Genomic DNA, 63,395 nt, shown 5'->3' with positions numbered 1-63,395 from the left:
TGGAGAAGAGCAGAGCAGGCCACTGGTTTATTTTAGTAGTGTGTGACTACGCTATGAGATATCCTGATGCTTTCTCCTTAAAAGAGGTTAAGGCCCATTCTCCATTCCAGGTTTTTTTTGACACAATTGGCCGGAAGAGTTTGACATGTTCACGGGGCTTCATCGCACCATCACGAGGCTCCTCGTGATGGTGTGATGGCCCATTTCAAAATGAAGCTGGTGTGAAAAAACACCAACACACTGCTTCAGAAACAACTTGGTTCGTCTGAACAGAGTCACATGATCAGTGATGTACTGTTCTCTCTATGTATCTTGCTGCATTTTGTATAAGTTCATACTCAAGTTTAAATAAACAACAACACTAAAGCTATTCTGTTAAACCTGTATGTAAAAAATACACTGCACCCAAAATATTTCATAGTTCAGCAAAACTGATCAATCTAATAAACTTAAACCTGCTCCATCCTCCCTATTCTGGTATTTTAAAGAGTACTTAGCAGAAATATTAAGCAACCTAACTAATAGGGTTGCAAACTCCCAGCAAAAATAATAGGGAACCCCCCCACCCCCACCACCTCATGATGCTTAATCGATGTAATCAACTTTCATTTGATGCAGGGTGAAAAAAAAATGCACAGAAATAAATTATTTTTCTACAATAATTAAATAGATTCAACATCTTTCTTCAACAGAACTGCAGACTGCACAGATGGTACCTTCCCAAAGGAAAAAGTACTACAGCTTACTAGGGTATATTAGACTTAACAGTTACTATATACAGTAATGGACTTCTATATATTTTACATCAGATTAAAACTTTGGGTGTAAGATTCAGATAATTATTTATTAAACGCGAGACATTTTAAATGAGAATAAGAAAGAAAAGTATGTCTTTGTTCCCCCCTTTTCCCTGTTGATGCCCTATCGGCCCCCCTGGCTAAACTTTGCTAGATCCGCCCCTGCACAGTTACCAGCCGTCAGCTGCGTAGAAAAAGATCCTGGTGTAGAAAGTAATATTAAATAAATTCTAACAACAGCTTATCAAGCTTAAACCTGCTGCTGTTGCCGCTGGTTTCCTCTTTCTGGTGCAAAGTGGGCCAAAAACAAAGAAGAGAGACGGACTCCCGACAGAAAAGCCGATCAGCTGATCATTGATCAGTTTCATGATTGAAGCAGCAGCAGGAGAGGGAGGGAGAGAGGCAGTCGCTCCATATATCGGTTGTTAAGCTTAACGTGGGAATGCTTTACAAACATTCAGAGATGAACTTACACACTTGCTTTACTTCTCTCTGGGATCACTTCCTCGGAGATGAAATGCTGGTTTGGTAGCGAGGCTACACATACACACAGCCGCTCTATCACGTGATGCATACTGCTCCGACTGCTACGGTTATGAGCCGAGTTACGCCGTGTCGCAAGTTTTGTGAGGTGCTTTTGTGCTATTTAATGGATCGGATTACATTTTTTATTTCTCTCCGATATCCGATCCAGTAATTTAGGTCAGTATCAGATCGATACCGATACATAATATCGGATCGGTCCATCTCTAGTTCAAAGCACAATACCAGCCGAGAGCTGTCACGTGATATCAAACAGAAGCTGTAGGCAATCATGATGAAGCAGTTCATTTTAAGTTTTAAGCTGCTCTTCATATGTTTGGCCATCACTACTGCTGCAGGTGTGGGAAAGGACTCGCCCAGCATTTCCTAACTTTTAAAGTGCTGATGATGTCATGTCTGACATCACCAGGCTAAACCAAGAGCAGCGGTGTTTTTTTCTATAGAAATGTTTTCTTTTGCTTGTTTTCTGGATTATAAAGTGGTTTGTCAAGAATATTTCCGATGCAGAGCCGTTTAGCTGTTTAAATGAGCTAGTCAGAGGAGTAGTGAGTTTTATGTGATTCTCAGCTATTTGTGAGCTAGTTGGGCTGGCTAGTCTGATTGAAGGTGAATTGACTTCCCTATGTGTATTCAGTCACAGGCTGGTTCAGATGATGGAGGAGAGCTGAGCTGTGCTGACTAGTCCATGTCACTGTAAATAAATTGTTTATCTCTAGGAACCCAAAATATCTGCTTACCTGCTACCTTTGCTTGATGCTTGAGTCAGACTACTTTATAGTACTCAAAGGTGGTTCACTTTTTACACACTTCTCACTTCTTCTTACATACATTGCAGTGGTATCTTATGCTGTGAACCTGACCTATTCCAGAGCAGCTTAAGGTCCAGATTAGAGATCAGTAGGTATGAAATAATCACCTAATGACAAAGCGCCTTGAGGCGACTGTTGTTGTGATTTGACGCTATATAAATAAAATTGAATTGAATTGAAAATAAATTCTCCAGAAAATAACATCCCAATACCAGGACCTCTACAGCATCTAAAGTTTTTCATTCCGATGCTTCCCTGATAATAGTAACTATAGTCATAGATGCAACTTTCTATATATCTGAGTCTAAAGCACGACACCTATACTATACTTGCTGAGCTTATATTAAATTGGTATGTAAACTAAGCCTGTGGTTGAAATAGTTTTTTATGTTTAATCTTTACTTCCAAACACTTAAACAGTACGTATTCTGCAGCTGAGAGAATTAAAAACTCCAACAGTAGGGAACAGTTTGCTCAGAGTCTTGGTTTAAAATTGGTGTGCTACATCTTCACTGAATCTTTTATTCTCAGCATGTTTAAAGCCAATATAGATTCTCTGATGGGGGAAGTTTTACGTGTGCCGTATCTTACCAAAACCACTGAATGATGTTCAAACTGTGTATCACACTGTTACAGGAATGTGCATGTATTATTTGGTGATTTATAAAATGCATACATGTTGTTCTACTTCAGATTTATCTGCTGCTAAGTCTCTTTTACACAGCTGGAATTGCACAATTGACCAAACTAGCACACACCAAGAATACCTGTTCAATCAGGTAAATTAATTTCACTTTCATCTGCCAAGAAACTAAAGTAATTTCTATATCATTTAGGCTTTAAAGGATAAATTGATCCAGTTTAAAGTTGTAGACTCCAAAGTGCAGCAGTCACTTTAGAAATAAACACAGAAAGCGCACTCAGTGATAAAACAGATCACTGGAATTAAAGTGTTTACCACTCACTAAGTTAACAGGTTAACAGATTTCTGCAGCAATTCAATTCAATTCAGTTCAGTTTTATTTATACAGCGCCAAATCACAACAGCAGTCACCTCAAGGAGCTTTATATTGTACAGTAGATCGTACAATAATGCAGCATTCACATCGTGTCCTTTTTATAACAGTGCTGCATTTGCTTGTACATTTTTTGTTCTTTAAAGAGTTTTAATCACCAATTAAACATTCCTGGAACACAGCTGTAGGGATCATTTTCTGTGGAAGAAAAGACATATGACCAGTGAAATGTTCTTTGTAGGTTAGTTTGATGGTACTAACCCCACCCCTTTCATGTTCACATGAAAGGGGTGGGGTTAACATATTAACTAACACAGTGAGTTAATAACCACTTTAATTGCCAGTGTTGTGTAAGTGTATCCAGGTCATGGAAAGATACGTGTGCTCCACTCACACCGTGTATAGCAGAGGTGCGGTGCTGCTGACTTCAGTTGAGGATATAATCAGGCACTGACTGACGCGCCTTCTATAGATGAAATAGAGTCTAGGGATGAAGGGGACGGCTTGCCCGTCACTGGGGGCGAGGTCACTGAGGTAGTTAAACAATTCTTTGGTGGCCGACCCCGGTACTGATGAGGTTCGCCCTCAGTTCCTAAAGACTCTGGATATTGAAGGACTGTCTTGTTTGACATGCCTCTGCAACATTGCATGGAGATCTGGGACGGTGGCTCTGGACTGGCAGACTGGGGTGGTGGTTCCTGTTTTTAAGAAGGAGGACCGGAGGGTGTGCTCCAACTACTCCTCTGCCTCCCTGGAAAAAGGGAACACGGAAAGGAGCATTCGCATATTAGTCCAACCACGGATACGGGAGAAACAATGTGATCAAGTGTATATATTTGTTTGGTTATTTCCTATTTTCATTCATTATTGACACGTTTAATAAATTATTTAAAATTATTTATGACATATGACGTATTTAGTTGATTAATTTTGGCACAGTTGGCACTCCATATTTTTACGCTAAAATAAAAGTTTGAACTAAATCTTTATTTATGGTTTAAAAGGGCACTGTGTAACAATGTAGAAAAAAATATCCTATAGTTTGATATTTAGTGGTATTGCTCATTGTTGAGTATATTGTTCTGTTCGGTTTGTTTTTTTGTTATGTGCAAAATATTGTCAGAGTGTAATTTTGGTTGCCTACTTGTCTTATCACAGATAGGGGGCAGGTGTCAATAAGAATTATTATTCCTGCTCCTTTTCATGCATGGAAACAGTGTTACTTTAATCGAAAGGAAGGTTGTGTATAGGAAATGAATTACTCCTGTACCATGTGTGAAACAAAATAAATAAATAAATAAATAATAAATAAATGATGCACATTTTATTTCAATGGCAACTGAAGTGTTGGATTTCATATAATAGCTTCACTTGAATGGAAAAATCACTGGAGACCGAATCTGTGAAAGCCCGATGGTGGATGTCCATTTGCACTACTTTATTTCTTTTAGAGCTGTTGATCGCTTTGTAAAGACTAAATTAAAATAACACTGAAGACATAAAATGTTAGTGGTATTTCATCGTTGTGCTTTTATTTTTTTCCTGAAAATTAGGCTACACTTATTGTGAAAAACGTAACCGGAAGTAACTTCTACTTTCATTTAGTCCATCTGGCGACGACATGTGAGTTGACTTGAACAGGAAGAGGAAAAAACGGCTACAGACGTACCGGATCGAGTAAAAGGCAGGGTGCGTATCCCACCGTTATTAAGTGCCGGGATTTTATTTGTCGCTGCACATTCAGTTCGTGTTTTTAAGCTGTGTGAATAATTTCATCTGTAGTCGGTTGGATAGCTAGCTAGCCTGAGATCAATTTAACGGCTGCCGTCTTCTCATCACTTCTTCTCTGTCTGGTTGTTTCCTGTGTTGTCAGGTGGAACAGAACCTTTGAAGAATCTAAGCCAGTCTGCTGAGACGTTTTTAATAGCAAGTAGAGTTTGTTCGAGCCGACACAGAATGTCCGGACAGAGCATTACTGACAGGATCACGGCCGCTCAGCACAGCGTCACCGGCTCGGCGATTTCGAAAACTGTCTGCAAGGCAACCACTCATGAAATAATGGGGCCAAAGAAGAAACACTTGAACTGTAAGTTTCGTTTCCCTGTTTAGAAAAGTTGCGCATTTCCTTCCCGTTTTTTCGGTTAATACTGGATTTGAGTGCTGTGTCTGTGGGGCCTGCACATACTGGACCTGTCACGCTATAATCACAGGGCCATACGGTGGTTTTACGAGTTTCAGGGAACTTTCGAGAAAAGTAAACCCAACGTGTTTGATGTGAGCAGGGATCTGTACTGTACGCGTCATACAACTGTATTTACCAGCAGGATGTTATTGCCCACACTTTAACTCCACCTTCAAAGAACTCGCCGAGTAGCTTTAGAAAGTTTAACCCGCCGGTTCCACGTGAGGCTAAAAGGCTCAAATCTGTGTTATTCTTTTGAAATACATGATGGGACTTTGGGTCAACAAGCAACATCCAGAAAGGCTCTAATGTCACAGAGCTCGTTCTTTTACACAGACACACACAGGCTGGACTTTGATAACCACAGTCATAATCATTTACAGCTCTGTACAACATGCTGTGTAGCTGACTCTGCTCTTATTTCTGGAAGCAGCTTTGTGGTTATCGACTTTACAACTTTACCAAGAGTTGGTAAATGCAGATTACTTTCAGCACAGCTTACCTTGTGCATTGTGCACAATAAGCCTACTGAAAGCTGCTTTCTGGGTTCTGTTGGTGGTGTTTTAAGTTACTGAAAGGAACTTTTTTATTTTCTAAACAATTATCTTTACTATGTATCATGGCAGAATGATCTGCATCAAAAAGTACATTTTAAACTAGGGCTGCCACAAACGATTATTTTGATAGTCAACTAGTCACCGATTATTTTTGCGATTAGTCTGCAAGGCTACATGTATGTTTCACGTCCAATGGACCATGCATCCATTGGACGTAAAACGTACAGCTTCTTGCACCAGCATGTGTCTGCTCTCATATAACTATCATTAGCTTACAGCTTGAAGTGTTTAAGGTATGTGCTAACTAAAATTAAGACAAGATGATTGTTTATTACACTTAATGAAATTTGCAGATTGTCTCGGTGGAGTTTAATAAACTCAGCCGGCTGCTCCTTGCTGTCTAAAATATAACAGGACCAGTGTTCCCTCTAAGCTGCGCACTGCTGACTCGGTCTCTGCGCACAAAAAAAAATCTAACCTGAATTGAAATGAAAATAAATCCGTTACCAATTCTGTTCTGCAGTGTTAGTCAGTGAGTGACTGGCTGCTCCCGTATGGGATCAGAGCGATGCCACCTTATCTCATAGTCCAGCCAATGATGCGATTCACATTCGTATATACGCAGCTAATCAGCGTGGTTGACAGGCTATGACAGAAACGGTAAAAATGGCGTTTTATAAGGAAAATGCTCGAAAGCCTGTGAGCAAAAACAAACCCCCTTCCTCAGCCTTTCCTATTGGTGGAAAAATGATATGGCAACATGGCATTTAGTTGTTTAGGAAGGGGGAAGTTTTAGGAGTGACGGCGGTGTTTTCAGAGATTTGCGACGTTTAGCGCAAATCTTGTGTAGTTAGTGTGTAGTTAGTGTGTAGTGTAGTCAATAGTTTTGTTGTGTGTCAGAACAATGAGGCGACTGCTGAGTGTTACAGCTGTTACAGCAGTGATGCATCTGCTGCTGTCAGGCCTGCAGGTATCAGGCTGTTGTTCTCCTTCATCTCATAGTGGACAGAAATTATTTTTTGGAGTGGCACAAATAATTTGTGTGGCATCAGATTTGATGCAGAACAGCTGATTGTTCTGTAAATACTTTTTTGAAGAAGTAACTATATAATAACTATATAAGTAATTGCCCAACATTGGTCATTATTTACTGTATTTTGCAGACAGAGTTACAGACTCTCTCCCAGACCACAGACTCATAATACAAGTCAGAGCTTTATAAAAAAAAAAAGTATTTTTTTCAAAATTGGAGTTGAAGTTATTTTTCCTTCCAATAGTGTGAACATGCTGCACAGGTCAATGACTAGATTTTTTTTAAAATTTTCATTGTAAGTGGGCTAAAGCAGGTAATTAAAAGTAGTCTAACATAAATGCTGTAATGTGATTATTTTAATAAACATGTAACTTGGATGGATTGGATGCTGGCGTGACCACAGTGCACACGTCTGCTGTTGCTCACAGTGGTCAAAGGGGACGCTCGGAGTTTGTGTGTTCGCTCGGACACATGAAACATTAGAGGGAACATTGAACTGGACACTGGAGTAAACTCTCGACCATCTCACACTTCTGTTTAATCAGTTTTCTGTTTGACGTTTATTCAGCTGTGTGAAAACCCCGGAGGAACCCTCCCGATGGATTAATAAAGTTTTATTTTATCTAATCTAATCTAATAACTTTAATCTCAGCCAAACCGATTTACTCAGGAACAAATAAAACACTGAAAAAGCCAAACAATAACATTTTTAAGTTATCTAAGTGACTGATATATCATGTTTAACCTGAGTAGCCAAAGACCGCGGGGGTTTGAAACGATGTGCCGGGAGTTCGCTGTTCTCGCCGGCTCTAGTGACCCTTGAACCCCCGGCTAGCTGTCGAGCAGTACTTTTGCAAATATGTGGTGTCTGAGCAGATATTTGAGGTTTACACAGCTACATTCTCGCCTGAAAATATGTTAAAAGTTTATTTTGTGACCCAGAAAGATTAATAAGAGGAATATTAAAACTTAGTAGCGCCGCCATTGCTGGAAACTGGAATTTGCAGCGCCGCGCTATGAATTCTGGGATATGGTGAGCCACGAAGGACACACCCGACCCATCCTTCAAATCTGGGGAAATTAAGGATGCATTTGTCGGCCGCATTTGTCGGAGTCTTCGAATTTGGACAGTCTTCATCGTGCCGCTGTGATGTAATCGGCCTACAAATGCGGCCTCCGAATTTGGACACAGCTACGATACCGGAGTTGCTTCTTCTTCTTCGGGGTTTAACGGCAGCTGGCATCCTTGTACATGCAGTGCTGCCATCTTCTGTTTCAGTCCGTTATTACACTCTTAAATCCTACTACTTATTCCTGGTCTTTTGTGATCTTACAAAGCTTCAAACGACGTGTCGACTATTAAATCAGTCGTCGACGGTTTTGATAGTCGACGTGATCGTGACTAGTCGACTAATGCAGCCCTATTTTAAACTAGAGGGACAAAATCATTCATGCCATAAAACAGTTACCAATGTTGGAAGTATGCTGGTGTCAGTTAGTTCTGATCAAAATTTGATCTTTTCCGTTAATTTTTCCCCCTCTCAGAGCTAGCTTGTTAATTTTCGTTTGTGTTGTTATTTATAAATTGAACAAACCGTACTAAGCACACGAGTTTTAGTCTACAAACTGTAAATATGTTCTAACTACACCTGCTTTGCCAGCTGGTTATCACAGTTTAATGTACAGCGGGGTGTTGTATTGGACATGTCACCAGTTCTAACGATGCATGAAATTCTCACTAGATGTCTGTAGCAACCAATCCAGTCCACACATTCAAAGAAATCACACCACACATGTCCACAAATGAAGTTGTGTGTAATATGGCCTGTATATGCACGCTCACCACGCAACACGGCATCGCTGAAGAAACACAGCTTTGAGACATGTTTAAAGTTTGCTGAACAACATTTAAAAAGGAGAGTGCGGTCTGGTCGGATGAGACCAGTATTGAACTCTTTGTTGATTCACCTGCTAACATCACTGCTAACACTATGCATGGATCACTTTGAATAGCACAGTCAAGCTGGGTCTGTACTTCTTGGGATAACAGTTGTGTTTGTGGCAGACGTGGGAATTTGCTTAACCTTTTCTTTAAGTTGTTGTCCTTCTTTTCCATCTAAAAGTGTTTCTGCCTCGGTTATCATGCACTCTCATCATTTCCCAGTCAGTGAAAGGCTTTTAGTGTTTCTCTAAAATCGACTGTACTTGCAGTGAACACTCGTACGCTCGCTGTTGTGCCGTAAGAGACTGTGCTAGCTCGCTTACACTGTCCCCTCAGTCAGACCCAGGCCGATGGCTTTGGTGGTTCTTATGTTTGGTTTCATAATGTCTCTTTAAATTTCCACTCTTTAGAAGTCCAGCTGATTCAGAACATATAAGGCAAACTGATCGGATGGAGGTAAAATAAAAGCATACGCTTCTGTCCATTCATTTTTAAATGTTTGATTTTCATAGTCTGCGACAGACTGGCGACCTGTCCAGGGTGAACCCCGCCTCTCTCTATGACAGCTGGGATAGGCTCCAGCACCCCCGCGACCCTGAAAAGGATAAGCGGAAGCGGATGGATGGATGATTTTCATAGTCCACTTTACGTATTTTTGACAAAGCCATCTTCTTTTACTCACTCATCCTTGCACTGTTAGCAAACGCGAGCTCCCAAGCTAGTACCTTAGTTAACAGTGTTGAAGGACCTGCATAGCTTGTTCTTCTTTGTTGGTTTTTTTTCGCCGGTTGGTGGTGCATCACTGCCAACAGCTGGCTTGGCGTGTGGACCAGCATGTCGCTGACCTGCCTGTCATGCCTGGTCAAACGTCAGCCACGACAGCCCGCAGGAATAAAATATCTAACTACATAGTAAATGAGAAAATGCTTTGCAGTGTGGACAAATCCCTCTTTGGGTCCGGATTTGGAGTCTGAGGTTCGGGACCCCTGCTATACATTATATTATTAATAAATTTGTATATTAGTGGGAAACTGATTTGTTGCTTCAAGCTTTGGTGTGCTAATGTTGTCATAACTTTTGTTCTAGCAGATGCTATTGCTAATTGATGGTGGTCCCTGGGATGTATGGGGTCCACTTTGATTTACCTTCTGTTTTTATGTCTGAATTGTCGAATTTTAGTGTCTAATGTTGTTTGTCATTGATTAGAGTTTAGCAAATTAGAGACTCGAGGGACTTAAAAATGGCTGAAGGGAGGATTTGTTCTAAGATGACATTTATTGAATTATGATATTAAATCTGTCATTTCATATGATAATCGATCATTTCTTTTGCAGTGTCGCAAAACACGCTTTTTACTCATTGCCTTAGAAAGTTGAGGGTCCTGCAGTATCTCAGCTGTTCCTACGACTGCGCAGAGATGTTGTTCCTGGGATCTGCTGGAGCCACTCGCCTAGCTTGGTAGTCACTGCACTGAGTGCCTCCGATTACTCACTGTTACCTTCACCCTCCACATCTTCTCCAGCTCTTCTCTGAGGCCTTGGACTGTTCGGCCTTCGGTCAGCCATTCCAGGTGTCTCTCTTCAACTAGCAGCTGGTTCATTTGTGCTGCCAGACACTCATGGAGTGCATTCAGCTCCTTCAGCCAGTTCTTCGACCTTGTTGATCTGGGTGGGACAGGAATCGAACTTGCAACTCCCACAAGTCTTATAGTCTTACCATTATGCTATCCAGTTGCCGAATCACCTAGCCCTGAAGAAGGATGGTGCTGGAGCGTCGGGCCCATACCCGGCCGTCGCCGGCAATAAGAGCGATGAGTATTGGTATTCTTAAAATCACAATTCAGAGGAGCTGCTGATATAGTCCAGTTGATGGAGTAGTCTGATATGGATGAGAACTAATCTAAGTATGATTGACTTCAGAAGAGAGGTTTGTGAGGAAAAGTTAGGCTTATATTCTGACAATGTATATTTTATTGTCTGCATTTTCAGTTTGAATCCCTTTAATATCTACATTTATTTATTTATTGTTTGCTTGTCCTGTCCGGCACTGTAGCAATCAGAATTATTGTCTGAAGACCCCCCCCCCCCAAAAAAAAAAAAAAGCAAAAAGAACACAGCAGACCGAGCCCCGGCCCAGAGAGATCCGAGGGAAGGGGCCTAACCGAGCCAGGGGGGGGCAGGTCCCGCCAAGCAGCCTGCGGGAGTGAGCCAGTACACGCCCAAGTACCCAGCGCCAGACACAGAGAACCACCAATGCACCGGCGGGTGGAGGCAGCAGCCACTGGCAGGGAGTGTGGTGGGGAGGAGATGGGCTTCCATACCTGGGGGGCCTGAGATGTTCTGAGAGAGCTGGAGTCTGACCCAATATGACACACAGATATAGACGTGCAGACACACACAGATACAAACATGCCTTCCCACCCCATGCACACATAGTCAGCACTCATTACACAGAGCTGAAAGTAGCACACACACAGTCACACTCCCCATACATATTCTATACTCCCATGTCCAGGCACCAGAACCAGGAGATGACCCCCGGTCCTGCAGCAGCAGGGAAGCCCACCAGCTCAGACCCCAACCAGACGGTCAGCTCCTCCCCCTGGTCCCCCGGTCCCCCGCCCCAGATGGCAAACAGAGAACGGTCCAATCACATGTGGTGTGAAGTGCATTTAAAACAGGGGAGGGGCATGGTGCCAAAAACCCTGTACCAGATAACAGCTGGTGTCAGCACGGCCCCTCCCAAAACCCTCAATGTCTACATGTATTTAAAATTGAGAAGTGGGCACCGGCACCAGAGGTGAGGCTGAATAAACAGATCGTCCTCTAGATGCCGTTTAGTGCCCACCCCAAGGCCCTGTGTGTATGTGTCATGACAGTGGAAGTAATTTGAGGTGTGGAATAACATCGAGGCACAGGGAGAGAGGAGGGACGCCTCCCTGCACCTCAGCGACACACCTCAAGGCCCTGCATGTGTGGGGGTGTGATGGAGCGGGAGGAGGGAAGTAATTGGGGATGGGGAGGGAAGGGATGCAGCGGCCCACGGTGGTGAGAGCCATGTGGACTGCATTCATCTCTGTAGTGACATCATCCAAGACAAAAACTGAAGGGGAGGCTGGAATGTTAAATTTCAGACACTTTGATAAATCTTCACATATCCGTCACCAAACCTCTGGTGGACAGAACCACAGAGCGTGGGTGTGATTGTCAGGTGTGTTGCCTTGACACTGTGAGCAGTTGATGTGAAACCCATCCTGAACATCTGTTGACCTGCATAGTGCACTCGGTGTAGTATTTTGTGTTGTATTAATTGTAGACTGGGATTTCTAATCAATTTAAAGATGTTTAAGCAAATCTTACATCAGAAGTTTTGATCTAAGCCGACAGATAGATCTGCTTCCCATTTATTTTTTGAAATTGGAAGGGATACAGAGTCTTCATTAATGCCATGCAAACGTACACCTATCTGGAACAACCCGTCTTTTTTAGAAACTCCCACCATGCTGTCAGAGAAGAGCTGATGTTGATGCTTTTAAAGCATTCATGTCGTTTGATGTTTGAGCTGATAAATGGTCTGAAATCTCTCGATTATTGCAACGTGCTTGTTCTACATCCAAGGCTCAGCTAAGACGGTGTGTTTAACCATCCTGAGATGAACTGAAGCCTGTGGGCTGAGAAGTATTGTTGAAGGTTAGGCAGATGTAGTCCTCCTTTATCCTTGGTCTTTTGTAGTGTTTTTAAGCTGAAAGTTGGTTCAGGATCACTGAGAATAAATAATTTATTTTTGGCAAGACCATCGTTTTTATTGAAGTGACCCTTCCCATGAGTGATCTGGGTAGAGATTTCCATCTACCCAGATCGTCTTCTACTTTCTTTAAATGCAAGATGTGGTAGAGCAAAAATATTTATCATGATATACATTTGAAAATTTGCGATAACGATATAACTGACGATATAATTGACACGAGACAAAATACTTTACACCTCCACAACTTTATTAGTGCAAAAAAAACCCCATCAATGTATTTTCATTTAAACAAGCAGCTGTTTTTTTTTATGTGCATTAAAGTTATATAAAATTTTAACAGTGCAAATGCAAATTCCTCGCTGACAGTGTAACCAAAAGGCATTTCCAGTGGAAACTGGCCGACATATCCTCAGCATAACCATGTATAATATCCACAACACTTAAAAAGAGGTTATACACACACGATACGCTAACATTATGTTGAAGCACAGTACGTATCACTCCGCGAGGCTCCGCCTACGATAGCCGTAACGCTCCGACAATCCATCGAGCGGTGCGGCTTCGTAGCTTAGCAAAGTCGTACTGAAACATTTGACAGATTTTCGAGCGCCGTGTACATAAAATCGTTTCGAGGTCAGTAAACACAACCAGAGTTCATACATAAGGCACACGGGATTATAAGGGGCTCTGTCGACTTTCAGAAAAATCAAAGGATTGATTTTAAGTGTGCCGTATTTTCCAAACAACACGGTAATAACGACGGCCCGCTAGCATGCGCTACCAAAAATAGTGCTTTGTTGTGTATCTGACGGACGAAAGCTAAACCAGTTCCACCACTGAAGCTGCAGCATTTTTACAAACCAGTTCAGGTTCATCGTTTGTAACGTCGGGTTGCGTTTAGTGGTTGAGAGGAGGCGGCAAAACACTTAGCAGGGTAGCCAAAAGAATACATACTCGCGCTGGCGTTGGGAATTCCACAGTGTGTTCTTTAATATACTTCTCTTCATCAACCATATAAGCCCGGTTGAACGGCTGCAGCTTAACAAACATAGCGCACAGTGTTCGTACAACCCATAACGTTGCAAACAAAGATGTCTGGAGAGGTAAAACATAAAATCCGTCCCTCCTCATGCACTAGCGTGCAAGCACATGTCCACACAATCACAGAGAGAGAGAGAGAGAGAGAGCGAGCAGTGGCACAAACTGATGACACCATCAACCCTCGACTTGGGTGTCTTAAAGGGACACCACACCATTGTGACTGTTACACGTTTCAATTCAATTCAATTTTATTTATATAGCGCCAAATCACAACAAAAGTCGCCTCAAGGCGCTTCATAGATACAGAGAAAAACCCAACAATCATATGACCCCCTATGAGCAAGCACTTTGGCGACAGTGGGAAGGAAAAACTCCCTTTTAACAGGAAGAAACCTCCGGCAGAACCAGGCTCAGGGAGGGGCGGGGCCATCTGCTGCGACCGGTTGGGGTGAGAGAAGGAAGACAGGATAAAGACATGCTGTGGAAGAGAGACAGAGGTTAATAACAGATATGATTCAGTGCAGAGAGGTCTGTTAATACATAGTGAGTGAGAAAGGTGACTGGAAAGGAAAAACTCAATGCATCATGGGAATCCCCCGGCAGCCTACGTCTATTGCAGCATAACTAAGGGAGGATTCAGGGTCACCTGGTCCAGCCCTAACTATATGCTTTAGCAAAAAGGAAAGTTTTAAGCCTAATCTTAAAAGTAGAGATAGTTTCTGTCTCCCGAATCCAAACTGGAAGCTGGTTCCACAGAAGAGGGGCCTGAAAACTGAAGGCTCTGCCTCCCATTCTACTTTTAAATACTCTAGGAACAACAAGTAGGCCTGCAGTGTGAGAGCGAAGTGCTCTAATAGGGTGATATGGTACTACAAGGTCATTAAGATAAGATGGGGCCTGATTATTTAAGACCTTGTATGTGAGGAGCAGGATTTTGAATTCAATTCTGGATTTAACAGGAAGCCAATGAAGGGAAGCCAAAAAAGGAGAAATATGCTCTCTCCTTCTAGTCCCTGTCAGGACTCTTGCTGCAGCATTTTGGATTAACTGAAGGCTTTTCAGGGAGTTTTTAGGACTTCCTGATAATAATGAATTACAGTCGTCCAGCCTGGAAGTAATAAATGCATGAACCAGTTTTTCAGCGTCACTCTGAGACAGGATATTTCTAATTTTAGAGATGTTGCGCAAATGGAAGAAAGCAGTCTTACATATTTGTTTAATATGTGCGTTGAAGGACATGTCCTGGTCAAAAATGACTCCAAGGTTCCTCACAGCGTTACTGGAGGCCAAGGTAATGCCATCCAGAGTATGAATCTGGTTAGATACCATATTTCTAAGATTTTCAGGGCCGAGTACAATAACCTCAGTTTTATCTGAATTAAGAAGCAGAAAGTTAGCGGCCATCCAGGTCTTTATGTCTTTAAGACATTCCTGCAGTTTAACTAATTGGTGTGTGTTATCTGGCTTCATGGACAGATAGAGCTGGGTGTCATCTGCATAGCAGTGTAAATGTATGCTATGTCTTCTAATGATGCTGCCTAAGGGAAGCATGTATAATGTAAACAGAATTGGTCCTAGCACTGAACCCTGTGGAACTCCATAATTAACCTCAGTGTGTGAAGAGGACTCTCCATTTACATGCACAAATTGGAGTCTATTAGATAGATATGATACAAACCACTGCAGTGCAGTACCTGTAATACCTACAGCATGTTCTAATCGCTCTAATAGGATATTATGGTCGACAGTATCGAACGCTGCACTGAGGTCTAGCAGGACAAGCACAGAGATGAGTCCACTGTCAGAGGCCATAAGAAGATCATTTGTAACCTTCACTAAAGCTGTTTCTGTGCTGTGATGAGCTCTGAAACCTGACTGAAACTCTTCAATAAGCCATTCCTCTGCAGATGATCTGTTAGCTGTTTGACAACTACTCTTTCAAGGATGTTGGATATAAAGGAAGGTTGGAGATTGGCCTATAATTAGCTAAGACTGCTGGGTCTAGAGATGCTTTTTGAGTAAAGGTTTAACTACAGCCAGCTTGAAGGCCTGTGGTACATAGCCGATTATTAGAGATAGGTTGATCATATTTAAGATCGAAGCATTAATTAATGGCAGGACTTCTTTGAGCAGTTTTGTAGGAATGGGGTCTAAAAGACATGTTGATGGTTTGGAGGAAGTAATTATTGAAGTTAACTCAGAAAGATCAATTGGAGAAAAAGAGTCTAACTTAACATCAATGGTACTAAGAGTAGCTGTAGATAATATTACATCTGTGGGATGATTACTGGTAATTTTTTCTCTAATGATAAAAATTTTATTTGTGAAGAAGTTCATGAAGTCATTACTAGTTAACGTTAAAGGGATGGTTGGCTCAACAGAGCTCTGACTGTTTGTCAGCCTGGCTACAGTGCTGAAGAGAAACCAGGGTTGTTCTTATTTTCTTCAATCAGTGATGAATAGTAAGATGTTCTGGCTTTGCGGAGGGCTTTCTTATAAAGCAGCAAACTATTTCTCCAGGCTAAATGATGATCCTCTAAATTTGTGACACGCCATTTCCTCTCCAGATTACGAGTCATCTGCTTTAGGGTACGTGTTTGAGAATTATACCACGGAGTCAGGTACTTCTGATTAGAGACCTTAGTTTTCACTGGAGCTACAGTATCCAGAGTCGTACGTAGTGAGGAGGTGAAATTATTAACAAGATAATCGACCTCTGTTGGGGTAGCGTTCAGATAGCTGCTCTGCTCTGTGTTGGTACAGGGCATTGAAGATGATAACAGTGGGTGGATTATATTCTTAAGCTTAGTTACAGCGCTTTCAGAAAGACATCTACTTTGATAAAATCTACTCTCCACCGCTGTGTAATCAATTATTGTAAATGTAAATGTTATCAGGAAATGATCAGACAGGAGAGGGTTTTCAGGAAACACTGTTAAATGTTCAGTTTCTATGCCATATGTTAAAACAAGATCTAGAGTGTGATTAAAGTGGTGGGTGGGTTCTTTTACATTTTGAGAGAAGCCAATTGAGTCTAATAACAGACTAAATGCCATGTTGAGGCTGTCATTTTTAGCATCTACATGGATGTTAAAATCACCCACAATAATTATTTTATTTGAGCTCAGAACTAAATTAGATATAAAGTCTGAGAAATCAGACAGAAACTCTGTGTAAGGCCCAGGTGGACGATAGATGATAACAAGTAAGACTGGTTTCTGAGTTTCACAGCTGGGGTGGACAATGTTAAGCATCAGGCTTTCAAATGAATTAAAAGTCTGTCTTGGTCTTTCATTAATTAATAGGCTGGTGTGAAAAATTGCTGCCACACCTCCCCCTCGGCCTGTGCTTTGAGGTTTCTGGTAGTTAGAATGACTCGGGGGTGTTGATTCATTTAAACTAACATAATCATCCTGCTGCAACCAGGTTTCTGTAAGGCAGAGTAAATCAATTTGTTGATCAATTATTAAGTCATGTACTAACAGAGACTTGGAGGAGAGAGACCTAATATTTAATAATCCACATTTCACTGTTTTACTCTTTGGTTCAGATGTGGATACTGTATTGTTCTTTCTTTTTGATTGTTTATGTTTAAGTTGTTTGTTGCTGGTTTTTAGTTTGTTTTTTGTCTTTTTGGAAGCTGACACAGTCTCTATGGAGATGGGTTTTTGGGGGGGTAGCAGGAGGAGAGAAGCTGCAGAGAGGCGTGTAAGACTGCAACTCTGCTTCCTGGTCCCAACTCTGGATAGTCATATTTTGGGGGGTTTAATAAATTTGTCCATATTTCTAGAAATGAGAGCTGCTCCATCCAAAGTGGGATGGATGCCGTCTCTCCTAACAAGACCAGGTTTCCTCCAGAAGGTTTGCCAATTCTCTATGAAGCCCACATCGTTTCTGGGACACCACTCAGACAGCCAGCAATTTAAGGAGAACATGCGGCTAAACATGTCACTCCTGGTCTGATTGGGGAGGGGACCAGAGAAAACGATCATTCAACGATCCGCTTTCGCCCTTCTCATTCTGCGTCGCTGCCATGCTTTTTCCTTCCATGTGCGTATGTAAACAAAGGCACTGCGCATGCATGTTTTACCCATATTCTATCGCCATATTTCATTTTCTTATCGTTGCCCAACATTACACCGGTATTACTGTGAACGGTATGATATGGCCCGGCCCTAAGATGTGGTTTAATTTAGTTAAATCTCAAAGCGTAGGAGCGATCTCGTCTGATCTCGGAAGCTAAGCAGGTACTGATCAGAAGGTTGGTGGTTCGATTCCTGGCTTCCCCCAGTCTGCATGCCAAATATCCTTGGGCAAGATACTAACCCCAAGTTGCTTTCTGATGCATTGATCGGAGAGCAACTCCATACTCATCGGAGTATCAAAATGTCACACATATCTGTAGCAAAAAGTCATCTTTCAGAAAACCTACTGCAACTTCCATTTAAGAGTCAGTGTGTGTGAATGTTAGGTAGAAAGCACTAAGGAAAATGTGGTTGTGCGAATGGGAGTGAGTGTGTGAAAGCACAAGTTGTGTAAAGCGCTTTAAGTGCTCAAGATTGAGTAGAAAAGCGCTATAAGAACCAGTCCATCTACCATGTGCCATACCTAAATATTTAATATTTCCAGATTGCAGTGGGGCAGAAGAAGGATTATGGAAGGAGCAGTTAATCAGAAGAACTGTAGATTTTAACCAGTTTATTGAATAATCTGAAACTCTTGCTAAAGACTTTATTAGTGTGATTACCTCAGAGCGATTGGTTTGTGAGTGCTGGAGAAAAAGCAACACATCATCCGCATAAAGAGTGATGTACTGCATTTCATGCCCTTAATCACTGCAGCCTGTCTAACTGCTGCTGCAGGTGGTTGGATAAAAACTGCAAACAGTGACGGGGAGAGTGGGCGTCCCTGCCTGGTGGGCGTCCCTGCCTGGTGGGCGTCCCTGCCTGGTGCCCCTCAGGAGACAGAAGCTGGAGGATGTTTGGTCGTTTGTTCTGAAACAAGCTTTTGGGGAATTGTATCATATTTTTAACCAGTTAATGAAAGAGGTTCAAAACCAAATTTGTGTGAAGTTGCAAATAAAAGTTTCCAGTTAACTCTGTCAAACACTTTTTCTGCATCTAGAGATAATATTGTGGTTTCAGTGTTTTTTCAGCATGAACAGTCTGTCAAATTAAGTCATCTACGTGTATTTGTTGATGAGTGCCTACCTTTAGTGAAGCCAGTTTGGTCAGGATGAGTTATGAGGGGGGTTATTTTCTCTGATCTTTGCAGATCTTCTGTAGCTTTGCAGATTATTTTAAGGTCTACATTAATAAGGGATATTGGACAATGCTCTGCCTGGTTTTAGCAGGAGATTCATGTTTGGTGGAAGTCTGTCATTTTCCTTGATTTCTGCAACTCTGTGGAACAATGGTGCCAGAATTGTCCAGAATTCTGCTGGAAAGCCGTCTGGACCTGGAGCCTTACTGTTGGGCAAACTTATCAGGGCTTCCTGCAGCTCACCTGCTGTCAGCAGTGAGTCCAGTGCCATTGCCTGACTGTCTGGTAGTTTTGGAAAAGTTATGTTGTCACGAAACTGATCAACTTTGTTTTTTGATGAATGTATCTGTTGTGAATATAAAGTTTTGTAAAAGTCCCTGAAAGTGATGTTTATTCTTTCAGGATCTTAGGCGGTGTTGCCCAATAAATCTTTAATCGCACACACAGTCGTTTCTTCTTTATTCTTAACTGGTTTGCTACAATCCGGATTTATTACCATGTTGAACATTTTGAAAGTGAAGTCTTTGTACCAGAATTTTTTTTTTTTCTTTTTTAAATATAAACATTTCTCTTAATTCAAGTTTTGCATTACAAACTTTTTTCAGTATTTAGCAACTGCATTTCGTTGCCTTGTACTTGTAACATGTGCAATGACAATAAAGTTGAATTGTATTCAGTATTTCCTGTTCCTGGTGGGACATGTCGGCTTCTCTAAAGATTTGATGATTTCTTCTAATTCCTGAATATGTTTGTTTTCTTTTTAACGTGATGAGAATGAAATTATTTTAGCTGTCATCACAGCTTTCCTGCTTCCCGGAGAACAGACTCTGATGTTTCAGGCAGGTCATTATTGCCTCAGTATGACTTCGGCTTATCTTTTCCCACTTTGCATTTTTCACTCCTGCAGACTTGATTCAGTGCACCAACGAGATGAATGTGAACATCCCTCAGCTGGCTGATACACTGTTTGAGCGGACTGCCAGCACCAGCTGGGTGGTTGTCTTCAAGTCTCTCACCACTACACACCATCTGATGGTCTACGGCAATGAGGTCAGCAAGCGGACATGAAACACTACAAAGGCTCATTTACAGCACAGAGCCCTGAACCGCCATAGCTTCAACACCGTCTGTGAACACTGGTTTAAGAAATAGGTGTTTAAAGTATTTACGACATGGTTAGCGCCATCTTGTGCCAAAACAGAATATGAGGTCAACAGGTTGGTTAGTGGCATCTAATAGGCTAACATTAGGTATGTTAAATAATTAGTAAGGTAACCAGTAACTAAGTGGAAAACAAGGCCCCCTCGCCGCAACAATGAGCTTTATGTGAAGAAACCGAGAACATACCGTCTGCTTTCACTGTCTTTAGCACTAACTGGTTCCAGTTGTTTGGCTAGCTGCACTGAAACAGGAAGTGTAATGTTTGTATTTGTAAAGCACTTAATAAAGGAGGACAGCTGTTTCACCAGACCGCCAAGCTGCAGTGAGACACTCTGACCTTTCCTCTGAGTTGTGATGCACTGAGTGGCATAAACGGCTGATGTCCACAAGATGCGATCTATGCAATAAAAACGGGTTACTACATGCGCATCACGCGCAAACATAAATATGTTTCTGGACGTTTTCAGTGGGAGAAACGTTTCATCATCATCCAGGTGACTTCCTCAGTCTCAGCTGACAATAACTGAAACCAGCACCAGTGCAGTCAGCTGAGACTGAAGAAGTCACCTGGATGATGATGAAACATTTATGTAGGGCTGCTCAATTAATCGAATTTTAATCTCGATTACGATCTGGGCTTTCAACGATCATTAAAAATGACTGAGCCGATTATTTGCACCTCCCTCGTGCTTTACTCTCGCGCTGCTCCGTGTGGCAAATCGAGCGCACCTCTCTGCATTTCGAACACGTGTCACAACAATTAAGAGGACCCGAGGGAAGCTCGGAAAGCTAAGCAGAAGTTATTTGGAGAGGAGAGTGACTGCCGTTGGTTGAAAAGAGAGGTAAAAAAAACTTCAGTGGTGTGGAAACATTATGGGTTGGTGGAGTCAGACGTGGATCAAGTAGACACAGTGTGTAAACTTTGCTACAGTGTAGCTGCACCACAGAGCAACACTGCAAAGTTCACTGAACATAGATGTTTACATTTTTCATTTATTTCTTATATTGCAAACATTTGCACTGTTATCAGTATTTGCACACTATTTTATATTATTTTTTAAAGTCATTATTCAATACATTGTTATTGTTAACTCTTTAAAGCCGGTCAGAGCAGCACGCTCCGTTTTGCGTAACTATTTTTAAATCCCTGTAGAACCGGAACCGCGTAAGCTAGCGCAATAATTGTTTTGCATATGAAACCGGAGGAGTTGTACTTACATCTTATGCCATCAGCTTGTCCTCGGTCACAGTTTCCTTCCACATAAAGCTTTGCAAAAATTGCATAAAAAGCACTTGCAGGAACAAAAACATAATATTGCAGAAACACGCTTTGCCGATCCGATCAGCTGTTCGTAACACTTCTCACATTGAAAAAGACGTCAACGCGAACTATCACATGTCCGCCATTTCCTGCCCGAAACCAGAAGTGACATTTTCGCGGGAAATGTAGGTTTTTACTTGTAGGCCTTAAAAGCCTATACTGGTGTTTTTATAAGTCATGTTTGACTTTTCTGAATAGTTTCTGAGATGCTTAGAACTCGAATTGCACTGCTGGAAATAGTTTATTTTGATGCACCTGCTGTTTTCTTTGCAAATTTGCATCATAGGATAGTTTTTTTGTTTTTCCTGCAGTTTATAAAAATTGTTGTATCTCCAAAAAAAAACTATGAAGACACTCACAATAAATTTCCTGTTGTTGTAAACTATTTTTTGCAACTTTTTTGTATTTACAGTTTTGAGGGATAAGCCTCTTAAATTTCTCCAAGTAGAAATATATGTAAAAAAAACAAAAACGATTTTCAATTTTTTTGTAGTTTATTGCACTTTTTTACAATTAATGTAGTTACTATGGACTTAATGCATACATATTATTAAAATATGGGCTATAACAGTTGTATTGATGTATAGCAACTTGAAATGCTCCCACAAATGGCACTACAACATGTAAAAATATAATATAAGCTCTGGCGGACTTGGTTCTATGGTAGGTCTTAAAGGGTTAAATAAATATCGTCAAATAATCGAGATCTCAATTTCAGTAAAAATAATCGTGATTATCATTTTTGCCATAATCGAGCAGCCCTACATTTAAGTAAGTAAGTAAAATTTATTTATATAGCACATTTCACAGATAAAAATCACAAAGTGCTTTACAATAAGATCAGACATACAAGTTAAAATGTCCATGTGGACGTTTCAGTGGGAGAAATGAAACGTCCACATGGACAGAATCAACCTTTGGGGATTTACTTACCTGGATGATCGAGCATCAAGACCTCTATTAGACTGCTTTTTAGTTTTAGTGTCCTTTTTTTGGTTCTGTTACTAGTTAGCTACCATAAACTAATCTAAGTATATGAGCCCCAACCAATCAACCCGGTGCTGTTACGTTCTGTACTGGTACAAGATGGCGCTAAACATGTTCTTAAACACAGGTGTCCAACTCCAGGCCTCGAGGACCGGTGTCCTGCAGGTTTTAGATGTGTCCTTGGTCCAACACAGCTGATTCAAATGACCTCCTCAACATGTCCTGAAGTCCTCCAAGAGGCCTGCTAACAAACGAATCATGTGAGTCAGGCGTGTTGACCCAGGGTGAGATCTAAAACCTGCAGGACACCGGCCCTCGAGGCCTGGAGTTGGACGCCCCTGCTATAAAAGCTTTAAACCAGGGGTCCCCAATCTCAGTCCACGAGGGCCGGTGTCCCTGCAGGTTTTAGATGTGTCCTTGATCCATCACAGCTGATTTAAATGGATAAATTACCTTCTCAACATGTCTTGAAGTTCTCCAGAGGCCTGCTAACAAACGAATCATGTGAGTCAGGCGTGTTGACCCAGGGTGAGATCTAAAACCTGCAGGACACCGGCCCTCGTGGACTGAGATTGGGGACCCCTGCTTTAAACAGTTCATAGTTAATCCAGCTTCACAGACAGTTAAATCTGTGACAGGCTTCGAGTATCTGTGGGCGTGCAGCGCTGCTGCAGACATTCATGGTTCATGATATGTGGTGTTTTTTTTGCAGAGATTTATACAATATCTGGCTTCAAGAAACACACTTTTTAACCTCAGCAACTTTTTGGACAGAAGTGGCCTACAAGGTATGTCACAAACATCCACAACAGCCACGTTTCCCTGCGATACGTCGTTTATACTCACTCGTCTCTTCTTTGGTTTCTAACGTAGGCTATGATATGTCAACGTTCATCAGGAGGTACAGCCGCTACCTGAATGAGAAGGCTGTCTCCTACAGACAAGTCGCATTTGACTTCACTAAAGTGAAAAGAGGGTAAGGTTCATGTTTCCTCACTGACTCTTGTTCGTCCTTTCTTACACCTGAGCCCCAAAGCTTGAATTTCTTGTTCAGGTGATCGTGTGTGACACTCCGGGGTGACCGGTATTGAAAATATCGTTGCACTACTTTTGTTTCCTTGTGACAGTTTTGTTAAAGTTGCAGAAAGCAACATATAACTTCTGCAGCTCTGTTTGAGGAAAGCCGAGTTCCTGGTTTTGCTTCACTTCACCATTTTAAAGGCAAGATATTTCCAAATAGCAGCTTTAGCATCTTTCTGTGAATTTGATTATCTTTCTTATTTTATTTCATAATTTGTCATATTGGGCCTAATTTTACTGATTAGTTTGCATCAAATGCAACTATAGTCATAATTTTGCTTCACTCCGTAGGACAGCTGCACGTTGCAGTGTCGGACTCTAAACTAAATTACATATAATTTCATTAATTCTTCATTAATATTTCTATTGTGACGTTTGCAGTCTTGACATCCTTTAGATAGTAGAGACATATCTGCTGGCTAATGATGTTCATTTCAAAAGTGCCAACTTGGCAGACCATCCACACAAAAAGACTTAAATGAACATTAATTATCCTTTAGCAAAACCTTAAGAAATGAGAGCTCTAACCCACAGCAAAGAAACGATTATTACCATGGGTGACAGTAAAATGAAAGTACGTTAAAATAATGAATGCTTTCTCTTTGCTTTAACAGGCCTGATGGAGTCATGAGAACCATGAACACAGAGAAACTCCTTAAAACCGTTTCTGTCATTCAGACTCAGATGGATGTGTTGCTTGATTTCAATGTGAGTGCTCGGCATCGTCAGACGTCTCAACACAAGTAACTTACAGTGATGGAAATAACAGCGTAAACGTTTCAGTAACCAGTAATCGAACTAATTATTATTTCTGTCGTCACAACGGTGTTACTGTTACCGACAAGAAAAAGTGGTGCGGACATGTTACTGTGTTTCCACACAGACGGTTGACGCTGTCATCAGCTTATTGCGAAACAATCGCACGAGTGCTGCTGATTGGCTGAGGAAGAAGAAAACAGTCGTAGTAAATCAATCACATGACCAGTTTAAGATGGCATAGCGACAAGATGCTGATGTCGACCCAAGACAACCCAGAGTATCAATTTCTGTGTTAAAAGTGTCAACTTCATACCAGTTTTTAAATTGTGTTGATCGGCCACGAAAAACCAGAGTTATGATAAAAAATATGTACGCATGTTTTCTCCTGAATACATCGAACACTGGAGTTTACTGTGGGAAGCGCTCGAAGGACCTCTCTGCTTGCGAGCAAAAACAAACCCCCCCAAACCCCCCTTTCCTGTTTGTGGAAAATCTACCATGTCGACCAATCAAAAAATGGCATTTGGTTGTTTGGGAAGAGGGCGAGTTTTAGGAGTGACGGCGGTGAGAGAGAGAGAGAGAGATTTGTGACATTTAGTGTGTAGTGTATTGTGAAGTGAGTGTGTAGTGTATGGATAGTGCTGTTGTGTGTGTCAGAACAATGAGGCGACTGCTGAAGGTCACAGCTGCTGCCAAAAAGCCACCAAACAGTGTAAACGCTGTCTGCAGGTGGAAACAGGAGCAGTGACACACCTGCTGCTGTCAGGCCTGCAGGTATCAGGCTGTGATGTGCTTTTGTTCTTATAGTGGACAGAAATTATTTTTGGGAGGGGCACAAATAGATTGTGTGGCATCTTATTTGATGCAGAACAGCTGATTGTTCTGTAAATAGTTTCAATGGTTATAAAATAACAGCTTGGCTGCATTTTAGGTAAATAGCTGCATATAACTTTGTTGTTTGTAAAACTTGTGCATAGGTTTTTAAAACTTACAATTTATATTTGCATTTCAAGTTAAGAGAATGATTTTTAAACATGTTTGTGGTTGTTACAGTAAAAATATAACTTTTTCTACTCGGATTTTAGATTTTTTGTCTGGTTTCAGATCAGCTGTGCTCATACAGTATGTCAAATGAAAAAATAACTGTAAATTCAGACGTGTGAGGTTGTGCTGAAAAGAACGGTACCAAACAAAACAAGGCAGGATAAATCGTTTTTAAAGGTGAAATGACAAGTAGTCAAAAACGGCCTCGACCACAGAGGGTTGAACATTGTTTAAAATAACGCAGTAGTTACTTTTCCTAGTAATTAGTCACTTTATAATATTGTAACTCAGTTACTAACTTAGTTACTTTTACTGTGTTAAGTAACTATAACTACTTACTTTTCTTGTTTGTTTGTTAGCCCGTTGGCCCGTGGGCGTGTTTTATAAGCGCTCTTTAAATGGCTTTAACTTTGTTACCGTTTTAGACCAAATTAAAGCAAAAATGGTTTTGAAAGAAGAGAAGAGGAACTTTACTGGGCAGCACAAAGTACTGCTGTCTGAAAAAGCAGCACTGCCTCGATCTTACCGCATGCGCCACACATTATCATTACTCCTCAACCATTTTTACAGAAAATTCAAATGGTTCATGAAAGATGAGAATCAGTTTGTTTTGGCACAATTATAAAATAAGTGCAGGTGAGGTTGATTCTGTTTACCTGGACGCAGCGTTTTCAGCGGGAGAAACGTTTCGTCACTCATCCAAGTGGCTTCTTCGAGACTGAAGAAGTAAGGCTACGTTGAAATGAAGAGACTCACTCTTTGGGGATTTACTTACCTGGATGATTGAGCATGCATCGAGACGGTTAAACACGATGTTTTAACACCAGCACCTCTCTTTTAGGTCAACGCCAATGAACTGACAAACGGTGTGATCAATGCAGCCTTCATGCTTCTGTTTAAAGATGCAATCCGGCTGTTTGCGGCCTACAACGAGAGCATAATCAACCTCCTGGGTAAGAACAGGTTGTTTTTTGTCAGCCATGTCATCCTTTTATTTTACCTTTACAGGACCTTTTACTAGATGAGGCTCTCCACCTTATTTTAGACATTTATACACAGCTTTAATTAACAAAGTTTTATGATGAATGTTTAGGAATTACAGCCGTTTTTACATATAATACCTTATTTTAAGAGGCGCAAAAGTAATTGGTCAGTTGAATGACATGAGGTTTAATGGTATCCTTGTTATTGTATTGTATGACAGATTAGGGAGATAAAACATCTGGACTAGTTTCTAGTGTTGAATTCGTATTTGGTAGCTGTTGACTGGAAGTAAGGGTTCCAGATACTCTACTGGTCAGTAGATTTAGAACAACCCAGTTTCCCCAGTTATTTCTGTTCAGGTTGTTCAAATCCAATGAATAGCTCGAAATGGTAAAAAGGTAAGTGGGGACCTCCCAGAGGTTTAAAAAAAAAAGGTAAGGTTACCCAAAACTGAAAAATAATGCACATTTCAGAAAATGGCCTTTTTCAGGGAACAAAGAATAGGTTAACAATTTAAAGCTGTTCTGCAACAGTGGAGGTTGATCCAGCCTTGAAAGCTGGTGCTGCTAAGTCCTACAGCTGTTCCAACCTCTCTGGATTACTTCCAGGCCCTCTGTCTGCATAAAAGCCAAAAAGGTGATTAACAGTAGAAGACAGACCATCATAACACTGATAAATGTAGGTCTGTCCTACAGAGAAACTGCAAAGAAAGTCAAGGTGTCAGTGAGTCCAGCTTCCTTCAAACTGTGACAGGAAGAGGTCTGCAGACCCAACGACACGACTGAATCGGACACACGTTCCTGAGAGTTAACAGCTGTGTGATGGCGGCTGACAGGACAACAGCTTCAAGCAGCTTAATAGTGGTCGTAGTGAGAAAGTCTCCGTTTCAGCTGTGAGGAGAAACTTCGAGCTGCAGGTTTAAGAGGACGAGCTGCAGCAAGAAAGCCAGACGCCAGAATAAGACAGAGGCTCGTCTGGGCCATGAAACATTGGACTACTGAAGACTGGAAGAAGGTTTCATGGACTGATGGATCAACATTTGAAATCTTCGGTTCATCACGCAGGACCTTTGCTGTGGAGTAGGTGAAAGGATGGATCCACAGTGTGTGGCATCGACTGTCAAACATGGAGGAGGAAGTGTGACGGTCTGGGGCTGTTTGCTGATCCAGGGTCGGTGACTCGTACAGAGTGAGAGGCTCCCTGAACCAAAACAGCTCCACAGCACTCTGCAGCTCCATGCAGGACCCTCTGCTCAGTCAGAGGTTCATCCTACAGCAGGATAATGACCCAAACAGTCCAACTGTGCCAAGCTTGGAAACACGGAGGGTCCAGCACAGTCTCCAGACTGAAACCCCATCGAGCTGGTTTGGGATGAACTGGACAGAAGAGTGAAAGCAAAGCAGCTACAAGGTCCACGTTTATGGGAACTTCTGCAGCAGACATGGGAGAAGATTTGATTTCTATTGCAGACAGAATGCAATAGAAATCATTCAGCATGTAGAAAGTTATTATTGATGTTGTTGCTATTATAAGACTTTGCAGGGACGGTTAATAAGGTGTGTTTTTTGATTTTTGTGGACCAAATCCTGATCCTTGACGATCACACCTCAGATATATCCTGCAGAAAAACTTTACCTAAAAATAAAGTGAATTTCTTTTTTGTGTGTGATTAACAGAGAAATACTTTGACATGAAAAAAGTTCAATGCAAAGAAGGACTGGACCTCTACAAGAAGTTTCTAACACGAATGACAAGAATCTCCGAGTTCCTCAAAGTTGCAGAGGTAAGTCTTATTTAGCCTGTCAGGGACTGCAAAGGAGCGTGTGATCGTTGAGATCAGCTGGCTCTTGTTTCTCAGTCTGATTTTCAATAAGTTTCTGTTTGTTTGCCTTCAGCAAGTTGGAATTGATCGAGGAGACATCCCAGACCTGTCTCAGGTGAGCCTTCACACAAACACAATCATTTAGTGCAGCAGATAACATGACTCAGCACTGCGCTTTTTATTATAGCCTTTTCCTGAGTAAAAGGTGGAGAAATTAATAAAGCACATGTAACTGTGGAGCCACCACAACTGAAAGTAGTTGGAGCAATTCACTAAAACTTGCAAACATATGTGGAAATACAGTATATAATCTTTCACAGGTGTTTCATATGTGAAGGTGAAATTTCACTCCAATGTTAAATGGTGATGTCACCAGATGGTCACGCAGATAATGTTCTGAAGATTAATGAACAATAAAATAAAATGATGAGAAAACCACTCCTCTGAAAACGATCAGGTGCAAGAAGCAGCCAGTGGCCAAAGCAACACTGTGCTGTTGTTAGACAGAAATTACAGGCTAACATGCATTTGCTACAAAAGTTATGGGCGGCACATTTTCCAGAAAACTCGCTGCATTATACGAGTGCAGTCACAGAAGTTTACAATCTCAGCAGCATGATTGTAAATGATTGTACTTTTGTACAGTGATGCAGCAGTGGGCATGTTATTAAATGTGGCTGTTATTGTCCTTTCACAGCTGCTAACTCGCTGAAGCTTCAGTGCTAACAAGCTTTAACACCCACTGCTGTGCGCAGCTGTTGCATGTGTTGCATAGGGCTGGGCGATGTGGACCAAAAATCATATATCGATATTTTTTAGCTGAATGTCTATATGTAATATATATCTTTACATGTTTTCTACCCATAAAGGAAAAACAGTTCTTAGTCAAAGCTACGTGTGCGAGATGTCACATGGACACTCGTGTACAGCTGCCCGTCGTTGGCGGGCCAATTGTTCGTGTTCTCACTACAGTTTTATTGTCATTTGATATCATATTTCTTTCTTATTTCAAATCAGCTGATTCAGTATTGCACTCAGCAGTGTCCAGATGAAGCCCCATGTTGAGCTGTACCACCTTGACGACATTAGCCTCGTTTAAGCCAGGTTGTGAGGGCATCCTGCAGGGCTTCAGCTGTGTGCTGCCCGCTGTGGTCTGGAGACAGGCAGGTTTCAGTTCAGTCTTCCATGTATGGCTCACAGGTCCTGCTGGACCACATGTCATCAGTGTGAAGTGAGACACTTTGTTGAGCCGGGCAGCGAGCTTCTCGGTAACTTCAGCAAACATTTTTGGCAGTAACTCTCAAAGTATTTCTGACTGGGTAACTGGTGTTTCAGCAGCTGTATAAAGCTCTCCTGTTCCACAGTTGAGATGGAGACCATGTCTTCAGCGACGGTCACTGCTTTAGTAATGTCACTCTGCCTCCCATAATCCACGAGTGTGTGAGTTTTATAACGCCGTTTGTTTCAGGTGCAGGAGGCTGGCAGGACTTTGCGCTCTGAGATACAGCACGCACTTTATGGCGCTGTTGTAAATGGTGGAAAAGATGAGCAGTGCTCGAACCTTTTGTCAGGACGCTTTATTCTGCTGCTGACACTTTGAATCCAAACCATCTCCAAATATTCGACCAACCAGCTCCGCTTCAATAGCTACTGTGTCCATCCTGTCGCCGCCTGCAGGTGAAGCGATGGGGGAGAGGCAAACGTGGACGAGAGAGCGGCTCCACAAGTATAATTACAACACAACATAAACGATGTGGATATAAATAATATTGTCATGTCTTATATCTCGTATAAAAGTATACCCCCTGTGGTTCAGGGGGTTGGGAAGCTCATCTTGTAACCGGAAGGTTGCCGGTTCGATCCCCAGCTCTCTCTGTCCTGGTCGTTGTGTCCTTGGGCAAGACACTTCACCTGCCGCCTGCTGGTGATGGCCAGAGGGGCCGATGGCGTGATATGTCAGTCTGTCCCAGGGCAGCTGTGGCTACACCTGTAGCTGCCTCCACCAGTGTGTGAATGTGAGAGTGAATGAATAGTGGAATTGTAAAGCTATATCTATATATCTATATAAATGCAATTATTATTATATTGATATTTTTAGAAACTCAGTCTATCGCCCAGTCCTAGTGCTGCACTTACAGACAGGCTCACACCCACTCATGAATGCATGTCATGCAGAAAATAACGGTGTGAATCCAGGCTGTCTTATTGGATATCAGACCAGCGACTTATGTTTAAAAGTAGCTTTATTTGCAGGTTTCGTTTTCTTTCTGCACCTACATTAAATCACAGTATGCTAGCTTTGCTCCACATGTGTTCCTAATATCTTGGCCACCTTTATTTTCTGTATTTCTCCCTTTCTTCTGTTTCTCTTTCTTCAGTTTACAGTGTGTGTAAGTATCTGGCTTTTCTCTCTCCATCTCTGTATTTGAAGCTGTTTTTTGGACTCTTGGCAATTACTCGGCTTGTTTTCATGCTTTTTTTTTCCTCTACACAAGATCCTGTCAGGTTTTCTTCAGCATTTGAAATTGAATATGTGTCATGACATTCATGTTAGGCCCCAAGCAGTCTGCTGGATGCCCTGGAGCAGCACTTGGCGTCTTTAGAGGGAAAGAAAGTCAAAGATTCAACAGCAGCCAGCAGGTAGGTCTGTTTCCTGGTCCCTGCAGCGTTTGCTTCAGCGATTTGATGGCTCTGCACTGACTGAGATCAAAAAGCATTATGCATGCTAGTCAGGTTGTAAGACACTTGTATCTTGAAATAATTCTTGATCTTCTTCTCCTGTTTGTCCCGTGATTAAGAGCTAGCACCCTCTCCAGTGCTGTCTCTTCCCTGGCCAACACCGGCATGTCTTTCTCCAAAGTGGACGAGAGAGAAAAGCAGGCTGCCCTGGAGGAAGAGCAGGCTCGCCTCAAAGCCCTGAAAGTACGTTTCAGCCGCACGTCTTAGATTCTCTTCTCCTTGATGCACGTGAGGCCAGAGAAGCAGCATCTGTAAGCATGTTGTGTAGAGCTGACATTCTGTGTTGTGTAGTTCAGACGTTGGGAGAAATTTGCTTTGGGTTCGTCTGTAGCAGCGACCCAGTTTGGTAGCTTTGCCTGTACTGGGAGTCTGGTAGTATACCAGTAGTAGTACCTTATTACCTGCTGAGGAAATTATGGAAATTATTGTCCTGGTTGTGTTTGTGATGGGGCGTTTTTGCCTTTGGAAATCACGACACACCACAGCTGTAAAGGTTTACCTGCTGCGGCTGCTGTAATTAGGGTAACAGTAGGTAGATGTACAAAAAGAATTAGCAAAGCAAATATTATGTGTGTGGCAAAAGAAATGATCTCAAATGAAACTGACAAATTAAATATTAACATTTGATTTTGTAATGTTAGAAAGTTCATTCTGCAGGCGAGATGGTTGCAGGTTTCCTTTGGGGAGTGTTTCAACAAGTGCACAAAAAATGATATTTTGTTTGTTTTTGTTTTGTTCGTGTTTCTGGTTCCTTATGACTTAATTAAAAAATACTTTGGACTTACACACAACAAAGTCTTATTGGGTGTAACAAACACATTTTATCATTATTGTTTCATCATCAAAAAAATGTTTTTGTTGTTTTGTTCCCATTTCGTCATCGGGATGTCGTTTATAGGGATGACATATAATGCATATTTGCGAGGCCTATTATAGGTTATAAGTAGTTTGGCTCTCCTGGGCTGCTTCTCTCACATTCTTCAAAAGAAACCCTGCAAAGACAAATTGTTTTGATCCAGATTAGCTTATGTTGCTAACACTCACATGATTATTTCAGGAACAGCGTCTGAAAGAGCTCCAAAAGACCCCCACTACAGCGACCACAGACTCCTCCCCCGTCTCTCTGGATGGGACCATAGACTCCGCCCCTGTTCTTGACCCCTTCTCAACCACCAACTCGACCAGCAGGTGAGGACATAACCTGTGTTTCCTACTTTTATAACCAGGGAAATAAAACAAACTGCACAAAATAACTTAATTTCATACAATCACACACCATGAGGGGGGTGATCCCCTAATGCCTTAATCCCAGTCAGGGGCTGGGCAGAGGGGGAAAGTTCATTACAAACAGGTACTAAAAGCCAACCAGCCCCAAGAACCACCCCACCTCTTTTGGTTTTTTGGTCTTGGGAGGTTGGCAGAATTCGATGGATTCGAGTCACTTCTTTCTCAATCTGAGGGCACACCTGCCTCCCATGTAGGACCCCAGATATTGTAACTCTCTCCATCCAGCCCCACGCTTACTCAGGTTGGCCATGAAGCCCACCCGCCACAAGGACTCCAGGACTGCGGCTATTCGCTGCATAGTCTTCATCCAAGTATCACTATGGATAATCTTCATCCAGATAGGTGGTGGCATATGCAGCTTTCGGATTGGTCCACGAGGCACTGGAAAGTGGCAAGGGCTCCGAATAAGCCGAAGGTATGACGAATTGCTACAGTCCACACGGTGTGGAGAAGAATTTCTTTCCTTGGACTTGGACTTGGAAGACAAGGGAATCTGCCGGTAGCCCTTGGTTTACTCCAGCATCGTGAAAAAATCAAGCAGCACCTAACCCTCCAAGAGCTCTTCGACTGCCATACTGTGACACCTCATTCACGTTGAGGTAGTCCACACTGTGAAGACACATCTTTCTCACCACAGAAACTATGGGGCTACACCACGCACTGTGCAACTCTTCTGTTGTCCCCACCCCCAGCACAGCATCTGAACTGTTTGTCTCTTATGGTCAGTGTGGTGCAACCAGGCAGGGGAAAGAACAAATCTGCAAAATGCTTCTGCAGCAACATCGCTCTTTATGTGACATGGTCATCACAATGGAGACACAGAGTCAGTATCGGACAACCTGCCGTCACTGCTGAGCTCAGCACAGACGGTGCACGTTCCTAATGGTCGTGAGCACAACCCTACACAAGGCCCCACTGACCAACTGAACCTGCGCTAATCTGTTTCTGTCTCTAACTGCAGCCTTAAGTCTATACTTTTAGCCCCATATTTAATTTCTACTGGTGGCGAGGGATCTATAGCCCCACGGCTCCTTACTGGAAGACTGTGTATCTCTCCTGGACCATGGGGGGTGATGAAGGGCTGGCGATGTGGATCGCCTGCTCTACCTCTGTACGTGGGCATTCTCTGCAGTAGTGTCCGCCCACACTTCCACCACTCCTGCCTCAAAGCTCATGCAGCTCCCAGTGAGCGGGGTGCAATGTCCATAGCCTCTGGGACTTGCAGAGAGACTGGTTAGTTGGTTCTCTGCTGGAGCTGGTTGAGTCTGGGACACGTAACGGGGCCACCTCCTCAGGGCTTTGACCGGCTGACTCCCGCTCCAGCAGGACCCCTGGCTGCGCTGACAGGTGTTCCTTGGCCAGCCTGATGTTGATGTCAAGGTTCTTCAGCTGGTTGCAGCGGACCCACTCCGCCATTCCCGCTCCACGAATTGCTCCAGGAAGGCTAGGTTCAATTCCCTGGTTTCTCCATTCATGGGGCCGGGCTGCAGCCACTTGGCTGCTGCATCATGAAGCCCTGTGACACATGTGAAGGGCTGACCCTCCAACCCCATCCAACCTCCCTGGAACCAGTGGCGGTAGTCCTTCAGTAAAAGCCTCAGCTGATCTAGGATCAGTTAAAATACAGCCTCACCTGGGCCTCCCCTGACAGGTCTGCCGTCATGTGCCGGGTAGTTGTGTGCGACTGTAATAATAAATCCACAGATGGGTTTGTGGCAGATTCTTAGTGCTTGACTGAATGTTTGTTCTTTGATGCTTTCTGCGCCTCAGCTCGCTTAGCTCGTTTTCTCCGGCTGCTCGTGCTCCGCTCTGCTCACCGGGTCCCAGCATGCTTTGGAAATAGGGAGACATGATTAGAACATGGGCGCCATCTGTGTTGGCCAGCCTTCCCTGGCTTTGTTGTAGTTCGTCCAGGCGATGGACTCGTTGGTCAGTCTGGTCTCCTGTCTCTCAGAAGCTGATGTTTTGCCCCTCTGGTATTCCTGCCAATTCCTCTCAGTGCCTCACTCATGTATTGATCCATGTGCCTGTTTAACTTAACCAGCGTGATGCGTGACAGCAGCTTTGATGTGGTACTGAGGAGGATTATTGTCAGGTAGTTTGATGGGACCAGCCCCTTCTGGGGATCCTTAGGGACAGGACTGTCCGGCCTTCAGCTAGCCATCCTCGTCCCACAGCAGCTGGTTCATTTGTGCTGCCAGACATTTGTAGAGTACCGTTAGCGTCTTTAGCCAATAGGTGTGAATCTTATCAGGGCTCGGTGTTCTCCAGCTCTTCTTACTGGAGACCGTTTGTTAGATGTCCGCTCTGTGATGGTTACTGGATCCTGTTCAGGAAGGTTGATGGAGGGCGGGCCCTAACCCGGGCAGAGACTCTTACAACTTCATACAATAGAAACAATTTTAATATTGTATATATTACCCCGTGACAGCGCGACAGTACTTGCACTTTAAATTGACACATCAGCTACATCAGCTGCAAGTGCTGTTTTACTTTAGTATTTTCTTTGCTCAGAGTTCAGTTTATTCTTATGTTAGATGTTTGTTTATTTAGCTGCGTGAAGAGTTGCAAAGTAAGAATTTCATGGCTCTGCGTAACCACTTGTGCATATGGCAATAAACACACACACACACACACACACACACACACACACACACACACACACACACAGTTACTGTTAAGAGCAGATGACAAACAAAAACACCTCAGTTTTAACAGCAAATGTAACTTTTTCCTCAGGAAGTGGATGATTGTTTCTAATTATTTCATTGATTGGTTTTCCTGCTCGTTCTCTCCAGCACCTTCAGCGCAGCCAGTGACCTACTGGACCTCCAGCCGACCTTCCAGCAGCCTCTCTTCATCACCACCAACATATGGGGAGGTGAGGACACCTTTCTGCTTGGAAACACTTCAGCCCACACAGTTACCACATTAAGACACATGTCACACAGTTATAATTCATTGGTAAATGGTAAATGGACTGGTTCTTATATAGTGCTTTTCTACTCTGTCCGAGCACTCAAAGCGCTTCATACAGCTAATTCATTCACCCAATCACAGCTTAAGTGCTAAGTATCATTCACACTCCGATGGATGCATCGGAGAGCAACATGGGTTAGTATCTTGCCCAAGGATATTTGGCATGCAGACTGGAGCAGCCTGGGATCGAACCACCGACCTTCTGGTTAGTGGCTGATCCGCTCTGCCACCTGAGCTACAGCCACCCCAATTCAGTTCAATTCAATTCAATTTTATTTATATATTTACATTGTACAGTAGATCGCACAATAATAGATAACAAGCACACACTGTCCAACATCAGAGTGTTTGTTAGAAAAATACTTTCAAACATTGAATGAATGTTTGAGTTTCAGTGGTTTAAAAGGGTTCTGTAGTAAAACGTGCTTTGAGTGCTCAGTTTGAATACAAAAACTCTATAAGTACAGTTTTCATATTTACCTTTGACCATGAATTTAGACGAGAGGAACTGAGTACAAGCTGAGAGAGTTCGTCTGTGTTTTATAGAGTAAAACTCTGAGAAATGTCAGAATATTTTATTAATCCATAAGGTAATCATATGGTTCACATCGTCCTGATGCTCAGTCATCCAGCTAAGTAAATCCCCAAAAGTTGATTCTGTTCGTCTGGACGTTTTCAGTGGGAGAAACGACGTCTTCAGTCTCAGCTGACTGCAGGTTTCCAACCTTATAAGCAGGACATTTACATACTGACTGAAACCAGCACCACTGAAGGAACCATGGGCTGGGAGGTCACCTTCATCATAATTATAAAAATTCAACAACCACTGATCAATGGCCATGAGTACCACAGAGTTGGGGAATGGCTGCAATCACAGCATGTTTCCGTTTCTCCCGCTGAAAACGCTGCGTCCGGATGAACATGTCGACATTACCGCTGCTGCTGAAGTGAAACACAGCGAGGAGGATGTGGAGCACGCTGTTGGTTCCTGATGATTGTAAATGGAATCGATGGTAACATTAGTGGACTCGTGCAAGATTATTACAACTCAGGACTAAGAAGAAATAATGTTTTAAAGTTGTATTTCTTTTCAGATGTTTTGAGATGCATTTGTCTGTCATAGCGAGTCGCACAGCTCACAAGAACATGACTGGAGTTCCCTAAACAGCAATAATTTATATAAAATTGCTTTTACAACCCTTGTGTTTGTAATTTGTTGTCCTGTGTGTCTGTGAGGTAACTGCCTGTTGCCTGTGTGAGAGACAGCTACAGTATATTTATCCAGCCATTCTCTTTGGCTTATCCTTATCAGGATTGCAGGGGAGCCTATCCCAGCTACCATAGGGAAGAGGCAGCGTTACACCATGGACTAACAGGGCTATGTTACCAAAAGCACCCATCCAGATATATTCATTCATGGCCACAGGTTTATAAAGTGCGTAAGCATCCAGACTGTGAAAGAACAGGATCTCAGGATCTGAATGAAGTCCACTGTGGTACCGTGACAGGATACCACCTGTGAAACAAGTATTACAGAGTCAGCTGTTAGTGGTATTGGGAACTACATTATTACTAGAAAGCTGCTTGGGGCTTAACGTGACGCATATCCTACTCCTTTTTGAACATGTGAAGTTATTTATGATGATCTTATTCATTTTTAGAGGTCAAACTATAAACTAAAAACCATGAATTTCACACCCGAGCCTCAACTCTCACGGCCTGGTACCAAACGGCTCATGGACCGGTACCGGCCCGGGGGTTGGGGACCGCTGCTGTAGGAGATGCCTGGAGCGGCTTGTTCCACTCCTGCAGCTGCTTGGTGCTCTCACTGTTCTTTCATTGATGTATTTTTCCTGATCTCATATCTTCATCATCTTCTCTTATTGCATGTGTGCTGTTGCTGCTGTGAGTCAGACTCTTTCTGTGGGCCGTGCCCCTCCAACACCACTGCTCTGTTCCACTCTGAGCCTGCTGTAGCTGGTCTATTCACAGGTAAGCTCAGCCTGTTCAAAGTGTTACAACTCATTCATTCATCCTGAGACATTTATCCAAGCACAGGAACTCATGTGTCAGCTGTTTTGGTAATTGCACAATATAGGAAATTTAAAGAAATGTAAAGTTTGGGTGGGCAATGTGATTTTGGACTACTGGACAAAAACTCTACACTAACATTTCAGTGCGTTGTGATTAAAGTAATATGAGATGGAGCTAGACTCCTCCTCCTGCCCTGGGCTCTGCTTTGGGGCTTTAATCTGGCCTGTGATGACAAATAGATCCACTCCAGTGAAATACTATAAATAGCACAGTAACAGCAAGTATAATGAAGTGTGGAAAAACGGATTCAGAGCACATGTGACAGAGCAGGGTTAGAATCCGCTGTGAGCCCAAACGTGATATTAACATATGGTTCATAAGCACATGTACATTAATGTATTAGTACTTTTAAACTGTCAGTGTGAAATGCAGCAGACAGTTGTGCATGTATATGTTGATCGTCACCCGTTGGAACTGCATCATTAATGTTTGAGTTCTGATAGAATTTAGTGTTTTTCCTCAGCAGCGTTTACAGCCTCCCCAGCTCCGAACCTGCGAGGCATCAATGCAGAATTTGACGCCGTGTTTGGCAACAACACTAATGCCAACAACTTGGATTCCACAGGTAAGTTTTGTATTGATACAACTGCCATCTAAATTTAGTGGCAGACATTAGGAAGATAGATCGATAACGATGACGTAGTTGATGTACTAGTCAACCACAGAAATGCTTAGATTTTCCTTGTCGTCTACAGCGGATAAATAAGTATTCAATACCTCACCAATTTTCTAAGATATGATATTTTTAAAGCTGCTAGTGACATGAAATTTTCACTAGATGTCACAACAACCCAACCAATCCACACATGCAAACAAATCAAACCATAGCTGTCCAAAAATGAGCTTATGGGTAATAACGAGAACTTACTAAGGAGCTTCGGAAAAATGCAACTGGGCTATTTTAGGATTCTTGAAAACGTTTCCCCTCTCATCCAAGAAGCTTCTTCAGTTTTTAAATCACGTGGTGCAGAGAGTGGGAATCAGGAAACGAGACAGTTATTGACCCACTGTTGATCATGTGCAACATCATATAGACACATAGACCCAAGGTGTGAGTCATTATTAGCATCGGTTTCTGCTGAAACCATTGTGAGACCTTGCCTCACCCTAAGAGCATCGTATTGTAAAGATGGTGCAGATGTACCGCTGAGCCTTGTCATGGTGGCTCTTCTGTGTTATACCATGACCTGACCGAGAACCTACACAGATCAAGAGAAATGATACAAAGAAATGGAGGAACTCCATCAGTAATTAGAAAACAATCCTGCCACTTAGTGCAAATTTATATCAGCTGCTCAGTCCCAACTGATGGTTCAATTCAATTCAATTCAATTTTATTTATATAGCGCCAAATCACAACAAAAGTCGCCTCAAGGCGCTTCATAGATACAGAGAAAAACCCAACAATCATATGACCCCCTATGAGCAAGCACTTTGGCGACAGTGGGAAGGAAAAACTCCCTTTTAACAGGAAGAAACCTCCGGCAGAACCAGGCTCAGGGAGGGGCGGCCATCTGCTGCGACCGGTTGGGGTGAGAGAAGGAAGACAGGATAAAAGACATGCTGTGGAAGAGAGACAGAGGTTAATAACAGATATGATTCAATGCAGAGAGGTCTATTAATACATAGTGAGTGAGAAAGGTGACTGGAAAGGAAAAACTCAATGCATCATGGGAATCCCCCGGCAGCCTACGTCTATTGCAGCATAACTAAGGGAGGATTCAGGGTCACCTGGTCCAGCCCTAACTATATGCTTTAGCAAAAAGGAAAGTTTGAAGCCTAATCTTAAAAGTAGAGATAGTGTCTGTCTCCCGAATCCAAACTGGAAGCTGGTTCCACAGAAGAGGGGCCTGAAAACTGAAGGCTCTGCCTCCCATTCTACTTTTAAATACTCTAGGAACAACAAGTAGGCCTGCAGAGCGAGAGCGAAGTGCTCTAATAGGGTGATATGGTACTACAAGGTCATTAAGATAAGATGGGGCCTGATTATTTAAGACCTTGTATGTGAGGAGCAGGATTTTGAATTCAATTCTGGACTTAACAGGAAGCCAATGAAGGGAAGCCAAAACAGGAGAAATATGGTGTATAAAAAGGTCTCTTTGTACCATGGTGTCACACATAGAATACCCCTCGATGGGGAAACCAGGGAGCTCTCAAGATCTTTGCAACCTTATTGTTACAAAATACAGTCATAGCATTGGTTACAGAGGAACTACTGAAGGATCCAGTGAGCACTGTGGAAAGAACATAATTTCACCATAAACAAGCCATGACCAGGATTTCAGACAGAGAATTATCAGATGTTCAAGAGCCAAGGGCCAGTTGTGAAGAGCTGCAGGACTACCTGGAATCAGCAGGTACAGTTGTTTCAAAGACAACAATAAGTACGCAACCACCGTGGCCTAAATGCACATTTACCACACAAGACTCCATCGCTGAAGAAAGAATATGTTGAAATGCGTTTAAATGTGAAAGCATTTAAAGTCTTCTGAACAACATTTAGACAAGTCTGTGAGAGTATTAGACAACTGGGAGAGTATCTTGTCAGATGAGACCAAAATTAAACTCTTTGGGAAATGATAAGAATTTAGCCATTCCAAGTCCATTATCGACTTGATTCCTTATTGATTTTCTTATCAGTTGTCATTGGTTTCTTTTTGGCTCCATTTTCAGTCATCATCATTGCTAAGCAGCAATAAAGAAATTACATTCATGCAAATTAAATTCATGCTGTGGGTCAAATGTTTGTTGAGGTAATTCCCCCCATTAGACCAACCATTAGAGAAAAACTTACCAATAATCATCCCACAGATGTAATATTATCTACAGGTACTCTTAGTACCATTGATGTTAAGTTAGACTCTTTTTCTCCAATTGATCTTTCTGAGTTAACTTCAATAATTACTTCCTCCAAACCATCAACGTGTCTTTTAGACCCCATTCCTACAAAACTGCTCAAAGAAGTCCTGCCATTAATTAATTCTTCGATCTTAAATAGGATCAACCTATCTCTAATAATCAGCTATGTACCACAGGCCTTCAAGCTGGCTGTAGTTAAACCTTTACTCAAAAAGCATCTCTAGACCCAGCAGTCTTAGCTAATTATAGGCCAATCTCCAACCTTCCTTTCATATCAAACATCCTTGAAAGAGTAGTTGTCAAACAGCTAACAGATCATCTGCAGAGGCTTATTGAAGAGTTTCAGTCAGGTTTCAGAGCTCATCACAGCACAGAAACAGCTTTAGTGAAGGTTACAAATGATCTTCTTATGGCCTCTGACAGTGGACTCATCTCTGTGCTTGTCCTGCTAGACCTCAGTGCAGCGTTCGATACTGTCGACCTTAATATCCTATTAGAGCGATTAGAACATGCTGTAGGTATTACAGGTACTGCACTGCAGTGGTTTGTATCATATCTATCTAATAGACTCCAGTTTGTGCATGTAAATGGAGAGTCCTCTTCATACACTGAGGTTAATTATGGAGTTCCACAGGGTTCAGTGCTAGGACCAATTCTGTTTACATTATACATGCTTCCCTTAGGCAGCATCATTAGAAGACATAGCATACATTTACACTGCTATGCAGATGACACCCAGCTCTATCTGTCCATGAAGCCAGATAACACACACCAATGAGTTAAACTGCAGGAATGTCTTAAAGACATAAAGACCTGGATGGCCGCTAACTTTCTGCTTCTTAATTCAGATCAAACTGAGGTTATTGTACTCGGCCCTGAAAATCTTAGAAATATGGTATCTAACCAGATTCATACTCTGGATGGCATTACCTTGGCCTCCTAAAGTTAGAAATATCCTGTCTCAGAGTGACGCTGAAAAACTAGTTCATGCATTTATTACTTCCAGGCTGGACGACTGTAATTCATTATTGTCAGGAAGTCTTAAAAACTCCCTGAAAAGCCTTCAGTTAATCCAAAATGCTGCAGCAAGAGTCCTGACAGGGACTAGAAAGAGAGAGCATATTTCTCCTGTTTTGGCTTCCTGTTAAATCCAGAATTCAAAATCCTGCTCCTCACATACAAGGTCTTAAATAATCAGGCCCCATCTTATCTTAATGACCTTGTAGTACCATATCACCCTATTAGAGCACTTCACTATTAGAATGGCTTAGCCAATCACCTGATCTAAATCCAATTCAAATTCTATGGGAAGAACTAGTTCGGAGTTCATAGGAACGTCAGGATTTGAAGCCTGTTTTTGTGGAAAACCACACCTGAGCAATACTTGTGACGAGCTTCTTTACAGGATGTGTCTTCAAGCTTTCGGGTTGTTACCAACATCTGGTGAGAATTTCATGTCAATAGTGCCTTTAGAAATATATTTATCTAGCAAATCGTGATGTCTGCAGTACTTATCTTACCTGCTGGGTATTCTGTGGAAAATGAAACTGATCTTTGCAATGAAGATTGTCCTAAAATCTCAGTAGTGGGTAATGTTATAGAATCAGTAAGTGATCAAGTTTTTGGTGGAAATGTTTTTTCCTGCTTAGAAAAATGAGAGAGATCAGTTTCAGTTTAAACACGACATCAGTTTCAGGTTTCTTTAATGGGCGAATCACATTTTTAACCATGAAATGAGTTCACTGTGCTCATTACAATAGAGTAAGACAACTTCACAGACAGGACTTGGTAAAAATATGACACAAATGTCTACTTTTGTCTCATGTGCTGCTGCCGTAAACATGTTTACCTTTAGCGTGTGTGCTGTCTATGTTTTATATCAAAAATGAAAAGCAACATTTACGTTTTAACCAGTGGTGCAGTGTCATTATTGTAACTAATGAGAAGCACTGGTCCCAGTATTGAACAATGTGTGCCACTGCGACAGACATTTGATTGAGGTTAATAACTACTTACACTAAGCCTCAGCTATACCAGTTTATCATCATTAACTTGTCAAGAATAATGTTTGTACATGCATTGAATCGTTTTCACCCTCATTGTGCTCACAATCTCACAACCTCCACCATCACCCCATCCTTCCTTTTCCCCGTCCTGGGTCAAACACCCGTCCTGGGCTTTGCATGTCTGGGTGAGTTGGACCAACACACATTATTCTATCATTGTCTTGATCATTTTTTTAAGGTCCCTGCTTCTTGCCTCATCCTGACTCAGCGCCCTCTCTCTTTCTGTTTGTGTGCGTATGTACACCTCGTGTCTTTTTGCTTTACTATGTCCTCGTTACCTGTTCTTGGCCCCCCAACCTGTCACCCCTCCCTTACCTTCCTTTCCCTTTGTCCTGCCCCAATTTGATTAAGATGTTTTAGGTGGCATCCTAAAACCTACAGTGGCATCCTCACCACATCAGCGCATGACTTTAAACAGCCAGCAGCCCCACCCCAAGCTGGTATGTGATGATCTGGATTCGTCACTCGCTAATCTTGTTGGCAGTAAGTTTTTCTCCTTTTACGTCTGCTTGTTTTTCCCCAAGAATTCAGAATATAGTTAAATTACACACATTGCTGTACAAGATCAATGTATCCAACCCAGATAAAGAGTGAAAAATGTTTTTTCTAATATAAGTTATCCTACCATTGTGACTCATACTGGATGATGCTGGATGAATAAAAGTACCTCGTACATACATTGTAGATATCATTAGCTATGTTAACTCTACTTGTTCTTCCGCACTGGTCCCAGCTCAAGCTCACATTTACAGTCTTACCTGATCAGTTTAGACCACAGCTGTAAAAGTAGCACACCACAGATAACTTTACCTCTGGGTCAAATCTGAGGCAGCCAGGTCTTTGCTATTTTCACTCCTTACATTTCCTTTTGGCTGTACTTTCCCCCTTTTTTAAGTTAAAGTATGTCATTGTAAAGGTTTGAAGACTATAACATCAGCTGTTTCCCCATAAAAACTATTTAAAAACCAAATAGATGAATAAAATGGTTTCATGCTATACATTCATTATTTGACTTTGCTTTCTTCAGATCTAGGAATTGGGAACGGCAGAGCAAAGAAGTAAGTGCACTTCAGTCGTGTTGAACTTAACTTCCCTGGTAATGCATGATAAACCTGACGAGCGTTTCCTTTATCTCTATAGTGATGTTCACTGGAATCAGTCGGATGAGAAGAAGCTGACTGGTGGAACTAACTGGCTGCCCAACACGGCTCCTTCCACCACCTGGAACCCTGCAACCATGGTGAGGCTGCTGTTCCTGCTCAACCAGCATCACACATATTTGAATGGCTTCGTTATAAAGAGGTTACAGTAGAAATGAGCCATAAGAAAGGAAACGGATGGATGTGCTGGAGAGTAACAACTTGGTATTTACCAACTGATGTCGTGAAGAAAGGAGCCAGTAAACTGAGTGCTGACTGACCAGGAGGCTCGTTGTTGTGACATCGTTGGCAAACAAAACCTACTTATAGCTGTTCATCAAACTGTGATGGTCTACATCAGATTATTGCATATGAGCACGCACAACCACCAGTACACACTCAGACACACACTGACACACACTCAGACTCACGCTGACTCACACTGACACACTCAGACACACACTCAGACACACACTGACACACACTGACACACACTGACTCACACTGACACACACTCAGACACACACTGACACACACTCAGACTCACACTCAGACACACACTGACACACACTCAGACACACACTGACACACACTGACACACACTGACACACACTCAGACACACACTCAGACACACACTGACACACACTCAGACTCACACTGACGCACACTGACTCACACGGACGCACACTCAGACGCACACTGACTCACACTCAGACGCACACTGACTCACACGGACACACACTCAGACGCACACTGACTCACACTGACACACACTCAGACGCACACTGACGCACACTGACTCACACTGACTCACACTGACACACACTCAGACGCACACTGACGCACACTGACACACACTCAGACACACTCAGACTCACACTGACTCACACGGACACACACTCAGACGCACACTGACTCACACTGACACACACTCAGACGCACACTGACGCACACTGACTCACACTGACTCACACTCAGACACACTCAGACACACTCAGACTCACACTGACACACACTCAGACACACACTGACACACACTGACACACACTCAGACGCACACTGACGCACACTGACGCACACTGACTCACACTGACTCACACTCAGACGCACACTGACACACACTCAGACACACACTGACTCACACTGACTCACACTGACACACACTCAGACGCACACTGACACACACTCAGACTCACACTGACTTACACTGACACACACTCAGACGCACACTGACTCACACTGACACACACTCAGACGCACTCAGACTTACACTGACACACACTCAGACGCACACTGACTCACACTGACACACACTCAGACTCACACTGACACACACGGACACACACACTGACACACACTGACACACACTGACACACACTCAGACGCACACTGACACACACTCAGACGCACACTGACTCACACTGACTCACACTGACACACACTCAGACGCACACTGACGCACACTGACTCACACTGACGCACACTCAGACGCACACTGACGCACACTCAGACACACTCAGACACACTCAGACACACACTGACTCACACGGACACACACTCAGACGCACACTGACTCACACTGACACACACTCAGACGCACACTGACTCACACTGACTCACACTCAGACACACTCAGACTCACACTGACACACACTCAGACTCACACTGACACACTCAGACACACACTGACACACACTCTGACACACACTGACACACACTGACACACACTCAGACGCACACTGACGCACACTGACTCACACTGACTCACACTCAGACGCACACTGACTCACACTCAGACACACACTGACACACACTCAGACACACACTGACTCACACTGACACACACTCAGACGCACACTGACTCACACTGACACACACTCAGACGCACACTGACACACACTCAGACACACACTGACTCACACTGACACACACTCAGACACACACTGACTCACACTGACACACACTCAGACGCACACTGACACACACTCAGACGCACACTGACTCACACTGACACACACTCAGACTCACACTGACACACACTCAGACACACACTGACACACACTCAGACACACTGACTCACACACTGACTCACACACTGACACACACACACTGACACACACACACTCAGACACACACTGACTCACACTGACACACACTCAGACACACACTGACACACACTGACACACACACACTCAGACACACACTGACACACACTGACACACACACACTCAGACACACACTGACACACACTGACACACACACACTCAGACTCACACTGACACACACTGACACACACACACTCAGACACACACTGACTCACACTGACACACACTCAGACGCACACTGACTCACACTGACACACACTCAGACGCACACTGACACACACTCAGACGCACACTGACTCACACTGACACACACTCAGACACACTGACTCACACACTGACACACACACACTGACACACACACACTCAGACACACACTGACTCACACTGACACACACTCAGACACACACTGACACACACACACTCAGACTCACACTGACTCACACTGACACACACTGACACACACACACTCAGATTCACACTGACACACACACACTCAGACACACACTGACACACACTCAGACACACACTCAGATGCACACTGACTCACACTGACACACACTCTGACTCACACTGACACACACTGACACACACTGACACACACTCAGACACACACTGACTCACACTGACTCACACTGACACACACTCAGACGCACACTGACACACACTCAGACGCACACTGACTCACACTGACACACACTCAGACGCACACTGACTCACACTGACACACACTCAGACACACTGACTCACACACTGACACACACACACTGACACACACACACTCAGACACACACTGACACACACACACTGACACACACACACTCAGACACACACTGACACACAGACACACACTGACTCACACTGACACACACTCAGACGCACACTGACTCACACTGACACACACTCAGACGCACACTGACTCACACTGACACACACTCAGACGCACACTGACTCACACTGACACACACTCAGACGCACACTGACACACACTCAGACGCACACTGACTCACACTGACACACACTCAGACACACTGACTCACACACTGACACACACACACTGACTCACACTGACTCACACTGACACACACTGACACACACTGACTCACACTGACACACACTCAGACACACACTGACTCACACTGACACACACTGACACACACTCAGACACACACTGACACACACTGACACACACTGACTCACACTGACACACACTGACACACACTCAGACACACACTGACTCACACTGACACACACTGACACACACTGACTCACACTGACACACACTCAGACGCACACTGACGCACACTGACACACACTGACACACACTGACTCACACTGACACACACTCAGACACACACTGACTCACACTGACACACACTGACACACACTGACTCACACTGACACACACTCAGACACACACTGACTCACACTGACGCATACTGACACACACTGACACACACTGACACACACTGACACACACTCAGACACACACTGACTCACACTGACACACACTGACACACACTGACTCACACTGACACACACTCAGACGCACACTGACTCACACTGACACACACTCAGACGCACACTGACACACACTCAGACGCACACTGACTCACACTGACACACACTCAGACACACTGACTCACACACTGACACACACACACTGACACACACACACTCAGACACACACTGACTCACACTGACACACACACACTCAGACACACACTGACTCACACTGACTCACACTGACACACACTCAGACACACACTGACTCACACTGACACACACTCAGACACACACTGACACACACTCAGACACACACTGACACACACACACTCAGACTCACACTGACACACACACACTCAGACACACACTGACACACACTCAGACACACACTGACTCACACTGACACACACTCAGACACACACTGACTCACACTGACACACACTCAGACTTACACTGACACACACTCAGACGCACACTGACTCACACTCAGACACACACTGACTCACACTGACACACACTCAGACACACACTGACTCACACTGACACACACTCAGACACACACTGACTCACACTGACACACACTCAGACTTACACTGACACACACTCAGACGCACACTGACTCACACTGACACACACTCAGACACACACTGACACACACTGACTCACACTGACACACACTCAGACACACTCAGACACACTCAGACTCACACTGACACACACTCAGACACACACTGACACACACTCAGACACACACTGACTCACACTGACACACACTCAGACACACTCAGACTCACACTGATACACACTCAGACACACACTGACACACACTCAGACACACACTGACTCACACTGACACACACTCAGACTCACACTGACACACACTGACACACACTCAGACACACTGACTCACACACTGACACACACACACTGACACACACACACTCAGACACACTCAGACTCACACTGACACACACTCAGACACACACTGACACACACTGACACACACTCAGACACACTGACTCACACACTGACACACACACACTGACACACACACACTGACACACACACACTCAGACACACACTGACTCACACTGACACACACTGACACACACTCAGACACACTCAGACTCACACTGACACACACTCAGACACACACTGACACACACTCAGACACACACTGACTCACACACTGACACACACTCAGACACACACTGACACACATTCAGACACACACTGACTCACACACTGACACACACACACTCAGACACACACTGACACACTCACACTGACACTGACACACATTCAGTCTCACACTGACACACAGACACACATTCAGACACACACTGACACACACTGACACACACTCAGACACACGCTGACTCACACACTGACACACACACACTCAGACACACACTGACACACATTCAGACTCACACTGACACTGACACACATTCAGACTCACACTGACACACATTCAGACACACACTGACACACACTCAGACACACACTCAGACTCACACTGACACACTCAGACTCACACTGACACACTCAGACACACATTCAGACTCACACTGACACACACTCAGACACACATTCAGACTCACACTGACACACACTGGTTCATCCCAAACACAAACTTAACAACGTAGTGTAGCTGTACAGTGCAGCGAGGAGTGCTCAGACTTCTACACTGGAGAGACCAAACCACTTCATAAACGCACAACATAGAAGAGCCGCCTCCACGGGACAAGACAGCTGTACAGCTGCATCTAAAGGTCAAAGGTCACTCCTTCGAGGACACCAGTGTTCACATGTTGGACAGAAAAGACAGCTGGTTTGAAAGAGGAGTGAAGGAAGCATCTGTGTCCACTGTGAATGGCCATCTTTGAACAGAGGCGGGGCTTACCACACCAACTGTCTGCCATCTTTAATCCAGTTTTGAGATCCTTCCCAGACGCCTTAGCGCCCACTCACACCCTGGGCCATCTGACCTCAGGAAATCACATGATAGGGTGGGGCCAGGTTTCACAGTGAGCTCACCTGAAACCCTGGCTGATTGGGACCCACACCCGCTTTCACACCTCGGCTCATGTGGTTAGGTAGAGGATCGATAGGGGGTCCATTGTCCCTCTCGAGGGGGACTCTCCACCATTTGAACGTAGAACTGAAGAAGCTTCTTGGATGAAACATCCTCAAGCAACTTAAAGAAGTCCAGACGCTTTTTTTTCTGAGCTCCTTAGACTACGATGACTGAGAACCCTCACAGACATCTGCATGCCGAAGTATCCTTGGGCAAGACACTCGCCTCTGACGTGATCCTGGTATGTTAATCTGAGTGTGAATGTTGGATATAAACCACTATAAACACACACGGGGTGTAGAAAGTGCTCCGAGTGCTGAAGTAGAGTAGAAAGGTGCTTTATGAGAAGAAATGACATCGTTCTGCAGAAGACACGGGAAAGATGATCCTGTAATTCCCAAGCTGCACGATGTACTCTCCCTGCACTCCACCTCCAGCCTGATGGCTCACAGTCAGAGCGTTCTGCTGCACAGGGTCCTCCGTCACAGGGTCCTCCGTCACAGGTGCAGACCTGTTGTGAAGTGTGGGCTGATCTTTAATCCGTCCAGTTTCAACAGGAGGGATCAAAGTGGTCCCTGCGTATGACATACAACGAAAAACAAACATTTTTTTTACCCAAACACAGAAAGTTTCTGGGAATCGTCACCTTTGATAGCTTGACTTAAAAAGAAGCTATTAAAAGAAATGCATGAAAATACTGTTGCACAGTGTAGTTGGAGTTACATGAAAAGAAGCAGGAGAAAGTGATTTAAAGATTAGCGTTGCTAATGTTTGTAAGATATGAACACAACACTGTTCGAAACCCCCCAGCTTATTTACCGTTACAGCAGCACACACGAGTCAAATCAATGAAACCTCCTGTTCATTCATGATTTAGCTCGTCACGAACTGTTCAACCAATCGATGGACGCCAGCAAAGTAAGATGTATTTCTCTTACTCTGCCACTATTACCTGTTTCCACTCCACACAAACAAGCTACTCATCTAGAAGCTGCAGTCCCGAGTTCGCTGGGAGCAACAATCCCACTGCAGTTTCTCCTGGAAGTACAAATTCTAGTTTTTCTTCTTTTTCCTCCCCTAACTAGTCTCAGTGTTTGTCCTACAGACACTGTTCATACCTCGGAACAAAAACACTGAAACGTCACCAGAGCCTAATTATAAGCTATAATTAACTTAAATGTATATTTTTAACTTTAAATTTTATTGAAATATATCTTAAAAATCAAACGTAAAAGTCGTCACAAAACAGTAGTAATTACTAAACATGTCCATCACTATACTGGTAATCCAGGGAAAATGTCTGTGGGATGTTTAAATGCTCACACCTGAAAACATCTTCATCATCTTTCAGTGAAATTTGTAAGATGTGATGTTTGTGGTGACACAGAAAATCAACAACATTTTAGTTTCTGAGAATAAAGCGTAACATACTGTGCAATAGAATAAAAATAGCAGCTCAGCCTGGTGAGTTCATGCACCGAGCTCAGCTGTGTTCTGCTTTATGTGCTTCAGGCTCCGGCATGGATTTGTAATAAGCCAGTATTCCTAAATTACCTTAAATATTTGGCAACTTCATCAGTAATATATGTGAGACGGGTCAGTATCACGTGACAGAGCGACTGTATGTGCTCTGTGCTGGACGAGGACTTCACTGCTAGCTGATGTCCTTGTTATAGAGAAATGATCATCTGTTTGTGTCTTACTGCAGGCACCATCTGCTGTGGCTTTCCCTGCAGCCACACCAGCGGGCATGTTGGCATATGCAATGGTAAGTCTGCTGGTCGCACACTTTAAGGCAGGGACCCATTTCACAGTAATGACCGTGGAGTCTGAGGTGAGAATAGATGGTCTCATTGAAGATGATTTTAGAGGGAAGAAATCTGAGAAAATGTGCGGACAGCTGGCTTTGTTTATCGTCGTTTTTGGAGACGGATTAATTTACATGATGACTGCATGAATGAATAAATGCTATGTAAATTAATACTTACATATCATTTCTTTTCCCCATCAGCCTCCCCGAATGGGCTCCATGATGATCACACAGCCTACTATGATGTATACTCAGCCTGTGATGAGGTCACCCAACCCCTTTGGGCCCAATCCTGGTGCTCAGGTAACTGATGTCTGCGTCTACAGTATACGACTCGTCTGCGTCAGTGTCCACAGTGTTACTATAATTATTATCTCGAAGTTCAAGACGTCGATTAAGCAGAGCGGGTTGTAGTCAACACTTGGCTGGACTAGTTTCCACGTCTTCTTTAAACCATGATGGAAGCACAGACGTGTGCTACATGCGCTGGAGTTTTTTGTACTTTAGCTGCAAATTTGGTTTGTAATAGATTTTTTTAAACTTTGGCTGCATTGTCAATACACAAGAGTTTGTGTTACTAATCCTGCAGACAGTTAATAACATATAAAAGGGAAAAAGTCTTCAGGTAATTTTGCGATGCGTTATTTGTTTGTTTGTTCCATTACACCATCTGAACATAAATCTTCTTAAATCCTGTGTCCAGGTAGGAACAGGTGTAAAATCCACTCCCACAGTGGACCCTACATGTTAATCTTTCCACAGTGTTCACCAGTAAAAGCAGGTGAATCCTTCTGCACTGACATCGCTGTTTGGATGGTGTTTTCTTAAATTCTGCTCTATTCTTGTTTCATGTCCTTCCAGATGCAGTTCATGTAACCAGCCAGAGGAGGCGTCGTTCACATCTGAGGATGATTCACAGCAGAGTCGATTATTCAGGCAAACTTCCTGTTTGCTTCTAATGAACTCGCCTCTCTGAGAACGAACGGCTCAGAAAAAGACGTCTTGAATAAGATCTCAGTGACTTGGAGCGGCTGTGGACATTGCACAGAGGATGTTGTGCCTCTCTGATTAAATCCAAGCCGTCAAAGGAGAGAAAGCGTGCTTGCTGCCATTTCAAACCATGCAAACGGGACATTTCCTGACTATGTCTTTGATTAAGAGAAACTCAACCTCCATAGGAAGAGCTTTTTGATGTCACTGCTTTATCTGCCGGGGAAAATCACGCTACTTTGTGACCACGCCTCCTGCTGTTTGATTTGTCTGTTTCGTTCCTCCTGTCCAGGCTGGGAGAGTCGTTTCTTTCAATGATCGTTTATGATTAACCTCTTTAAGCATCCTCATATTAGCAAAACAAGCAAACTCCCGCTATGATATATTGTTTGCAGTAGACATTCCTTGTGTATTGTTTGTATTTATTTATAATTACCACAGACTGAGTTGCATTAAAAACAAAAACTGCTCTCTGACCTCCTGTTAGGGAGCGTCTTCAGGTTCATAATTATTCTTGATTGGATTTTGTGTGATTGAGATTATTTAAAAAACAAAAGAAGTTAATATAAAGAGATGTTTGATGTTAGGGCACTAAATAGTCTTTGTATTCTGGTTCTGTGGCTCAGAGAGAAACGCTGAGATGAATGTTAACGTAATAATTCACTAGTACCAGCAAACGACTGGACTCAGTTTCTATGAATCTGGTGTTTGACCATCATTCTGCATGTAGTCATCAGGACAGTGTTGCACTGAATGCTCATTTATGCTTTTGATGCTCGGCATTTACTCTTACATCACAGGTGTGTCTGTGTGGGGGCAGGTGGGTGTGTGTGGGTGGGTGTGGGTAGAGACATAGGAGAGTAGCTGTTGATCAGTGCTCTGTGTATGTAGAAGTCATGCTGCCAGTCACAGGATGGGTGGTTGCAGGTATGAAAGACTGTTTAAACATGACCTGACTGCATTAGCTTTGTCACTCAGATTATAAAGTACACATTTCCACACTTGTGCGGCTTCTCTGTCGTCTTTGTCCCATTTTGAGCTGCCGTTAATGTTACAGTTCGTTCACTGTGTCCGTGCTCCAACAGTGATGCTGCAGAGCTGCATTAATGTGGTGTTTGGACAGGAACTGGTTCTTATACAGCGCTCGTCTCCTCTGAGAACTCAAACCACTTTACACAAAACGCCTCATTCACACGAGCTCTTTCTATCCAACATTCATGCACATTCAGACTTCAAATGAGCAAATACTGGGAAAAAACTAACTCGTGGTATATCAACACATGGTGCATCATAACAGTAAGAAGTGTTTTTCACTTGAGCGGTTTTTGTGATTTGTGATCCTTTACAGAGAACATAAATTAATATAGTCTATAGGTAAATGTGATCTCTTTCGAGTAATAGTAATGGGGTTTTAATGACCTAAGGGCAAATTGAGATATATATATATATATATATATATATATATATATATATATATATATATATATATATATATTCTTGCCTAATGGCAGCTGAGATGAACATCGTGTGTGAGAGCAAGAGACAGAATTTGCACAAGCTGAGCTTGTGCAGAGTTCACCCTTCATGACTGTGGTGGCTTCTGCTGCTGAAGCACAGGTGCAGCATCTCAGCACACAGACCTCGAACGCTGCATCCTGCTTGGCAGAGCAGCTCCATTAGTAATAAGAAGATTCTTTGTTTTCCTGCCACTTCCTCTGAGTCGAGCTGCAGCAGCAGAAAGATCCGTGTGTGTTTGTAAGACACTGACTTTCATGATAAATTTAATATGACTAAAGGCCTTACAAAGATGGTTACCCTTATTGCATTTCCCCTGTTCTTTAAAAAATGTGTCCTGATATATCGGGCGTGTCAGTCATTCTTTAGACGGATGATGATCTTCAGTGAAAGAGGATTTATTTCTGAGGCAAAATCACGTGTTTAAAGACGTTTTAGGTCAAGAATCTGTAGGGCCTAGACCCCTATACAGGAAGTTTGGTTTGGCTCTCTGATTTTAAAACAAAGGTCCTAATTTCGGATCCTGTGGGTCTTCCCCAGTAGGGAGTGCACAGTCCGAATGGAGCCGGTGTGGGTGAAGGGATTCACCCAGTACCAACACTGATGAAATAAGCAAAAATCTGAGTAACCTTGCAGGTCAAATCCTGTCAGTCCCACTTGTTAACGTAGCTCACCTACTGATCGTGGCACTTGTAATTTCTGGGTTGATTTTAGAGGCCTCGATAGTAGTAGGTCTCTAGGAAATGTTATAATTAAAGTGCTAGAATAACCTGCAAGATCAGTTTGCACTAGTAAAGAAGAACACTCAGATTATTACCTTTTACTATTCACAAAAGGTTAAATATCCACAATTTAGACTTTAATTGCAAAAAATGAACCGCCTCCAAAATCAGCATTCCCTCCTCTGACCTAATGCTGACTTTGATTCACTTATACTGAAACAATGATTTTAAAACACTTAAATTAAAGGGTAGCAATTGTATACAGCGTGCCTGTCTCCCAAAACCAAACAGAACTGGTTCCCTAGAACAGAGCTTCCCAAAGTGTGAGGCCCGCCCCCTAGGGGGGGCACAGAGCTATTGCAGGGGGGGGGGGGGGGGGGGGCGGTATGAAAAGGGAAAAAAAACCCAAAACGCTTGGACACTGCTAGCACGGGCGCCCACACAAAGGCAAAGCAGGAGATGAAGCATCACTGAATATGTTTCCAAACCAACTTCATTCTAAGCCAAAGACTAGAAAATATGGTGAAGCAAATCTTCCCTTTGGCTTCACCTGCACATGTGCCGAGGTAGGTCTCCCTGCAGGATTGGTTTTCCCTTCGTCGGGAGCAGCGCTGGACTCTTCAAATCACGGACAAACAGGATCCCACATTCTTGATTCTTGAGTGTTCACAAACACTTGTTGTAATGACTAACTGCTCCTGACATTTTGGAGATGTTAGCTCTTTATACAGTAAAGTTACAGCGGGATACAAATAACATCAGGCTGATCCTGACACGATTTGTTCCCCCGGTTCAAATCACAGACAAACAGGATCCCACAGCTGTTTATGTTTTTAAACCCATTTTGCACAGAGAGGCATTTTTTGAAAAATGTATTGACAGCAATGTTGAATATTATTACACAGGAAAAAACAACTACACGTAAAATAATCACACCGTGACGCCTCTGCCTTCGTAAATGGAGGGACAGTAACTGTGTGTAAAACCTGCAGACAGTCAGATTAACAGTATTTTGTCTCTATCTGCCATTCTGCAATTCATCTCACGTAAACAATAACGTGGCCACAGCGTGACGTGAAAAAAGGCACATAGCTTTGACCTTGTGTGATGAACTCTGTATTCCTCGTCCACACGCAAAAAATGAGTTTTAAAAAATCTCAGTTTTCGGTGTTTCGAAACGCCGTTTACGTGGACGAAACAGCTGCGTGTTCAAAAATACCCGTGTAGGTGTGGACGTAGTGAGTGAGAGGCCCGAACATTTTTCTTGTAAAACAAAGGGGGGCCCAGCAAAAAAAGTTTGGGAACCACTGCCCTAGAAGATGGCCTGAAAACTGAAGGCTCTGCCTCCCATTCTACTTTAAAATATCTTAGAAGTTACTAGTAAACCAGCAGTCTAAGATCAAAGTCCTGTATTGGGTTCATATGAGGTCTTTAAGATAAGATGGGACCTGATTATTCACCTGATTAGTACCTTGTGTATAGTGGGAGGAATTTTAAATTTGATTCTGGAATTAACAAGGAACCAATGAAGAGAAGCCAATATGGGAGCGATATGGTCCTTCTCTATGTGTCATCTGGCTTCATTGAGAGCTGCATAGCATCATCTGCATAGCAACAAAAATGTGTGCTATTTTTTCGAATGATACTACCTTATATAAATATATATGATGTATACAGAATTGGTCCTTGTATGGATCCCTGTGGAACTCCATAATTAACCTTTTGTGTGTGAAGAAGAGTCTATTAGATCTGATTCAAACCACTGCAGTGCAATACATTTAATTCCTACCACATAGTCTAATCTGTGTAATAAATATTGTTGTCAGCAGCATGAAATGTTGCACTGCGGTCTCGCACGACAAGCACAGTGATGTGATTATTGAAGTTAGCAGATCAAGGATCAAATGAAGGATCAGTCAGAGTAAATGAATATCAATAGTATTATTATTATTATAGTATAGTCTCCAGTGCTGAAGGATTAGAAGTGATTATGTAATACTGTTAACGAGATAATCGACTTCTGTGGCACAGTTTAGCTGCTCTGTTCTGTTTTGGCACATGGTACTGAAAACAGTAACAATGGAGGAATTAAGCCCTTAAACTTAGTTGCAGCCTTTTCAAAAGAAATCTGCTGTAATGAAAAGTGTTACTGCTGTTTAAATGCTCATCCAGGTCATATGATGCTTCAGTATGTCACAGCACATGTTGGCATTCATGCTTCCATCAATGAACTGTGGCTCCCCAGCAGCACTCATACACCCCCAAACCATGTTTGACCGTTGGCAAGACACACTCATCTTTGTACTCCTCACCTGGTTGCCGCCACACATGACACCATCTGAGTGAAGCTATGAATGAAGGTATTTGGCCAAAAGATGCAGAATCTTTCGTGGTTTCAGAGTTCGTGGTGATGAAATGAGAAGTATGTACACCTGCAAACTTCACAGAACCACAGACAGGCAGACAGGGGACGAGCTGTCTGCCTTCTCAGTTCAGAGAGGTTGCACTGCATTTGGGTTCATGATAACAATACAATAAACAATAAATCCAGTCCCTTCTGAGGGGTTGGATGTGTGATGGCATGCGTGGAGGTGAGAATGATGCTGGTAGCAGGCTTGGCTGATGTGGGGTTTGGTTGGGCATAGAGGTGAAAATGGAGGTGCTGCAAGGTTCACCTGTCACCCTGGGAGGTAGGACCATTTCCTTAACTGGCATTTCTGGTGGGAAACCCTTGAGAAGGATCTCCGGGACTATGTCACCATGTACCACCATGTACCACCTGTGCACGGAGAAAGAACAGAACTCAATGACCTTCAGGTCTGCTCCAGGCCATGGTTGCATATGGCCGTAGACTTTGTCACCGCTCTGTCTGTTTGCTCTGGCAAGTCTGTTATCCTGTCTATCATTGGCAGGTTCTCCAAGTCCACCCACTTCATTGCACTGTATAAACTCCCTGCAGCATCCGAAATGCAAAACTCCAGGTAGACCATGTCTTCAGGCTTCACAACATTCTGGCAGAAATCGTGTCAGACAGAGGTCCCCAGTTTACCTCACAAGTCTGAATGGCTTTCTGTTCAGCATTCAGGGCCAAGGCCAGTCTAGTTTAGGCTACTACCCTCAATCAGCCTGATGGAGAGTCTCAACCAGGAGCTAGAGTCCACTCTCCGCTGCATCGCCAAACATAATCCGGCAACCTGGTCAACATGCCCTCCATGGGTTGAGTATGCAGCCGGTCTTTCCCCTTTCAAAGTGTCACTAGGTTACCAACCTCCGCTGTTTCCTGTGGATGTGCCGGAGTTTGCCGTTGCTTCGGTCCAGCATCACCTCCAACGCTGCTGTCATGTCTGGATTCAGAATCCACGCTACATTAGACCACACGAAACCATCACCGGTCCGTCTGCTGTCAAGCTGAAGCTTACCACGTGCATACACCCCACGTTCCACCCAGTCCAGGCGAGCGTCCTGTGTTTTTCCACGTTTTCCCTGCTCCTCCGCCTCTGGGCAGAGCCCTCACCAGTCCATCTGCTCATATCACCTGGTGGATCCAAGACAATCAGTAAGGCAGTATTTAAGCCCAGCGTCAACATCTCTTCTCCACCAGTTCATCAGCTAAGCTCACGTTAGTCACAGGCCACTCTTGCTTCATGTTTATGGTCTCTGTGTTGTGCCTCTATCACCTCTCTGGACCATCACTCCACCCAGCTCACATTCTCTGGACGCTGGTTGCCATTAGTCTTCGCTCTGTTCCCGGACTCATTCCTCTCCCCCTGCCTGCCCTCCTGCCTACAGCTGCTGTAGATCAGATAAAACAGGTCAGACTCTCTCCACACACCCACCTTCCAGGACGCCCACCCAGCCATTCCCTCTCCCCACCGAGCCTCACACACTCCACCTGCCAAGTAAGACGCAAACCCATTCAGTATCACTGAATTCAGTGTTCAGTTCTCCTCTGCTCTTTCCTAATCGCTCTCTCGCTCTGTCCACAGTCCCATCGTATCTCAGATACCACACTAGTCATTGTTTATCCTTGTGTTTATCAATAAAGCTTGAGAATCCTTATCGCTGTTTTCCAGGTTTGAATCTGCACGTAGGTCCACCTGCTGTCCTCCGTCACACAATAAAATGGTCACGCTTTTGAGGTTGTTGTGGTGACTTCAGTATCAAGAGAACAAATCGCCCCTCTGAACTCAGAGGTTTATTTATTGACTGAATAAAGTCTCAGTTTGTATGAGGTGAAGTTGTACTGTAAGTGCGACAGTAACAAACTCTACACGCTACATGTTGATGCAAGGTTGTTTTTCAGTGAGACGGTCTTCCTGAGACTAAAAGTGATATTCTGCAGAGTAAAACATGGTGTAGACAGAACCTCCATCATCTGTCTGCCGCCTCCTTCAGCTGTCCTCTGAAGCTCCACCTTTCTACATCAGCCCAGGGCTTGTAGCTTAGCTTTCACTCAGGGCTCTACAGCAAGAGGTGAGTTGATTTCTTCCTAACTTCATACTCAGGAAATAGCAGGAACTATAACTCTAAATGGTTGAGATATCATTTTAATGCATCCATTTTATGTCCAGTCAAAAGTTAAGACTGATGTTGTGACTCCCGTAGTGTGTGAACGTGGAATTATGTATGAAACCATATTAAAAGAGCATTAAAGCTCATTTTCTATGTAACAAAGTTAGATTTTAAACTTTCTGCTCATATAAAAACTGTTGAAATGATGCATATATGCATAATATTATAGGCTGTCTGCTTTTTATGTGAAGCTTACGTAAAGCTAACACCAAAGCTGCTGAAGCTGCTGGACCGATGTCTCTGTCGCTCTACTGCTTACTACGTTTGAATGCTAATAGAGAAGCAGACTTTTCTGAATCAGGTGAAAGAATTTCCCCTCCCTCTTTTGATTCTTTCAGATTCAAGCACTGATGCAGAAACGAACCCAGCTAAAGAAAAATGTGTCCAACAAGCTCCAGATGAAAAAAGTAACGTCTGAATTTCTTAGTATTTAGCTGTTCTACAACATGGATCAAACACAGCTGTTGTTGCCACTTGGTTTGACTTCAAGGATCAATAAAAGCATCTGTGAGCTTCAAGGAGAGCTACATGACTAAACAAAACCTCAAAGCATCACACAAGGGGCGACTGTCACCATGATTGACCTGAGTTTCTTGACCAAAGAGGAACAGGAAACCATCCTGACTGTGCTGAAAAGAGATGCTGAGCTAAAGAAGCTTGAGGACCAACGTGTCCAGTGAGTCAGTCGTTCTATTGTTCAGTCACAGGAAAAATAAAGATATAGATTATGAAAACATTTAATTGGACAATTTGAGGTGCAGATAAAAATGAAACTCCTTCAATCTCTTATTATCACATATGTGTATACACACACACACACACACACACACACACACATATATATATATATGTGTATGTCCTGTACTATAAAAATGTAGTAAAGGGTAAGTTTATTAACTATTATAATTTTCACTCAGAAACCTGCAGAAGTCCGTGATGAACAAAAGCCAGCTGAGATACTTGACTGGAGAATGGTTCTATGAGACGAAGCAGCTTCGCCATCAGGATCGCATCCATGGCTCTGACATCATCAGGGCCTCCATGAGGCGCACACATAAACTGAAGACTATACGTAAGTCTGCTGCATCCTTCCAAAAGATGTGTGATACATTAAAATGCAAGATCTCTCCAAGCAAAGCCTGAAATCAAAGATTCAAAATATTTGTAACAATAAGTAGTTTTATTTTCTGACCGTTCCACACAGAGTCAGGCTGCATCTACAGATCCATCCAGACGTATTTATTAGTGGTGTTTTTGTCTTAGAACTCATGAAACCCAAACTGACCATTGTGTCTTTCATATTTTTGAATCACATACACCAACATTAATAAGGCAAGTGAGGCCTTTTGCTGTTGTTTTGCGTTCGTTTGTGATATTGTCGCTGAGACACTAATGGCTCTTGGAGTAAATTTGGTAGGTCGGCCAATTCTGGGAAGGTTCACTGTTTCACGTTTTCACAGCTGTGGATGATCTCTGTGGGTTCCCTGGACTCCAAATACCTTTGTAACCATTTCCAGACTGATAGATGTCATTCATCTATTTTCTTAATCATTCTTAAGTTTCTTTAGATCATGACATGCTTTGTTAAGGATCTTTTAGCCTAGTTTACTTCATCAGAAAGTTTCTGTTTAAGAGATTTATTGATTTAACACATAGACAGTAATCGACCTGGGTGTGGCTAGTGCAGTTAAACTCGGCATTAACAAAATATGGTTGTTTACAGTTCATTCATGGTTTGGATAACATTTTCCTTTAATTAAAAATAGCTTCTTAACAGCAGTTGTGTGTGATGTGCTGCAGTGGAGCTCTCCCAGACGTCGGCTGAGAGGTGCAGCTTTGTCAGCACTGAAAGCAAAGACGTGTCCTTACCAGCTGTTTGCTGTGGTGTCCTTCAGGAGCCTCACATGGAGCTCAGCAATAATCAGTGAGTATAAGAAAGATAAACCAGCCAAGCAGCCGTGATTTCACACAAATCTGTTCTTTATCAATATTTTGACACCTGAAGTTTTCATACACAGTTTGAACTGCACGCTTCTCTCTTACAATAAACACACATTTCCTTACTTGAAAACATGGGAGTGTGGCAGCAAGCATAATATGTCTGGCTGATCTACTTAATTTAAATAATAATTTAAAGGGATTTTAAATCTGCGCGGTGGTTCGCACGGTTGCCATCTCCACCATGGCGCCAGGGCGGGGGTCGCCTGGGTATTTCAAGGTTTCCTCCCATAATCCAGGTTCTTTGAGCTCCATCACATGCTCCACTCCAGGATTATTTGCTCTTAACTGCTCGTTAGGGGACTTGTGCACTAAGTGATACTTAGTAACTCGCTCTGTACCGCTCACTAATCTCCTTACGAGGTCTTATATGTTCATGTTTTCCACTATTCTGGGGACAAGTCCCACAAATTCTTTGCTGCCATTAGTGAGATAAGATTTCAGACTCAAATGTTCTGCATCAGGTCTGTGAGAGTCACTGGCTGCTGAGACGCAAATAAGATTTTGGTGTGTTTAATAAATGTATTTGAACGTATTAGTTATGACAGGTACAGTTAAGCTCTGGTGGTGCAGTTTGATGGAGTCCACGTGTGCCTGGCTAAATTTACTGGTGTGTAAAATGATGGTTTGTGTTTGATTAAAATCAAGGCTGACCTGTCAAACGAGTCCTTCACAGAACTGAAAACATCAACATTCACATTTCTTCTGCCAGTAAATTCACAAACAGCTGCTGTTTTTAGAAAACACTTCAAAGCCCAGGTTTGTTTGTTCAGTGTAAAGTTTTGTATGAATATTAAAGAAATATTTGTAAAAAGTTACATTTTGAATCTGAGTTCACTGTATGTACCTGAGTTTCTGTTTGTTCCATCCTGTCAGAGGATTTACTTCACAGCCGTTTCTATGAGTCAGAGAACGTGTGTTGTTTAGCTAATTTAGATCATTTTACTTACTGTTTTCCAGTGCACGTGTGTTAAAAGGACAGCAGTGAGGTTACACTGGCACTTTCCAAACAAAAGTTAAAAAGTGTGAATCTGTTTATCTCGACTTTTGCTTTGTCAACACATCGCGTGTTCTTTGTTTACAGTTATCAACATCAGAACCTCGATGAAACCCAGCAAGAAACTCTGAAATCAAATTCACAGCCTCGCATGAAGGTGGGTTTCTGCCCTGTAATTGAAAGAAATGCCTGTAGTTTCATGTTACAGTGACTGCATGTGTTGTATTGTAATCTTTTTCTTGTAGCAGATAAGAAACCCGTTCAACAGCGAGCCTGAAAAGGAGAGTCAGGCATCGGATGAAGCCGTGAATCAAAGCCAAACAGAGGAATGTGAGTTATTATGGAAACATTATATTTTGGTTATTAGAATATATATTGTGACTTGAAGTGGATTATTTTATGAACAAGCCCGTCAACAAACAATACATACAGACAAACTTTAAGGAGACCAGCTGGGAAACTTGTGTTGGTCATGTTTAAAAATCCTGCGTCTGCCATAAACAGCATATCTGACACGAGCAGCGGCTGGATGGCAGGTTAATGCTCACACTGGCTGCTTATTTCTTACAACTTTACCTTATTGTGACTCAGAAATCCCCCCAAATAATAACAAATTGTTTCTTAGTTTTTACTTTTGGAACTTGTGGAAACAACGTTGAGCTGGGCTCTTGAATTCTCTGAATCACTTGCTGTAAAATGAGCAGTGAGCTGGGAGCAGAGATTTTCTCAGGGGTCGTTAAAAGGAAAGGAAATCCAAATACCAGAGGCTGCCAGAGTAGCTGGGGAATTACAGAGATGTACATTCCAGAGCTCTAATCTGTACTGCATGACTTTGGGTCTGGAAAACTTTCACAGAAATAAACAACCAAAGATAACAATGACCGTTAAGACACGGCACAATAGGTCATCTGAGGCCAGATGTACTAAACGGGGCAGAATTACATGTGAGCGCTATAACCAAATATGGCTGATAGGCAGAGGTGTGCAGGAACCAAGAGAGAAATAGAAATGCAACATGGATCTCAGTGCAGCTGTGATGTAAACAACATAAAGAACAATCCTGTGCTTGCAATAGAAATGTCAGAGCAGGAGACTGCTGATGGGTCCCAGGAAAATACTCGTTACAAAAGACTGAACGCAGCATCTTTGCTGATTTATGAAAAGATGAAGACAAACACATATACAGAGCTACTCCAGTCCTCATCTGTGAGGAGACGGATGACTCTTCAACAGAGGTACGGAGTTCTGGACCACAGGAAAACATCATATCTTTTGACCCTTTAAAAAACCAAAAGCAAGAACGGGATGTACAAGTTCCTCTTCCAAGGCAATTAAGTTCCACTCTTCAAGAGGACAGACCCACAGATCAGACAGTATAAGCACATCTGTAGGAGGGCAGCTGGAGTGAAGGAAGCCTCAGTAATAAAGAAGTTTCCTTTCAGTCTCACCACATATCATCAGTCATTTGATCACAGAGAAAAGTCAAATGGAGAGACGGTAAGATCTTGATACAAAACCATGGTGGTGACAGACACGGTTTCTCAGTCAGAGTCTAGACAGACGACAGCTGAGGAGCTCCTGCAGTCCTGCAGCTGTACAGTCAACATGTTACCAGCTCGAAATCAAAGTGGAATCCAAGTATCAAGAAGTCCTAGCAAATCTGAATCTTTCATGTTTGAAGAAGATGATGAAGGAATCAACAAGAGTCCATCTCAGACCTGCCACCAAAAGGTAATTCAACAGGAATCCTCCAGTGCTGAGGGATCCGTGCAGGAAGGCTCTCTCTTTAAAACCTTACACAACAGCACTATGTTAGGCCACAGGAGAAGGCTGCTGTTCCCTCTGTTTACCG

The 63,395-nt window shown here is 43.0% G+C and overlaps 2 protein-coding genes across 8 annotated transcripts in view; both read left to right on the top strand.

Moving 5' to 3' along the window:
• Positions 1–4,759: 4,759 nt before the first annotated feature.
• On the top strand, positions 4,760–52,740 carry LOC146378549 (phosphatidylinositol-binding clathrin assembly protein-like). Of its 7 annotated transcripts, none has more exons than XM_084941377.1 (22): positions 4,760–4,854; positions 5,039–5,251; positions 19,837–19,979; positions 23,111–23,186; positions 23,272–23,374; positions 24,093–24,186; positions 26,123–26,234; positions 27,942–28,048; positions 28,161–28,202; positions 30,466–30,477; positions 30,642–30,727; positions 30,886–31,009; positions 31,884–32,014; positions 34,912–34,994; positions 37,007–37,084; positions 37,653–37,751; positions 42,493–42,594; positions 43,139–43,169; positions 43,252–43,351; positions 50,648–50,707; positions 50,951–51,052; positions 51,611–52,740. In XM_084941377.1, exons 2-22 carry the CDS (start codon positions 5,122–5,124, stop codon positions 51,623–51,625), a joined length of 1,830 nt encoding a protein of 609 aa, XP_084797503.1. In that variant the 5' UTR covers positions 4,760–4,854; positions 5,039–5,121; the 3' UTR covers positions 51,626–52,740. The 7 variants fall into 7 exon arrangements, with proteins under 7 accessions (XP_084797503.1, XP_084797499.1, XP_084797502.1 ...); XM_084941373.1 differs by having other exon boundaries at positions 42,463–42,594; XM_084941376.1 differs by having other exon boundaries at positions 37,650–37,751.
• A 5,670-nt stretch (positions 52,741–58,410) lies between these two features.
• The window catches only part of LOC146378546 (synaptotagmin-like protein 1), a 59,691-nt gene continuing 54,706 nt past the window's right edge, over positions 58,411–63,395 (top strand). Inside the window, exons 1-6 of the mRNA XM_084941370.1 lie at positions 58,411–58,449; positions 58,887–59,224; positions 59,466–59,620; positions 60,349–60,472; positions 61,631–61,700; positions 61,792–61,873. Of these exons, the coding sequence (XP_084797496.1) occupies positions 59,124–59,224; positions 59,466–59,620; positions 60,349–60,472; positions 61,631–61,700; positions 61,792–61,873 (532 nt within the window). The 5' untranslated portion in view covers positions 58,411–58,449; positions 58,887–59,123. The remainder of the gene's footprint in view (positions 58,450–58,886; positions 59,225–59,465; positions 59,621–60,348; positions 60,473–61,630; positions 61,701–61,791; positions 61,874–63,395) is intronic.

The sequence above is a fragment of the Perissodus microlepis genome, chromosome 10, assembly GCF_051167445.1.
Source record: "Perissodus microlepis isolate ML-2025 ecotype Zambia chromosome 10, ASM5116744v1, whole genome shotgun sequence".
Taxonomy (NCBI): domain Eukaryota; kingdom Metazoa; phylum Chordata; class Actinopteri; order Cichliformes; family Cichlidae; genus Perissodus; species Perissodus microlepis.
This window is presented reverse-complemented; position numbering and strand designations above follow the sequence as displayed.

Excerpts from the sequence above, each read along its gene's own strand:
- LOC146378549 (XM_084941372.1), top strand. The coding sequence starts at position 5,122 with ATGTCCGGACAGAGCATTACTGACAGGATCACGGCCGCTCAGCACAGC. Across the intron at positions 34,995-37,006 it reads CACCACCAACATATGGGGAG|ACTCTTTCTGTGGGCCGTGC; the intron begins GTGAGGACACCT and ends GCTGTGAGTCAG. Across the intron at positions 50,708-50,950 it reads GCATGTTGGCATATGCAATG|CCTCCCCGAATGGGCTCCAT; the intron begins GTAAGTCTGCTG and ends TTTCCCCATCAG.